This window comes from Haliotis rufescens, unplaced genomic scaffold, assembly GCF_023055435.1.
Source record: "Haliotis rufescens isolate VD_foot unplaced genomic scaffold, xgHalRufe1.0.p SCAF_18, whole genome shotgun sequence".
Classification (NCBI taxonomy): domain Eukaryota; kingdom Metazoa; phylum Mollusca; class Gastropoda; order Lepetellida; family Haliotidae; genus Haliotis; species Haliotis rufescens.
In genome coordinates this window covers 27,189,351-27,261,439 of record NW_025963868.1, presented here as the reverse complement: position 1 = coordinate 27,261,439, position 72,089 = coordinate 27,189,351, and the positions used below count along the sequence as shown (strand labels likewise).

General features: G+C 41.3%; 3 protein-coding genes across 3 annotated transcripts; 1 reads left to right on the top strand and 2 right to left on the bottom strand.

The window, feature by feature from the left end:
* The first annotated feature begins 3,191 nt into the window (after window positions 1-3,191).
* On the top strand, window positions 3,192-9,048 carry LOC124120361 (alpha-amylase-like). Its single transcript, XM_048398070.1, has 3 exons — window positions 3,192-3,543; window positions 6,316-6,445; window positions 8,755-9,048. The coding sequence occupies exons 1-3, from the start codon at window positions 3,221-3,223 to the stop codon at window positions 9,007-9,009; spliced, it is 708 nt and encodes a 235-aa protein (XP_048254027.1). The 5' UTR covers window positions 3,192-3,220; the 3' UTR covers window positions 9,010-9,048.
* Window positions 9,049-26,058: 17,010 nt separating this feature from the next.
* Window positions 26,059-27,372, bottom strand: LOC124120352 (cytochrome P450 1A1-like). Its single transcript, XM_046483160.2, has one exon. It carries the CDS (start codon window positions 27,370-27,372, stop codon window positions 26,059-26,061), a length of 1,314 nt encoding a protein of 437 aa, XP_046339116.2.
* Window positions 27,373-44,974: 17,602 nt separating this feature from the next.
* Window positions 44,975-59,449, bottom strand: LOC124120359 (cytochrome P450 1A1-like). The gene is made up of 2 exons (XM_046483166.2): window positions 59,316-59,449; window positions 44,975-46,800 (listed from the first exon to the last, which is right to left on the bottom strand). Exon 2 carries the CDS (start codon window positions 46,797-46,799, stop codon window positions 45,258-45,260), a length of 1,542 nt encoding a protein of 513 aa, XP_046339122.2. The 5' UTR covers window position 46,800; window positions 59,316-59,449; the 3' UTR covers window positions 44,975-45,257.
* Between the last annotated feature and the right edge of the window lie 12,640 nt (window positions 59,450-72,089).

The window sequence follows — 72,089 nt, the reverse complement described above, 5'->3', positions numbered from 1 at the left end:
ACAGTGCCCGCAGTCCATCGTCTCAAATCCTGTATAAGTCCGCTCAAATCCCTGATAAGTCCGCATAAATCCCTTATAAGTCCGCTCAAATCCCGTATAAGTCCGCTCAGTACCGTATAAGTCCGCTCAAATCCCGTATAAGTCGGCTCAAATCCCGTATAAGTCCGCTCAAATCTCGTATTAGTCCGCTCAAATCCCGTATAATTCCGCTCAAATCCCGTATTATTCCGCTCAAATCTCGTATTAGTCCGCTTAAATCCCGTATAAGTCCGCTCAAATCCCGTATTATTCCGCTCAAATCTCGTATTAGTCTGCTCAAATCCCGTATAAGTCCGCTCAAATCCCGTATTAGTGCGCTCAAATCCCGTATTAGTCAGCTCAAATCCCGTATTAGTCCGCTCAAATTCCGTATTAGTCCTCTCAAATCCCGTATAAGTCGGCTCAAATGCTGTATTAGACCGCTCAAATCCCGTATTAGTCCGCTCAAATTCCGTATTAGTCCTCCCAAATCCCGTATAAGTCGGCTCAAATCCCGTATTAGTGCGCTCAAATCTCGTATTAGTCCTCTCAAATCTCGTATAAGTCGGCTCAAATCCCGTATTAGACCGTTCAAATCCCGTATTAGTCCGCTCAAATCCCGTATTAGTCCACTCAAATCCCGTATAAGTCCGCTCAAATCCCGTATTAGTGCGCTCAAATCTCGTATTAGTCCGCTCAAATCTCGTATTAGTCCGCTCAAATTCCGTATTAGTCCTCTCAAATCCCATAATAGTCCGCTCAAATCTCGTATAAGTCTGCTCAAACCCAGTTATAGTCCGCTCAAATCCCGTATAAGTCCGCTCAAATTCCGTATTAGTCTGCTCAAATCCCGTATTAGTCCGCTCAAATTCTGTATAAGTCCGCTCAAATCCCGTATAATGTACGCTCAAATCCCGTATAAGTACGCTCAAATCCCGTATTCTTCTGCTCAAACCCCGTGTTAGCCTGCTCAAATCCCGTATTAGTGCGCTCAAATCTCGTATTAGTCCGCTCAAATCCCGTATTAGTCCGCTCAAATTCCGTAATAGTCCTCTCAAATCCCGTATAAGTCGGCTCAAATCCCGTATTAGTCCGCTCAAATCTCGTATTAGTCCGCTCAAATCCCGTATAAGTCCGGTCAAATCCCGTATTATTCCGCTCAAATCTCGTATTAGTCCAATTCAAATCCCGTATAAGTCCGCTCAAATCCCGTATTAGTGCGCTCAAATCTCGTATTAGTCCGCTCAAATCCCGTATAAGTCCGCTCAAATCCCGTATTATTCCGCTCAAATCTCGTATTTGTCCACTCAAATCCCGTATAAGTCCGCTCAAATCCCGTATTAGTGCGCTCAAATCTCGTATTAGTCCGCTCAAATCCCGTATTAGTCCGCTCAAATTCCGTATAAGTCCTCTCAAGTCCCATAATAGTCCGCTCAAATCTCGTATAAGTCCGCTCAAACCCAGTTATAGTCCGCTCAAATCCCGTATTAGTCCGCTCCAATTCCGTATAAGTCCGCTCAAATCCCGTATAATGTATGCTCAAATCCCGTATATGTACGCTCAAATCCCGTATTCTTCCGCTCTAATCTCGTATAAGTCTGCTCAAATCCCGTATAAGTCCGCTCAAACCCCATATAAGTCCGCTCAAATTCCGTATTAGTTCTCTCCTCTTCGCCACTGTATAAGAAACAGATTTCAGTTGGAACTATATTGGCTACTGTCACTGTCCGACTGACACATCACTTACCCTGTGACGTAATAAATATTAATGCGCGCATTCCAGGAAAACTCGCAATGTTTCGGTAATGTTTATGAGAGAGGAAAGGGGTTTTGAAGCACAGAATGAAAGAATGACATTATATGATAAAGAGGTTATCACGCTTGTGTATTTGGGGATGGTAAATATCATGTATTAGGAATAAATACTATGTACTCAGCTCGCCCAAGGCTCGCTAAATACAATGTGTATTCCTAATGCAGGATATTTACCATCCCCAATCACACTCGCGTGATAACTTCTATGTATTATGCACTAACACAATATAACGGCGGGGGTCACCAGAAATTAGATTCAGACACTGTACCCATGTGGGGAATCGAACCCGTGTGTTGGGCGTGACAATCGAATGCTTTAACCACTAGGCTATTTGCCCTGCCTTAAGGGGATCAACCGATTATTTTAGTTATTTGAACGAATGTGGCCTTAGTGTACTGTAAGATATAAGGAAACAGTGCGATGTGACTAGTTTCTATTCGAACTGTCAGCTATTTCAAAACGTGAATGCATCGACAACGCTATTGGGATCGATGATATGAATCAACCAAATCAGCGAGCCTGACCACCCGATCCCGTTAGCCGCCTCTTACGACAAGCATAGTCGCCTTTTACGGCCAGCGCAATGGTTGCTGAAGACCCCGAATCTTCACAGGTCTGTCTAGATTATGAAACATCACTCATTTGGGTAATGACCATTTAGGAATTGACTTCAGTATGTTTTTGCGTTTATGGAGTTTAGGCTTACGTTCGGGCGGTCGGGTAGCCTAGTGGTTAAAGCGTTCCCTCGTCACGCCGAAGACCCGGGTTCGATTCTCTTCATGGGGAAAATTCGTGAAGCCCATTTCTGGGGTCCCCCGGCGTGATATTGCTGGACAAGCGCCACCCCCATAAGACAGTGGTTTACATTGTATTCGTGATGACGGTGTTTTTAGCAGGTTAAACAATATTCCAACAACATATGAGAAATGGGCTTCACACAGTAAAAAAACCCGGTTTTCGGCGCCGAACGTACGCTTCACGACACGACAACCACTGCCTCGCTACTGCTCGTAACTTATATATGTGTATGGCTGATGCCCACAGGGATAAAAAATTAAAGGTTTTATCAGCGTCTCTGTTCCCGAGGAAAAAAACCTGGGTTATTCGCTCTGATCAGTTTCTGACGCGGACGGGCGGGCGGAGGTCTGTGCATTTGCACTTAAATATTCCATCATTATCCTGTGTATATAAACCTATTACATGTACCTTTATTGAATTTCAACGTTTGGATATTTAATAGGATTAAATTATTCACTAAAAGCCATCACGCCACGTTTTGGGTTGCGCAAGTTCTGAACGTCATACACCTTTGTCGAAGGTCAAGGTGACACGTTGCTATATAAATAGTTGAGGAAACCACACGTGTTCACACTTTCCAGATCGAAAATGACAGATACCTTCGTCTTGTTGTTGTTGGGAGGCTGTGCCCTTACCGTTGCCCAAGATTTCAAGAGGACTATCATAGCTATAGAAAGGCCAACTACACAAGGGGAATATATGTTTCTTCGGGGCGGATCTACGAGTGGACGAAGGATTCCCATCAGGCACAATGTCCGACCAGTTGACAAAACGTCGTTTTTTGCTCAGACGTCCAAGGGTGACGCTACGTTAACTTGGTCGTCCTACGAAAACGGACAGGGGGTTTATCGAAAAGGAGGAATAGTGCGGTCGGCCGAGGGGACACCGATGATGTGGACAACGAATGATGAGTAGGTGAATCGAGTGAGTGAGTCAGTGAGTCAGTCAGTCAGCCAGAGAGTGAGTGAGTCAGCCAGAGAGTGAGTAAGCCAGAGAACGAGTGAGTCAGCCAGAGAGTGAGTCAGCCAGAGAGTGAGTCAGCCAGAGAGTGAGTGAGTGAGTGAGTGAGTGAGTCAGCCAGAGTGTGAGTGAGTCAGCCAGAGAGTGAGTGAGTCAGCCAGAGAGTGAGTGAGTCAGCCAGAGAGTGAGTCAGCCGGAGTGTGAGTGAGTCAGCAAGAGAGTGAGTCAGCCAGAGAGTGAGTCAGCAAGAGTGTGAGTGAGTCAGCCAGAGTGTGAGTGAGTCAGCCAGAGAGTGAGTGAGTCAGCCAGAGAGTGAGTCAGCCAGATAGTGAGTGAGTGAGTGAGTCGTCCAGAGAGTGAGTGAGTCAGCCAGAGAGTGAGTGAGTGAGTGAGTGAGTCAGCTAGAGAGTGAGTGAGTGAGTGAGTGAGTCAGCCAGAGTGTGAGTGAGTCAGCCAGAGAGTGAGTGAGTCAGCCAGAGAGTGAGTGAGTGAGTGAGTCAGTCAGCCAGAGAGTGAGTGAGTCAGCCAGAGAGTGAGTCAGCCAGAGAGTGGGTGGCGTCAGCCAGAGAGTGAGTCAGCAGGAGAGTGAGTGAGTCAGCCAGAGAGTGAGTCAGCCAGAGAGTGAGTGAGTGAGTCAGCCAGAGAGTGAGTCAGCCAGAGAGTAGTGAGTGAGTGAGTGAGTCAGCCAGAGTGTGAGTGAGTCAGCCAGAGAGTGAGTCAGCCAGAGAGTGAGTGAGTCAGCCAGAGAGTGAGTCAGCCGGAGTGTGAGTGAGTCAGCAAGAGAGTGAGTCAGCCAGAGTGTGAGTGAGTCAGCCAGAGTGTGAGTGAGTCAGCCAGAGTGTGAGTGAGTCAGCCAGAGAGTGAGTGAGTCAGCCAGAGAGTGAGTGAGTTAGTGAGTCAGCCAGAGAGTGAGTGAGTCAGCTAGAGAGTGAGCCAGCCAGAGTGTGAGTGAGCCAGCCAGAGAGTGAGTGAGTCAGCCAGAGAGTGAGTGAGTCAGCCAGAGAGTGAGTCAGCCGGAGAGTGAGCCAGCCGGAGTTTGAGTGAGTCAGCCAGAGTGTGAGTGAGTCAGCCAGAGAGTGAGTCAGCCAGAGAGTGAGTGAGTCAGCCAGAGAGTGAGTGAGTGAGTGAGTCAGCCAGAGAGTGAGTGAGTCAGCCAGAGAGTAAGTTAGTCAGCAAGAGAGTGGGTGGCGTCAGCCAGAGAGTGAGTCAGCCAGAGAGTGAGTGAGTGAGTCAGCCAGAGAGTGAGTGAGTGAGTGAGTCAGCCAGAGAGTGAGTGAGTCAGCCAGAGTGTGAGTGAGTCAGCCAGAGTGTGAGTGAGTCAGCCAGAGAGTGAGTCAGCCAGAGAGTGAGTCAGCCAGAGAGTGAGTCAGCCAGAGAGTGAGTGAGTCAGCCAGAGAGTGAGTGAGTCAGCCAGAGAGTGAGTGAGTGAGTGAGTCAGCCAGAGAGTGAGTGAGTCAGTCAGAGAGTGAGTCAGCCAGAGAGTGAGCCAGCCAGAGTGTGAGTGAGTGAGCCAGAGTGTGAGTGAGTCAGCCAGAGAGTGAGTGAGTCAGCCAGAGAGTGAGTCAGCCAGAGAGTGAGTGAGTGAGTGAGTGAGTCAGCCAAAGAGTGAGTCAGCCAGAGAGTGATTGAGTGAGTGAGTGAGTCAGCCAGAGAGTGAGTGAGTCAGCCAGAGAGTGAGCCAGCCAGAGGGTGAGTGAGTCAGCCAGAGAGTGAGTCAGCCAGAGAGTAAGTGAGTGAGTGAGTCAGTCAGTCAGTCAGAGAGTGAGTGACTGAGTGAGTCAGCCAGAGAGTGAGTCAGCCAGAGAGTGAGTCAGCCAGAGAGTGTCAGTCAGTCTTTGAGTCAGTCTTTGAGTCAGTCAGTGAGTCAGTGAGTCAGTCAGTGAGTCAGTCAGGGAGTCAGTCAGGGAGTCAGTCAGGGAGTCAGTCAGGGAGTCAGTCGGGTTCCATTGTAAGTGTGACATCGCACACTGATGGTGTGCCTGATCCAGACTCGAATATATTGCATAAATCCGTATTGCTTGTTTCGGTGTTACCCCGTGGGGATCGCTGGTTAGAAACGGTCCCCAGCAATTTATGCCTGTCGTAAGAGCGACATAATGGATCGGGTGGTCAGTCCTGTGACGGAGTGGATCGTTGCTCACAATATGAGGTGAGGGGAAATGGGGTTTAAAGTCGCGTCCAAGATTATTGCACTTATAGAGCGACATGCGTGTGTGTGTTTGTGTGGCTGCTTGCACTAGTCCGGACTGATGCCGATGTATAACTGCTCACTGAGATACCATGCCGCAGTTTAACATGAATACCCAGCTCAGACAGTATACTGACTCCGAGTCGACCAGTCCTTGTTATAGCCCCTTAATGCCGAGCCATTTGTTAATGTCTTTTGGTATGACACGGCCGGGGATCGAAGCCCGGACCATCCGCTTTCCGGGCGGACGCTGTACCACTAGACCACGGAGGCGGTTGCCCACAATATCCGTCACCAGATTGTCTAATCCAGACTCGACTATTTACAGACCGCGGTCATATAGTTGGAATATTGCTGAACGCCACGTTAAATAACAAAACAACAAAATTATTTTTGCGTTGAGAAACACTCACTCACGAGGTGAGCTTGGAGATAAAGGGACGTACAACAGGGCCACACACTAAATGAGACACATACGAAAAGAGTAAAACCAAATCCTCGGAGCACACAATTCAAGTCGCCATGTTTGTCTCAGGTCCTTCTCCACCAACGTCGACACCGACGGCGCTGGGTACTGGGAGCTGAACACGGAGGGGGGCAGCTATTGGGCGGTGGACATCGACATGGACTGCAGCGCCACGCCGGGAGGATGGTTCGCATTCAAGGTATGGCCATGATCCTACTGTTTATAGACCCGTGAAGATCCGGGATAGAATAGGTCTTCAGCAACCCATGCTTGCCGTAAAAGGCGACTATGCTTGTCGTAAAAGGCGACTAACGGGATCGGGTGGTCAGGCTCGCTGACTTGGTTGATGCATGACATCGATCCCAATTGTGTGGATTGATGTTCATGATGTCAATCATTGGATTGTCTGGTCCAGACTCTATTATTTACAGACCGCTGTCATATAGCTGGAATATTGCTGAGTGCGGCGTAAAACAACAAACCAAAATAAATCCTACTGTTTATATGTGGTAAAACCTCGTACGGACGCTAGCGTTCCCATAAAAATGGTCCAGATTAACAAATATCCGGATTTTTTAATCGTGGTTTCAATACCTTCTTTGAGAGGCATTTAGTTTGAGGAGTACTAAGTAAGGATAAGATATATGGATGAACAACTTTGTAACAATATGGGGCGACGTTTCGGCGTAGGTTCTTACACCGTTATCAAGCTTCTGAATGTAGTACAGAAATTGTTCATCCATATATCTTATCCCTACTTTGTACCCCAACTTCTAAATGCCTTACCCATGAAGATTCCGGGGTAGAATAGGTCTTCAGCAACCCATGCTTGCCGTTAAAGGCGACTATGCTTGTCGTAAGAGGCGACTAACGGGATCGGGTGGTCAGGCTCGCTGACTTGGTTGATGCATGTCATCGATCCCAATTGTGTGGATTGATGTTCATGTTGTAAATCATTGGATTTTCTGGTCCAGACTCGATTATTTACAGACCACCGTCATATAGCTGGAATATTGCTGAGTGCGGCGTTAAACAGCAAAACGACCAAGCAATCTAAATGCCTCCCAAAGAAGATGATTTGCTTGATAACGGTGTTAGAACCTGCACCGAAACGTCACTCCTAATTCTAATAAAGAAGTTGTTCATCCCAAAATCTTATCCTTACACAGCATGGCTTTAATGCCACTTTCTTAGCGTTCCCCGTAGTTTCCACCCACGGCGGAAACAAAGCAGTCGAGGCGCTGAGACGATCGTCACTCCCATACTCCCATACTTTAACATAGATTATCAATGGGCGGTCGGGTAGCCTAGTGGTTAAAGCGTTCGCTCGTCACGCCAAAGACCCGGGCTCGATTCCCGACATGGATACAATGTGTGAAGCCCATTTCTGGTGTCCCCCGCTGTGATATTGCTGGAATATTGCTAAAAGCGGCGTAAAACCAAACTCACTCACTCACAGAATATATTTATGAAGCGTTCGTTTAAAAAGGTTGTTAGATGCGTACATATAATATGGAGATAGCATCGTGATAATGCACCGAGGCGGCCAGTCCTTGTTTGACACCTCATTTGATGCCAAGCAGCAGGCAGGGCAAGGTCTGATGCCATCGTTTTGAATGGTGAGGCTGGGGATTGAACCACCGACAATCCACTCTTCGGTCAGAAATTCTTTCCACTAGACCAAGCAGGCCTTCACACGCAGAAGAAATGAATGAGTCAGTGAGTTTAGTTGAACGCCGCTTTGAACAGTATTTCAGTCACATAACGGTGTGCCAGCTTAATGTGGAAGGAAAGCCTGAAGCGGTGGACGCTTTAAGACGTCTACCTTTTTATTGAAACTCACAGGTTTCGGACCACCCGAGTACCTCAAGTACCCCAGAACCCGAGTACCCAATTCTCCGAGTACCCTAATACCCGAGTAACCCAGACCCTGAGTACCCTATAACCCGAGTACCCCAGAACCCGAGTACCCTATAACCCGAGTACCCAAGAACCCGGGTTTCCCAGAATCCGAGTACCCCAGAACCCGAGTACCCCAGAACCCAAGTACCCCAGAACCCAGGGACCCGAGAACCCAAGTACCCCAGAACCCAGGGACCCAGGGACCCCAGAACCCAGGGACCCAAGAACCCAAGTACCCCAGAACCCGAGTACCCCAGAACCCGAGTACCCCAGAACCCAAGTACCCCAGAACCCAAGTACCCCAGAACCTGGGTCCCCCAGAACCCAAGTACCCCAGAACCCAGGGACCCCAGAACCCAAGTACCCCAGAACCGGGGTACCCCAGATTCCGAGTACCCCAGAACCCGAGTACCCCAGAACCCAGGGACCCCAGAACCCAGGCCAAGCTAGCCCAGAATCCGAGTACCTGAGAACACATTACAAGATCTACGTTGACATACTGTAACACCTATTCCCTCTTTTCAAAGCGGTATTGAATTAATGTTCAATGTTAAATAATACGTATATCTGATGAATGACTATTTCAAGTCAGATTTAACACCACAGGGCTACATGATCGACCTGTACCGCTACAAGTCAGAGTGGGAGGGGAGCTACATTAACCAATACTCCTGCGACGTGAACGGCACCCGTGTGAACATTCCCGGCGCACAGTCATGGAACCACTACGGCATCTGCGGCTACTTCAACATCGTCCGTTGGAATGACGGTAGATGCATGGCGGAGAAAGTTGCCGTTGTAGAGCAGTTTGTGGAGGCAATTAAATCCCCGTCACCCCCCGAATTCATCGCGGAGATTTAGACATCCACTCGGGAGGGGCAATAAATGGAATAAGCCGTGTTTGTTTTTGTTTCTAATTGTGTCGGTATTATGTGAATACAGTAAAACCAGTGGTTGATATCATGCGCACGTACCACGTCGTCGGAGCACGATGACATCAAAATCACCAAGTGACAGTCGTTCTTCAACCATCAACAATCGTATGTCAGACATAGTGTTGTAGTGGGGGAATGAATTATATATTACGCCACATCAGCACTATTCTAGCGTTAACGCCAAATGCATACTATTATCTTTTCGGGGCGCCACAGAGACCCACCGACAAATCTAACGGTGTGTTGGCCGATTCACCTCGGATACCTCACGACGGGACTCTAGGTGTGTTGGCCGATACAACTCGGATATCTCACCATGAGACTAGAAGTGTGTTGGCCGATACAACTCGGTTACCCTACGACGAGACTCTAGGTGTGTTGGCCGATACACCTCGGATACCTCACGACGAGACTCTAGGTGTGTTGGCCGATTCACCTCGGATACCTCACGACGAGACTCTAGGTGTGTTGGCCGATACACCTCAGATACCTCACGACGAGACTCTAGGTGTCTTGGCCGATACACCTCGGATTTCTCACGGTGAGACTGTAGGTGTTGCCCGATACACGTCGGGAACCTCACGGTGAGACTGTAGGTGTGTTCGCCGATACACCTCGGATACCTCACAGTGAGACTCTAGGTGTGTTGGTCGATACACCTCGGATATCTCACAGTGAGACTCTAGGTGTGTTGGCCGATACACGTCGGGAACCTCACGGTGAGACTGTAGGTGTGTTCGCCGATACACCTCGGATACCTCACAGTGAGACTGTAGGTGTGTTGGTCGATACACCTCGGATATCTCACAGTGAGACTCTAGGTGTGTTGGCCGATACACGTCGGATACCTCACGGTGAGACTGTAGGTGTGTTGGCCGATACACCTCGGATATCTAACGGTGAGACGGTAGGTGTGTTGGCCGATACACCTCGGATATATCACGGTGAGACTCTAGGTGTGTTGGCCGATACACCTCGGATACCTCACGACGAGACTCTAGGTGTGTTGGCCGATACACGTCGGATACCTCACGGTGAGACTGTAGGTGTGTTGGCCGATACACCTCGGATATCTCACGCAGAGACTGTAGGTGTTGGCCGATACACGTCGGAAACCTCACGGTGAGACTGTAGGTGTGTTGGTCGATACACCTCGTATCTCACAGTGAGACTGTAGGTGTGTTCGCCGATACACCTCGGATATCTCACGGTGAGTACTTCTTATGCATGTACAGTACTTCTTATACATGTTCAGTACGTCTTATACATGTACGGTACTTCTTATAGATGCTCAGTACTTCTTATACATGTACAGTACTTCTTATATATGTACAGTACTTCTTATACATGTACGGTTCTTCTTATACATGTACGGTACTTCTTATACATGCTCAGTACTTCTTATACATGCTCAGTACTTTTTATACATGCTCAGTACTTCTTATACATGTACAGTACTTCTTATACATGAACGGTTCTTCTTATACATGTACAGTACTTCTTATACATGCTCAGTTCTTCTTATACATGCTCAGTTCTTCTTATACATGTACGGTTCTTCTTATACATGTACAGTACTTCTTATGCATGCTCAGTTCTTCTTATACATCGACGGTACTTCTTATACATGCTCAGTACTTCTTATAAATCGAGGGTACTTCTTGTACATCCTCAGTACTTCTTATACATATACAGTACTTCTTCTACATGTACAGTACTTCTTATACATGCTCAGTACTTCTTATACATATACAGTACTTCTTATACATGTACAGTACTTCTTATACATATACAGTACTTCTTATACATATACAGTACTTCTTATACATAATCAGTACTTCTTATACATATACAGTACTTCTTATACATGTACAGTACTTCTTATACAAGCTCAGTACTTCTTATACATACTCAGTACTTCTTATACATGCTCAGTACTTCTTATACATGTACAGTACTTCTTATACATGCTCAGTTCTTCTTATACATGTACGGTTCTTCTTATGCAAGTACGGTTCTTCTTATACATGTACGGTACTTCTTATACATGTACGGTACATTTCTTACAAGCTCAGTACTTCTTATACATTTACAGTACTTCTTATACATGTACAGTACTTCTTATACATGCTCAGTACTTCATATATATGCTCAGTACTTCTTATACATGTATAGTACTTCTTATACATGCTCAGTACTTCTTATACATCGAGGGTACTTCTTGTACATGCTCAGTACTTCTTATACATATACAGTACTTCTTATAAATGTACAGTACTTCTTATACATGCTCAGTACTTCTTATACATATACAGTACTTCTTATACATGCACAGTACTTCTTATACATATACAGTACTTCTTATACATGATCAGTACTTCTTATACATGATCAGTACTTCTTATACATATACAGTACTTCTAATACATGTACAGTACTTCTTATACAAGCTCAGTACTTCTTATACATACTCAGTACTTCTTATACATGCTCAGTACTTCTTATACATGTACAGTACTTCTTATACATGCTCAGTTCTTCTTATACATGGACGGTTCTTCTTATGCAAGTACGGTTCTTCTTATACATGTACGGTACTTCTTATACATGTACGGTACTTCTTATACATGTACGGTACTTCTTATACATGTACGGTACTTTTTTTACAAGCTCAGTACTTCTTATACATTTACAGTACTTCTTATACATGTACAGTACTTCTTATACATGCTCAGTACTTCTTATACATGCTCAGTACTTCTTATACATGTATAGTACATCTTATACATGTATAGTACTTCTTATACATGCTCAGCACTTCTTGTACATCCTCAGTACTTCTTGTACATCCTCAGTACTTCTTATACATATACAGTACTTCTTCTACATGTACAGTACTTCTTATACATGCTCAGTACTTCTTATACATATACAGTACTTCTTATACATGTACAGTACTTCTTATACATATACAGTACTTCTTATACATGATCAGTACTTCTTATACATGATCAGTACTTCTTCTACATCTACAGTACTTCTTATACATGTACAGTACTTCTTATACAAGCTCAGTACTTCTTATACATACTCAGTACTTCTTATACATGCTCAGTACTTCTTATACATGTACAGTACTTCTTATACATGCTCAGTTCTTCTTATACATGTACGGTTCTTCTTATGCAAGTACGGTTCTTCTTATACATGTACAGTACTTCTTATACATGTACGGTACTTCTTATACATGTACAGTACTTCTTATACATGTACGGTACTTCTTATACATGTACGGTACTTTTTTTACAAGCTCAGTACTTCTTATACATTTACAGTACTTCTTATACATGTACAGTACTTCTTATACACGCTCAGTACTTCATATACATGCTCAGTACTTCTTATACATGTACAGTACTTCTTATACATGCTCAGTACTTCTTATACATCGAGGGTACTTCTTGTACATCCTCAGTACTTCTTATACATATACAGTACTTCTTATAAATGTACAGTACTTCTTATACATGCTCAGTACTTCTTATACATATACAGTACTTCTTATACATGTACAGTACTTCTTATACATATACAGTACTTCTTATACATGATCAGTACTTCTTATACATGATCAGTACTTCTTATACATATACAGTACTTCTTATACATGTACAGTACTTCTTATACAAGCTCAGTACTTCTTATACATATACGGTACTTCTAATACATACTCAGTACTCCTTATACATGTACGGTTCTTCTTATACGTGCTCAGTACTTCTTATACATGTACGGTTCTTCTTATACACGTACAGTACTTCTTATACATGTACGGTACTTCTTATACATGTACATTACTTCTTATACATGCTCAGTACTTTTTCTACATATACAGTACTTCTTATACATGTACAGTACTTCTTATTCATGTACGGTACTTCCTATACATTTACAGTACTTCTTATACATGTACAGTACTTCTTATACATGTACAGTACTTCTTATACATGTACACTACTTCTTATACATGTACAGTTCTTCATATACATGTACAGTACTTCTTACACATGTTCAGTACTTCTTATACATGTACGGTTCTTCTTATGCAAGTACGGTTCTTCTTATACATGTACGGTACTTCTTATACATGTACGGTACTTCTTATACATACTCAGTACTTCTTATACATGTACGTTCCTTCTTATACATGTACAGTACTTCTAATACATGCTCAGCTCTTCTTATACATCGACGGTACTTCTTATACATGCTCAGTACTTCTTATACATCGACGGTACTTCTTGTACATGCTCAGTACTTCTTATACATATACAGTACTTCTTATACATGTACAGTACTTCTTATACATGCTCAGTACTTCTTATACATATACAGTACTTCTTATACATGTACAGTACTTCTGTTACATATACAGAACTTCTTATACATGTACAGTACTTCTTATACATGCTCAGTACTTCTTATACATGCTCAGTACTTCTTATACATGCTCAGTACTTCTTATACATATACAGTACTTCTTATACATGTACAGTACTTCTTATACAAGCTCAGTACTTCTTATACATCGACGGTACTTCTTATACATGTACAGTACTTCTTATACATGTACAGTACTTCTTATACAAGCTCAGTACTTCTTATACATCGACGGTACTTCTTATACATGCTCAGTACTTCTTATACATCGACGGTACTTCTTGTACATGCTCAGTACTTCTTATACATTTACAGTACTTCTTATACATGTACAGTACTTCTTATACATGCTCAGTACTTCTTATACATGTACAGTACTTCTTATACATGCTCAGTTCTTCTTATACATGTAGGGTTCTTCCTTATGCATGTACGGTTCTTCTTATACATGTACGGTACTTCTTATACATGTACGGTACTTTTTTTACAAGCTCAGTACTTCTTATACATTTACAGTACTTCTTATACATGTACAGTACTTCTTATACATGCTCAGTACTTCTTATACATACTCAGTACTTCTTATACATCGACGGTCCTTCTTATTCATGCTCAGTACTTCTTATACATCGACGGTACTTCTTGTACATGCTCAGTACTTCTTATACATTTACAGTACTTCTTATACATGTACAGTACTTCTTATACATGCTCAGTACTTTTTCAACATAAACAGTACTTCTTATACATGTACAGTACTTCTTATACATATACAGTACTTCTTATACATGCTCAGTACTTCTTATACATATACAGTACTTCTTATACATGTACAGTACTTCTTATACAAGCTCAGTACTTCTTATACATCGACGGTACTTCTTATACATGTACAGTACTTCTTATACATGTACAGTACTTCTTATACAAGCTCAGTACTTCTTATACATACTCAGTACTTCTTATACATCGACGGTACTTCTTATACATGCTCAGTACTTCTTATACATCGACGGTACTTCTTGTACATGCTCAGTACTTGTTATACATTTACAGTACTTCTTATACATGTACAGTACTTCTTATACATGCTCAGTACTTCTTATACATGTACAGTACTTCTTATACATGCTCAGTTCTTCTTATACATGTAGGGTTCTTCCTTATGCATGTACGGTTCTTCTTATACATGTACGGTACTTCTTATACATGTACGGTACTTCTTATACATGTACGGTACTTTTTTTACAAGCTCAGTACTTCTTATACATGTACAGTACTTCTTATACATGTACAGTACTTCTTATACATGCTCAGTACTTCTTATACATGCTCAGTACTTCTTATACATGTACAGTACTTCTTATACATTTACGGTATTTCTTATACATGTACAGTACTGCCTATACATGTACAGTACTTCTTATACTTGTACAGTACTTCTTATACATGTACAGTACTTCTTATACATGTACGGTACTTCTCATACACGTACAGTACTTCTTATACATGCTTAGTACTTCTTATACATGTACAGTACTTCTAGTACATGTACGGTTCTTCTCATACATGTACGGTACTTCTTTTACATGCTCAGTACTTCTTATACATGTACAGTACTTCTTATACATGTACGGTTCTTCTTAAACATGTACGGTACTTCTTATACATGTACACTACTTCTTATACATGTACGGTACTTCTTATACATGTACAGTACTTCTTATACATGCTCAGTACTTCTTATACATGTACAGTACTTCTTATACATGTACGGTTCTTCTTATACATCTACAGTACTTCTTATACATCCTCAGTACTTCTTATACATGTACAGTACTTCTTATACATGTACGGTTCTTCTTATACATATACGGTACTTCTTATACATACTCAGTACTCCTTATACATGTACGGTTCTTCTTATACGTGCTGAGTACTTCTTATACATGTACGGTTCTTCTTATACATGTACAGTACTTCTTATAAATGTACGGTACTTCTTATACATGTACATTACTTCTTATATATGCTCAGTACTTTTTCTACATATACAGTACTTCTTATACATGTACAGTACTTCTTATACATGTACGGTACTTCTTATACATTTACAGTACTTCTTATACATGTACAGTACTTCTTACACATGTACAGTACTTCTTATACATGTACAGTACTTCTTATACATGTACGGTAATTCTTATACATGTACAGTACTTCTTATACATGTACGGTACTTCTTATACATGTACAGTACTTCTTATATATGTACAGTACTTCTTATACATGTACAGTACTTCTTATACATATACAGTACTTCTTATACATGTACAGTACTTCTTATACAAGCTCAGTACTTCTTATACATATACGGTACTTCTAATACATACTCAGTACTCCTTATACATGTACGGTTCTTCTTATACGTGCTCAGTACTTCTTATACATGTACGGTTCTTCTTATACATGTACGGTACTTCTTATACATGTACGGTACTTCTTATACATGTAAGGTACTTCTTATATATGTACAGTACTTCTTATACATGCACAGTACTTCTTATACATGTACAGTACTTCTTATACATGTATGGTACTTCTTATACGTGTACGGTACTTCTTATACATGTACAGTACTTCTTATACATGCTCAGTACTTCTTATACATTTACGGTACTTCTTATACATGTACAGTACTGCCTATACATGTACAGTACTTCTTATACTTTTACGGTTCTTCTTATACATGTACGGTACTTCTTATACATACTCAGTACTTCTTATACATGTACGGTTCTTCTTATACATGTACAGTACTTCTTATACATGTACGGTACTTCTTATACATGGTCAGTACTTCTTATACATGCTCAGTTTTTCTTATACATGTACAGTACTTCTTATACATGTACGGTACTTCTTATACACGTACGGTTCTTCTTATACTTGGACGGTACTTCTTATACATCGACTGTACTTCTTATACATGCTCAGTACTCCTTATACATGCTCAGTACTTCTTTTACATATACAGTACTTCTTATACATGTACAGTACTTCTTATACATGTACAGTACTTCTTATACATGTACAGTACTTCTTATACAAGCTCAGTACTTCTTATACATACTCAGTACTTCTTATACATCGACGGTACTTCTTATACATGCTCAGTACTTCTTATACATCGACGGTACTTCTTGTACATGCTCAGTACTTCTTATACATTTACAGTACTTCTTATACATTTACAGTACTTCTTATACATGCTCAGTACTTCTTATACATGTACAGTACTTCTTATACATGCTCAGTTCTTCTTATACATGTAGGGTTCTTCCTTATGCATGTACGGTTCTTCTTATACATGTACGGTACTTCTTATACATGTACGGTACTTTTTTTACAAGCTCAGTACTTCTTATACATTTACAGTACTTCTTATACATGTACAGTACTTCTTATACATGCTCAGTACTTCTTATACATGCTCAGTACTTCTTATACATGTACAGTACTTCTTATACATTTACGATATTTCTTATACATGTACAGTACTGCCTATACATGTACAGTACTTCTTATACTTGTACAGTACTTCTTATACATGTACAGTACTTCTTATACATGTACGGTACTTCTTATACACGTACAGTACTTCTTATACATGCTTAGTACTTCTTATACATGTACAGTACTTCTAGTACATGTACGGTTCTTCTCATACATGTACGGTACTTCTTTTACATGCTCAGTACTTCTTATACATGTACAGTACTTCTTATACATGTACGGTTCTTCTTAAACATGTACGGTACTTCTTATACATACTCAGTACTTCTTATACATGTACGGTACTTCTTATACATGTACAGTACTTCTTATACATGTACGGTTCTTCTTAAACATGTACGGTACTTCTTATACATACTCAGTACTTCTTATACATGCTCAGTACTTCTTATACATGTACAGTACTTCTTATACATGTACGGTTCTTCTTATACATCTACAGTACTTCTTATACATCCTCAGTACTTCTTATACATGTAAGGTACTTCTTATATATGTACAGTACTTCTTATACATGCACAGTACTTCTTATACATGTACAGTACTTCTTATACATGTATGGTACTTCTTATACGTGTACGGTACTTCTTATACATGTACAGTACTTCTTATACATGCTCAGTACTTCTTATACATTTACGGCACTTCTTATACATGTACAGTACTGCCTATACATGTACAGTACTTCTTATACTTGTACGGTTCTTCTTATACATGTACGGTACTTCTTATACATACTCAGTACTTCTTATACATGTACGGTTCTTCTTATACATGTACAGTACTTCTTATACATGTACGGTACTTCTTATACATGGTCAGTACTTCTTATACATGCTCAGTTCTTCTTATACATGTACAGTACTTCTTATACATGTACGGTACTTCTTATACACGTACGGTTCTTCTTATACTTGGACGGTACTTCTTATACATCGACGGTACTTCTTATACATGCTCAGTACTTCTTTTACATATACAGTACTTCTTATACATGTACAGTACTTCTTATACATGTACAGTACTTCTTATACATGTACAGTTCTTCATATACATGTACAGTACTTCTTATACATATACAGAACTTCTTATACATGTACAGTACTTCTTATAGATGTACGGTACTTCTTATACATGTACAGTACTTCTTATACGTGTACAGTACTTCTTATAGATGTACGGTACTTCTTATACATGTACAGTACTTCTTATACATGTACAGTACTTGTTATACATGTACAGTACTTCTTATAGATGTACGGTACTTCTTATACATGTACAGTACTTCTTATACATGTACCGTACTTCTTATACATGTACGGTTCTTCTTAATTAATTATGCCGATTTGCTCTTAGACGGAACCCAGTCGCAAAAATGGCCACGAGAGGGGCACGAGTCGCTATTCGGCTTGTCCTGGAATAACACGAGTTGGTCACGAGCGCCGGGACAGCAGGCACGAAATTTGCAGCAAGCACAAGGCAAGGTGATGCAGCACGTGCAGGTCATCAGACATGACAAAAAAGTACACTGGATCTGAGCAGAGCAACATGCCACACAACACTCGGGATGACGGAAATGAACGACACGGCGGATTTGACAGAAATAGGCAACCTAGTAACTGGGGCGACACAAATGGAACGACGTTACAACCGGAATGACAGGAGTAGACAATATAACATAAGAGATGCCAGAAATGGACAATTATGCAGAATAAAACATTACTTATCATAATGAAAGGACTAAAATCTGTGTCATAATACCGACATCGTATGGGGGGAAAGAATAGAAGAACATGGGCTTCATTTTCTATTTTGCATGGGCAGTTAAAACATATTTTTTTTCTTCTGGAATGTTTTCAAAACGCCAAAGTTCTACTCTTATCGGCCCTACACCACATCTAAACTTGGCTAAAGCTGAAAGGTAGGGCTTATAATTAGGCGCATGTCGAAGTAGATAATTTTTAGTTCCATATTTTTTTGTGTGTTAAATACAAAGGCCTCATGGTGTCACTTTGGTCGCTTTAATTTTATTTGAAATATAAATTTCCCGTTATTTTAATTATTTTATCGAAATTTCGATCATTTTCACGTAATTTCAATTATTTTTCTCAAAATAACGCGTTTTCTCTCGTAGCTTCGAGTATTTTCTAGTTTTCTCCTTCGTCGGGCAGTTAATGAAAGACCTCGGGCTTCTGCAAATGATAATGCTCTGAAAAATAGCTTTACCCTTATACAAGTAGCCTTCAAAGTGACTTCCGGTTCGGCTTCCCTCAGGAACGGTCGGTAAAAACATGCTCTCCCTCAATCCAGTGAAATCCTAAGAAAATGTCAGGTTAAAGAAAGGAAAAAAACTAAACAAGATACAGATCTGAGTCTGAGAATCTCAATCGATATAGGTTTAGACGACTTTATCGTGACCAGAGCAAGGGCCAGTGTGGAAAATACGGGAAAAAGCTCGACCCCAGCAAGGACGGCCATCATGACACACGTGACTTGGAGTAATGTTGACATGAAAAATGTCATAAAAGATGCCCTTAAAGCTCAAACAGGAAAAATAAAGGGTGAAATTAACATTTTTAAACATGGTTAAGGAGCTTGACGACAAAACGTGTAATTCTAGAGGCGGCAGTCTTTAACGCCGAATTATTTTTAAAACATAAGGCTAAAATTGAAAAGTTGGAAAGCGAACTGTCACAAATGAAGAAGGTATTGGGACACAAGAGATGGATTCGAGAAAAAAAACACCTTTGCTTATTTACGGTATAGCAGACGAAAACGGAGCAAGACCGACAAAGTCCTGTTCGCTTAAGTGCTTCGATTACCTCCTACAAGTACCGATCGATCCAAGTAAGTTTAGACCAGATAGGCCGAAACTGATCATGTTGATGACACTATTAATACTGCCCCTTCGTCAAACAAATGTCTAAAGTTTGTACAATGTGACATATGTCATTTACCGAGAAGAATAATTATACATATTAAATGTGAATATTCCGTTTCAAGGCATACATGTACATGAATATAAATTAGGAGAAACAACGCTAACTATCTGTCACGGCGACCTTTACATGGTATATGGTGTCTCACAACCAGCTCACACTAAAACTGCCCATACAGACTTTTCAAATCAAATTTTCGTTTTTGCACAATATCCGCGGGTACTGGAGTAGTGAATTGTTACTCGGAGAGTTATTTCCCTTGTTCGTTTTAATTATCTCCCCTTTCCTAACAGCCATGGCGGATAGCTACCCACGTGTACGTGTACCCCATTCCTGCAACAATGTATAAGAAAAATGACAATAGGAGATTTAAATTCGAAATTTATCTATTATTATGTCGCAGTGTAATGTATTGTTAAACAATTAATGTAACTGTATCACATTGTTTCAGAATTGCATTTTATTTGGACCATGATGAGTTGTCGTGAATATAGTACTTTTTAATTTAGCAGTGGTGAGGAAGTTATTATATACTGAACCGCAAAAGAAACGTCACCCCAAATAACATTGCATGAAAAGGTTGCATTTAAATATCTGGGTAATTTTTGTCAAAGTTTCTAAAATTTAACATTACCTTGTCCGAAAAAATGAAATTTGATGATAAAAAAACAAAGCATATGACAATAAAACCGATCACCCAATCGCATCACGGCAACGGCCATGGTAACCCGATGCACGTGATACCGTGCAAATTGAAATGCTCATGCGTTCCATCATTTCTTGCCCTATAAAAATCCACCCAGATCGGATAACATTAATTCGTCATTGAACTGCTACTTCATACCAAGATTGACAAGAAATCAGCGACACCGAGCCCTTGGACGATTGCAAGCTGGACAAACCACCCGGCAAATAGCCAATGCATTCAAGTCCACTAAAGGACCATATACATGCTCCAGCACTGGTACCAGACCACCAACACTACAGATAACCGACCACGTAGTGGAAGACCTAGGGTCACCACCCGACGTCAGGATCGTCAGATTGTGCGACAGCATCTTCAAGATCGCTTTGTTACTGCTGCGGAAACTGCTTGGCAGACCATGGGGACACACCAGCGACACATTAGTGTGGACACCGTGCGTCGACGATTGACGAGCAGACACCTCCACCGTTACAGGCCAGTCGCTGGAGAAGAGAAGAGTCTGGGCTCAAGTGCCTATGGCCTTCATCAACCACCATTCCATGTATCGACGTTGCACGGCAGTCATTTATGCACATGGCGGACACACGAGATATTGACTTGTGATACCATTTTCTCAGAGACTAGTGTTGTGTTATCTTTAAGAACATTTGACACTTAATTTCAATCTTGATTATTTTTGCCAAGTTTCATCTTTTTAAAATGTCTCAAAGTATGATTATAGTGTTTGGACAAATAAGATGTCTCATATATCAATCCATGGTAACGTTTCTTTTTGCGGTTCAGTATATTTAGATGCTCGAATTATCTGTAAACTCCCGGAATAGCATGGATTGATGTCAAGCCCTCTAAAAACATATGGAATATTCTGTGATGTTCTTGTGACTCACGACTGGTCAAGCTCTTTGTGGAAAGAGCCTATATCAGTGGAGCAGCGCGTCGCTGTCTCATCTTACATTTCATCTGACATTGCATCAAGACCAGCTCTCATGTGAAGATCACTTATCACCCGAATTTCTAACCTTGGCCTATCACAAAAGCATGACCACTTTTGCTGCTGAGTAAATATATTATTACCATTGACTTTTGCTATCACCACTGTTTTTGTATTTGATACTGACCACTGCTATCGCAATATTTTGCGCCATGGAATAGGTACAACCACTCTTCTGTGTACTGCCATTGTAATTGCTGTATATTGATTTGTAAACCTAGTTCATTGTGCAATACAATTGCTGATTGTATACCATTTGTTGGTTGTTTTTGTTGGTTTCACATTAAATTATTTTACATACATATGTCTGGGATAACTTATTGTTTCAATTTGGGAATCCACACGTAACACTATAAATATATTGTGGACATAATTGTAAGTGTTGGAAGTACAGAGTGTCTGTAACAATATCTAATATACCTCATATTATGATTCCAGGTTAGAATTGTCCCACAGCAACCTGTGCTGGTCGTAAGACGCAAGTAAATCAACCGAGTGGTTAATTGCGTGCCATTGTATCCGACGGCGTCAGTCGTGGCTCAAAATATCTATCACTGGATTGTCTGGTCCAGACTCAATTGTTTACAGGCCGCCGTCATATAGCTAGGGTATTGCTGAGTGCGGCGTTAAAATAACACACAAATAACATCGAACATGAAAACACCGTATCATACTTTAGTTCATAAACATTATTAGTAAAAAAGTGTTACATCATATATGTGAATGCCGGCCGTTAGAGAAGTCAATGAATTGAGTGATCAGGATGGTGACGTAGTTGATTGTATGACAGCCCCCGGCATGGGATGTTGCCAAATATGTGGTAGCTTTGGCTAGTCCGGATTTGACTTTTTACAAGATGACGCCATACAGCTAGAATATTGCTCAGTACAGCGTTAAACAAACAATCAAATATTAATATGATTGATCCATATAAAAGTATTTTTTTCATTATAAAACGGAAAGGAGGAAAACATTAATTATGCATACACATAATATACTGAACCAAATTAAAACTTCACAATCCTCGAATTTTAACATTTTGACCAGTTATCATTGTGGGCCCTTATTGTGTATTTAAACAGTAATGGCCACGTATTTTCTTCAGATAACACCCGTTTTTGTGCAGGTGAATCGATCAAAATCATGTGCACAGCATTATAGTGGCAAAAGTGTTTTTTCACGTGCAACTGGTCACGTGGCCATAATACCGCACGTGTTTCCAGCCATACTTGTTAGCAGTCATTAACAAAAAATGAAAAAGACAAGAAAACGAAAGTCTTTACGGCTATTTGTCATGCCACGCCTTTCAAATGTGCAACGTGAACGTGCAATCGGCATGTTGCAGACGGGAACGTCCGTAGCTGAAGTCGCAAGGACGATGGGTTGTAGTCGACGGACTGTTTATCATTTACAGACGCAAACGGGTACCACCGCTGATCGCCCTCGGCCGGGTCGACCACATGTGACGTCACATGCAGAGGATCGTCACCTTGTCTTACGTCACCTCCGTAACCGATTTTTGACGGCTACATCAACCAGAAATGAACTGTTTAGGGGTAGACTGAGTGCGCAAACTGTTCGAAACCGTCTGAGGACTGCTCACCTTCAAGCACGGCGCACTGCCGGCCGATTCTGACTCAATTACACAAACGTCAACGTCAATTGTGGGCACAGCGACACTTACGATGGACTCAGAGGGATTGGAATCAAGTCGCCTTCAGTGATGCATCCCGATTTAATCTTCGATTTGCTGATGGTAGGGCGAGAGTGTGGAGGCGCCGTTACGAACGTTACGCCCAGTGTTGTGTACAGGAAGTTGACAGATTTCGAGGCGGAAGTGTCATGGTGGGGGGTGCTTTCTGTGGCAATGCACGTTCCAGGCTTCTTGTCATCCGTGCTAACCTCAACGCTGCTGCTTACCGCGACCAGGTACTGGCACCAGAACATCTGCCTTTTATGGCAGCACATGGACCCTGTTTGATCTTCCAACACGACAATGCCAGACCCCACACAGCAATTTTGACAAGGAATTTCCTTCAGAATGCGGGAGTCAAAGTCATGGACTGGCCGTCAAGGTCTCCCGACCTCAATCCCATCGAACACGTCTGGGATGCTCTTGGCAGAAGTCTGCGCACTCTCCAGAACCAACCACAGAATTTGCAAGATCTTGGCACCATTTTGCAGCAACAATGGCATCGTCTTCCCAATCATGTGTTCACAAGCATCACAAGGCCCATGCGGAGGCGTTGTGTGGCAGTTGTCAACGCACATGGTGGCCATACACGCTACTGAACTTGTGTTCCATCAGATTCTCGTGCTTGGGACTTATGATTTAAACTGTTGATGTTATTACCGAATACCGTAGGTGCTTGGAACTAATTATGGTTACCACCGTTAATTAAAATCCTTCTTTGGACATTAATGATTAAAAATTACCTTCTCCGATACATTTGTCCGTTGTAAATCATATATGGGATTACTTTTAAAGAGATTCAGTATATATATATATATATAGGTTTTAATCTTGGACATTTCCCTAGATTGAATTTCACATCTCCAGTCTGGTGAATGTCACATTAACAATGAGCAGGCAATGAGACAACCTCACGCTGTGTATGATGAATAAAGCACGGGTTATTTTTGGCTCATCGCTGTCAGATTGCTTCAAGGAAACAAAGGTGAATGGTCGTCATGGTACATTTCACACACTGTTAAGATGCTAGGGGTCCTTAGCATCCCATGCGTGTCGTAGGAGAAGACTAACGGGACTTACTTGATGCAGGCATCGTATCTCAATGTGTTTCAAAAATCACAAATTGTACGGACTGACAGAAACACCAAATTACCTTCTTTGTGCTTTAGATATCGGTTCATAATATGGAATATTGTTGATTGCAGCGTTAATAACAAACCTACAATACAAACAAAACACAGCATGACTTATTCATCACATATATATACAACCAGAGAGCTCGTCTTGCCCAAGGCTATATATTCACACAACCACATTAATGCATCAATAACATTACTATTCATAATATCATTATATATATAAAATTTTATTTACATAACTTCCAAAACTCCACAATATCTTAAGTTAATTTAATTCATCCAAGTTTAAACACAAACTCAATCAGACACACTAAGCACGCTTAATAAGCACGTACATTATAGTCAAAGGTTCTGAATCAGATACAGCAACAAAATAAGAATCACATGGCATTATCCGTGTTGGATTTTTAATAACATGTTTTTTATATGTCTACAAGGTTATTATAAGTGGGGCTTTGTACATGTACTCAACCCTGTTACACGGCCAGTGTCACATTGTGGGACATGCCTGGCACTTGAACACATATGAATAACGTTGTAGGGCTTGCCGCGGGATGCTCTGTCATCCGTTATATTGGTTAGCACTTTGAGACGACTGTCGTCACACTGTGCTCATAGATTTCGTTGGTCGTGATACCCTCTAGAATGTTACTCAGGTCCCGTTGCGGAAGCTCTGTATCCATACGACATCACTCCAATGATTCGTGGGTCAGGAAATTTGTTCCTTTTTCCGTTTTAATTTGTAGGTGATATTCGTCCTTGTGGTTTGTCCATAGCAAACGCACTGCAACTATTGTGCTTGTCGCATTGTAATTAGGTGTACGGGGATGGAACTTTGGGCTAAATAAACCATACATGTCCCTAACATTGATAAATGGTATCTATGTGAAACCTCCTGACACAGAGTAGACATTTGGTAACAACACAATAAGCACACCCTGATATGGTTTGCCTCCATGCATGTGTTTAAGTTTAAACAAATATTCTATGTTTAAATTGACGTATAAGGATAGCCAATGGACGTATAAAGCAATTCGAAGTAAATTTATATATTTTCTATAAATGTAATGCACTTCAGATTCCGACAGGTCCACACGCTTAACCCCACTCAAAAACACCACCACCTGCTACCACTAACAACCCGCTACCTCACACTACCACCACCACCACCACCATACCGCAACACCAACAGCCACACTCACGCCCCACCACCACAACATCACACTACTACCACCACCAAACCAAACAGCTCCGGCCACACTTACACCCCACCACCTCGACCTCACACTACCACCACCACCACCACCACACCCCAACATACCCAGCCACACTCTCATTGCATTGCTAATGTCTAAATCGAACCTCAACATTGTAAGGAACAGAATTGTGGTTCAACCCAAAGCTGTAGTCTGCAGGTTTGACAAAGGTAAGACTGTGGTACAAGACATAGAAACGATTTAGGAAGAGCTCTGGTCTTGCTTGAATGGAATGTTAGATCCTATTTCTGATCTCAACTTTGTAACGAAGAGGTTTCATGTTCAACCCGAAGCTACACTCCATGGTGTATTCTTGTACATCTTTAGGTTTGACAAAAGTACACCTTTGTAGAAAACCTGAAATGATTAAAAACAGCTCGGTTCTAGCTAGGAACTCTCCCATGCATCGTCGACGTCCTGTGGAGAAAGGAAGATACATGTCCACGAGACGAGTGTCGATCTGACCATCATCTTTCAAGAAACGCTCTGGACGGAATACCTCAGGATCTCCCCACACTTCCTTATCATGACTCAATGAAAACAGATTGAGAAACACTAGAGTATCCTTCTTGATGGTGTAACCAGCCAGTTCCACATCCTCAGTGGTTGCATGGGGCAGAGATAACGGTGTGAGGTTGATGATGCGTAGAATTTCATGAATGGTTGCTTCGGTGTACACCAGATTACGTCTATCGGCCAATGTTGGACGTCTGGACATACCAACGACAGCGTCTAGCTCCTCCTGTATTTTCTTTTGGACTTGCGGGGTCTTTGCAAGAAGAAGGAGTGTCCACATAGTCGTAGTAGCCACTGTATCAAACCCAGCAGCAAACAGATCTCCAATTGTATCCTGAATCCGTTCTTCACTCATACCATTTGCCTTGTCCTCCTCTGTTAATTGTCTTGACTCATTAATTAGGCTGTCAGTAATATCCCGGAGATAATCAGAAGAGAATGTTTCCAGGTGGTCCTGAATCCTTTTTCTGCGGATAAGATGTCCCTTCGATAGAAGATCTTTGAACTTGTTGATCCTCTCCTTCATGAAATGCCGTAACCATGGGAAAATATCAACTGGATTCCCAGCAGTAACGAATGTAGAGAAGTCCTGAGTGTGCAGAATGTACTCACAGAAGTCCTTGTCTGCCCTGACATTGCCTTTCCTCCCATAACAGATCTGATATACCACACTCCCCATTGCAATGTAAATGTGATCGTGTGGATCAAACGCTCCGCCGTTGTACCTCTCAAACTCCTCCAAAATATAGCTCACCTCCTCGTTTATAATTTCTTCAATAGGATTGCTTCGTGCATTAGCGAATGCTTGGAAGGATTTATTTGCTATGCGCCTGTGCAATTTCCAGGATATGTCGAATTTTCCAAAAGATAGACTTTTGCCATTTTGAACGGACACAGATGAGAAGAACTGTGGTCGACCAGAGAAAGCATCACCTTTGGTAGAAAGCGCCTCCTTGATCAGCTTCCCGTGGATCACTACTGTTGGCCATGCTCCAAACTGCAACTTGATGAGATCTCCATAGATCTTTCTCATCTTCATAAAAGTCAGAAATGGCGTTTTACCAAGGAAAGGCATATGGCCAACTACAGGTAGCCCCCAGGGACCAGGGGGATATTTGTTCCTGTTCGTTAACCTGTGTAGCAGTGTCAGTAGAGACGCTGATGCCAAGAAAACAACTCCTGCTTTCCCAAGGGCATTTATGTCACGAAAATAAATGCACATATCACCAACGTACCTCTGAAGAAGAGCCACGGTTGACATCCTGAAACTAGACAAAGATTCATCCCAATGATGTGTTTATTGTTTAACGCCAGAAATACATCATTTATAATTATGAAGGCAGTCTCTAAATAATCGATTCTGGGCTGACCAACCACTGGACTTGGGATCAACGACACACTGTCAAGGTATGATGACAAGCGATACAGTTTGAAATACAAATATATACCTGTACACTTATGAGTGAGTTGGGTTTTACGCCGCTTTTAACAGTATTCCAGTTATATCACGGCGTTTCAGCTTAATGTGGGAGGAAAGCGCGAAGTGGTGCCCACGAGCACGGGTATGGTGCTGACAAACCTAGAAACATAATCGGGGCGTACCCGGATTCGAACCAACAATCATAGGTTTCTGGCGTGCCCAAGGGACGCAACTCTGCACAGCGAATCGCGGCGCCTTAGACAACTTGGCCACCCGTGCCCCCTGTACACTTATGAACAACACATATTAAGACTTTGGCTGACCAATGTTCTCTGTAGCCATACACCCTTTCTGATTGGTATGTTGACGTTTCGACCATTGAATTAATTAACGATCGACAATGGAACAAGATGTAATGTTTTAAAAAAAGAAAAGGAGCTAGTGATGATGCATTGAATAAGCAAGTGACAAGGAATGGCTACTAAAAATACTTACTCAAAATTAAAACGTTTGTGCCCTCACTCGAAATACAGGTCGGAATGTGTATTCCATGAAGAAATCAATGATCCTGAAATATTGCTGCGTCTCTCAGACATCAACTCTCAAGCAGCATCAACTCTCAAGTATCACCAGTATGTCTGTACACAACACTAGTGCACAGCAACAGTCGAGTATGTCCATTGGTTAAAGCTGATCAGATGAGCAGTCACATCTCCCGCTTCGTTATGTAACAACTGACTGACATGTGAACCTATATAATGACCCAATATATATTAACATAACTGAAGGTTGTCTAATGTCTTGGGGTTCATTCGGTGTCTTTGAGTTTATTTCCTTTACTTAGTGTATGTAAATATAGAGATTATAAAAGGTACGGCAAATATGCAACACGTTCATTCTTTGGCGTTGATGGTTGTTTTACCAACAACTCAATTTGCCCCTTGAACAGTGTAGCGATGGATGGGTTTCACTGTTGAGTAAGAATGTTTCATGAAGGTCACGTCACACACAAACGTCACACTGAAATAATTTAAAATAGGTATGGAACATATTTAAGTAAGGTGAGGTGAGGTGAGGTTGGGTGGGGTGTCACAGCTGATCTCAATATTTGTTGATCCCTTATGTTGTGTAGTGCAGTACAGGTGATCATGAGACCTTACCGACCATAAAACAAGTTACAAGCACTTCAGGTCTACGACAACACACACAATCATTACACATTTTTAAGCATTTGCCCAAGTTACATTTCACTATGAAATAGAAAATCCTTTTCGTCTTACTTCATTCATAACAAGGTGATAAGATTATTAAGGTTTATTACCACCGCTTTCAATTCGGTAAAACATATGCCGAATACAGAACAAAAGAAAAATATCAATGACGTAACCATAGTAACCATAATGATCACAGTAACCATAATATCCATAACAACCTTAATGGCCATAGTAACAATAACAACCATAACAGCCTTAATAACCATAGTAACCACAAGAACTATTATATCCATAACAGCTTTAAAAAACATAGTAACCATAATAGCCTATGACCATAATATCCATAACAGCTTTTATAACCATAGTAGCCATAATAACCACTATGACTATAATATCCATAACAGCCTTAATAAACATGGTAGCCATAATGATCAAAATTACCATAATATTCATAACAGCCTCAATGACCATAGTAACCATGACGATAACAGTAACCATAATATACATAACAGTCTTAAAAACCTTAGTAACCATAATAACCACAATGACCATGATATCCATAACAGCTTTAATAAACACAGTAAACATTATGATCACAATAACCATTATATCCATAACAGCCTAAATAACCATAGAAACAATAATGATCACAATAACTATAATATCCATAACAGTCGTAATAACCATAGTAACCATAATAACCACAATGACCATAATATCCATAACAGCCTAATAACCATAGTAACCATAATGATCACAATAACCATGCTATCCAAAACAACCTCAATAACCATAGTAACCATAATGATCACATTAACAATAATATCCTTAACAGCCTTAATGACCACAGTTACCATGATGATCACATTAACCATAATATCCATAACAGCCTTAATAACCATAGTTACCATGATGATCACAGTTACCATAATATCCATAACAACCTCAATAACCACAGTAATCATGATGATCACAGTAAGCATAATATCCATAACAACCTCAATAACCACAGTAATCATGATGATCACAGTAACCATAATATCCATAACAACCTCAATAACCACAGTAATCATGATGATCACAGTAACCATAATATCCATAACAACCTCAATAACCACAGTAATCATGATGATCACAGTAAGCATAATATCCATAACAGCCTTAATAACCACAGTAACCATGATGATCACAGTAAGCATAATATCCATAACAACCTTAATAACTACAGTAACCATGATGATCACAGTAACCATAATATCCATAACAACCTTAATAACCATAGTAACAATAACAGCCCTAAGAAACATAATCACCATAATGATCACAATAACCATCATAATGACAATAACGATAATAACCATAACAGCCTTAATGACCATAGTAACAATAATGATCACAATAACCATAATAGCCTTAATATCTATAGTAACCAAAATAACAACAAAAACCATAGTAATCATAATAACCACACTAACTGTTGCAGCAAGAAACACAGTACGATACTCTCACCAAAAGTGTATTCATATTCTCATTTTCACAACGTTGCAGCGTAAGCGTTACCGTTATAAGACATTCGTTGGTGATGATAAGGTTCAGAAATCTACAACGAGAAACAAAACAATTGCTAAGTTTTCAACACTAACCCGAACCATTCAAAGTATACAACTATTCTAATTCCAAGTTGCAAAATGATAATCACTTAAACTAAATGTTTCATATGTACATAAAGACAATATAAAGGAAAGGAAACAAAAACTCACATCTGTGTTCTTCCATAAACCACCCGTGAACCCTCTTGACAACATGTGGGCCACGGGTGGCCCAGTCGTCTAAGGCGCCGCGATTCGCTGTGCAGAGTTGTGTCCCTTGGGCACGCCAGAAACCTATGATTGTGGGTTCGAAACCCGGTTCGCCCCGATTATGTTTCTAGGTTTGTCAGCACCCTACCCGTGCTCGTGGGTTTCACTGAAGTGGTAAACGTATGAGACCTGCATCACTTCGGGCTTTCCTCCCATATTAAGATGACACGCCTCGATATAACTGGAAGACTGTTAAAAGCGGCGTTAAACCCAACTCACTCACTCACTCTTGACAACATGGAGGCGTTCTGTCCTTCCCACAACACGTGCTTGTGATCACGTGATCAGGAGCCAGGATGTAAACTAAATATAAAAGCTGAAAAAGAAATTAGGCAGCTGGGTGGGTTTGAACCCTATAACCTCAGTAGTAACACATGATTATATTATCGTTGCAAGTGATTTACTCATTGAACCAGGGACACATAAGAACTTATGTTGATATTTAAAAAAAATTATACTTATGTTATACTTTTAATAATTTGAAACTTTAGACTAAGTGTTCCGCTCGTACACTAACCATTATTATAACAATGAATACAATGACCATAATAAACATAGTTAATTTAATAACCACAATAACCTCACAACCAAAATAAAACAATAACCATAGTAACCATAATAGCCGAAATAACCAAACTAACCACAATATTCAGAATAACCAGAATAACCTCAATAACCATACTAACCAGAATAACAATCATTATGTTCTAATTAACTGTGTTTAAACGAACATTTACCATGACAATATATTCCACTCATGGGTAATGCCAACCGCATCTGACAGGTGAGCGGGTTTATAGCAATAATCATACATTACATGTAGACACGGGGGAGGTCGAGTAGACTAGTGGTTGAAGCGTTCGCTCGTTACACCGATGACCCGGGTTCGATTCCCGACATGGGTACAATGTGTGAAGCCCATTTCTGGTGTCCCCCGCCGTGATATTGCTGGAATATTGCTAAAAGTGGCGTAAAACCATACTCACTCACTCACTCACTCACTCACACATGTGGACACGCGACTGTTAAGCGGCTGTTATTTTATATTCCATATCAAACACCGACAATCCTTATTCTCAGTCGTTACGAAATTACAACAATATTCTTGTGGTATCACGCTTGAACTTTTAATAATATGAAAACTAGATCTACTTTTTGTAATTTTAAAGATTACCTATCTGGACGCTGGGTCTCCTGTGTATCCAAATCTATGTCCCGAGTCCTGAATCACCCGTCGGTGGGCTCACTCACTGAAAGAAAAAACAATTCTTCTCCGTGCTGAGCAGCACTCAATGCCCATCGGCAAATTTCCATGACAAAAGATTCTCCTTGGACGTCTCAGCAACATTTCCAACAATCAGGTTCCTGTTTCGCATATTTACTGGCCATAGCACAGAGCCTGAAGCAACGATCAAAACAACTGCAATCATCCCCCAAAACAGATGAAAGAGAAATAACTTTTCCCGTTACACCTGCTTGGAATTGCGGTAGGGCTGCAACAAATCCTGCATAAACAAAGCCTGCCCTCTGCCTAATGCTTTAGATGACGCAAACTCATGTCCATCATCTAAGAAAACTATAACATCTACAGAACGTTTCTCCAGTATCTAACTAATGGCTTAAGACGCTTAGTAAAGATAAACTGAGGGGCAAAAGAAACGACACCAAATAAATAATGGTCATCAGTTTTCAACATATTTCCTAAACAGCACGAAAACAGTTGGGAACACATAGCTGGAATCGGCGTACCGTTTATCTGCGAATACGTGCACGTGCTTCACGTGATTTGCGAGAAAGGTGAATTTAATCACTCAAAAATGCAACATGTGCACAAAGTTACCCGTATGAAGTTCTGGTATAAAACATGAGCAGGATTGTACTCTCTCATCACATGAAACCGTTCAAAACAACGAACATGCCTCGACTAACCGCAGAGCAGAGGAAGAGAGCCATCGGTATGTCGACGGAAATCTCACTGCACGTCGTTACATTGATGAGGTTTTGCGGCCTGTGGTACAGCCTTTCCTCCAACGACACCCGCGGATGCTGTTTCAGCAGGACAACGCCATCCCTCACACAGCTCGAGTCACTAGCGATTTTCTGAACGCCAACAACGTGACCGTTTTACAGTGCCAGCCAGATCACCGGACCTGTCACCCAAGAGCACCCCTGGAACAAACTTGGACGCAGGATTTGGAAACGTCAACAGCCGTCATTGACGAGGGACGCCTTGGCAATTGCCCTGCAGGAAGAATGGCGACTCAGGAGATTCGTTTACTCAGTTCGACGTCGTGTTAGGGCCTGCATCGTTGCTGGAGGGGGTCACATCCGATACTGAGCCATGTGTGTGGCAAGGGACTTTGAAAGAGATCGACATCGATTCTGCGGGTGTGATTGAATACTGGGCTGTGCACCCAGCGTGATCAACGTGTCTGCAGAACTTTAAGTACATGGGTTTTGAACTTGTCATTTTCAAGTAACGTCTTTTGAATAATAGTTGTTCTTTTAACAAAACATCAACTGTTACTAAATGTTGCGTCTGTTTCGATTTATTATTAGGACAGAAACTTGTTTGCTCGTTAGTTTGTAAGCTGGCCAAGGTTAGTCCAAAAGGCAAAACGGTTGAATAATAAAATATTGAACACCATTAACTGATTAGAAAAGCCTATAAACGTGTGTTGACTTTGATGAATATCTATATAGTGATACCCAGACTTAAGATCAAACTTGTACATGTATCCACAAGGTGTACCGAAATCCAAAGACACTTGTAATCCTCAAAGACAATATTTTCTTTCCAAGCATATTTGTTCACAATTCATAGGTCTAAAATCAATTTTTCCCCACCTGAGCTTTGAATGGAAGCAGATATGGGGTTCGCAACCTGAGGGGAGTCTTCGACTTCATCAATACAGTTGTTTAGTGAGTGAGTGAGTGAGTGAGTGAGTATGGTTTTACGCCGCTTTTAGCAATATTCCAGCAATATCACGGCGGGGGACACCAGAAATGGGCTTCACACATTGTACCTATGTCGGGAATCGAACCCGGGTCTTCGGCGTGACGGGCGAACGCTTTAACCACTAGGCTCCCCGACCGCCCCTTAGTTGTTTAACATGAGATCAGGAATAGCCTCAGAGACAAAGTCACTCTTGTTGACGGCAGAAGCGTTGTTCTCAATATGAGACAAGGGAGGCAACTCACCCAAAGAAATGATGAAACTACATTTATCTGGAATAGTCCGAATGATAAATTCTTGAGCTTCTATGTCCTTCTATAATGATATGTGCCTCTTACGAGTATCCTTAACTTGATGCTTACACGCTCTTGTGTATGTTTTGTCAAAGTAAATAGGTACAGGTACAAAATTGGTACTAATACATCTGGTTTGTCATTGTCAATAGTGAAACATCGAGCTGTGACCTACTACTGAGCTGTGTTGACACTGATCGGGAGCCCTGTGGCAAATCAGCGTCGATCTTTCTTTTAATAAATCCGCTTGAGGTCTGAAAACATTTGTGACATGTTTAACTTATTTCAAACATGCCACACAGTTTTGCTTTTGTCATGCACGATGCAATATAATTCGGTTATGTAAGTGATGTTTGTAGGAAAAGGGGAGGGGGCATGAGGGCACGGGTGGCCCAGTCGTCTAAGGCGCCGCGATTCGCTGTGCAGAGTTGCGTCCCTTGGGCACGTCAGAAACCTATGATTGTGGATTCGAATCCCGGTTCGCCCCCATTATGTTTCTAGGTTTGTCAGCACAATACCCGTGCTCGTGGGTTTCACCGACGTGGTAAACGTCCGAGATCTGCATCACTTCGGGATTTCCTCCCACATAAAGCTGACACGCCGTGAAATAACTAGAATAATAACGTTAAAGGCGGCGTTAAACCCAACTCATCCACTCCAATTGAAGGAAAAGGAAGGTTTCATGTCATTCAAGGTGAATAGAGTTACCGCCCAGTCTCTATTCATATTTAGACCCACGAATTATTCAGTCCTTTCGATCTATATCGTAATATGTTTTAATGCAAATCATAGCAGAAAAAGTGCTTATGTCTACTGAACTACAGGCAAAACGATGGTGCTTGATGCACAAAACATAACTACTCGTAAAATAGACATGACAATCCCGAGCTCGCCAAGCTCCTTGTGACAGCGACTCAGCATACCCTCAGCGGCATATGTACGTATGTAACTCAAAATGCACCATATTCGAATCACTTTCGGGCTTTGACAGTAATATGCGAGTGCCAGTGTTTTCCAAATTCGTTGGACCTCAGCATTATATATGCATTGTCCTCTTTATAAGATAGTGATACTTCAATTTTATGGGTTTAAATGTCATTCGGTCGAGACAAAAGTTGCCTTTCGCAGCACCCTCTTTTCCCGATCAGCAGCTGACGTTCTCCTAGCCTCCTTCCCGATCGAAGTTGGTCGAAAGTGTGAAAAGTGTCAATTAGGAGTAATTAGCATCATATGCGGTTTGTCAAATTGTGCTGAATGTGGTTCACATTTAAAACAAAACAATATCTTGTCTGAAGCTACATTATCATTTTAAAATGACAAATTTGCAATTCTGTTTAATAGCATCCCACTGCCTGGCACGTGAACTTGTGATGGGTGCCTGTACTGACCAGACATCGAGTGATGGGTGCCTGAACTGACCAGACATCGTGTGATGGGTACCTGTACTGACCAGACATCGTGTGATGGGTGCCTGTACTGGCCAGTCATCGTGTGATGGGTGCCTGTCCTGACCAGACATCGAGTGATGGATGCCTGTACTGACCAGCCATCGAGTGATGGGTACCTGCATTGACCAGACATCGAGTGATGGGTGCCTGTACTGACCAGACATCGTGTGATGGGTGCCTGTACTGACCAGACATCGAGTGATGGGTGCCTGTACTGACCAGACATCGTGTGATGGGTACCTGTATTGACCAGACATTGTGTGATGGATGCCTGTACTGACCAGACATTTAGTGATGGGTGCCTGTACTGACCAGACAACGAGTGATGGGTGCCTGTACTGACCAGACATCGAGTGATGGGTACCTGTACTGACCAGACATCGTGTGATGGGTGCCTGTACTGACCAGACATCGTGTGATGGGTGCCTGTACTGACCAGACATCGTGTGATGGGTACCTGTATTGACCAGACATTGTGTGATGGGTGCCTGTACTGACCAGACATCGAGTGATGGGTGCCTGTACTGACCAGACATCGAGTGATGGGTGCCTGTACTGACCAGACATCGTGTGATGGGTACCTGTATTGACCAGACATCGTGTGATGGGTGCCTGTACTGGCCAGACATCGTGTGATGGGTACCTGTATTGACCAGACATCGTGTGATGGGTGCCTGTACTGACCAGACATCGAGTGATGGGTGCCTGTACTGACCAGACATCGTGTGATGGGTACCTGTATTGACCAGACATTGTGTGATGGATGCCTGTACTGGCCAGACATCGTGTGATGGATGCCTGTACTGACCAGACATCGAGTGATGGGTGCCTGTACTGACCAGACATCGTGTGATGGGTACCTGTATTGACCAGACATTGTGTGATGGATGCCTGTACTGACCAGACATCGAGTGATGGATGCCTGTACTGACCAGACATCGAGTGATGGGTGCCTGTACTGACCAGACATCGTGTGATGGGTGCCTGTACTGACCAGACATCGTGTGATGGATGCCTGCATTGACCAGACATTGTGTGATGGATGCCTGTACTGGCCAGACATCGTGTGATGGGTGCCTGTACTGACCAGACATCGAGTGATGGGTGCCTGTACTGACTAGACATCGTGTGATGGGTACCCGTACTGACCAGACATCGAGTGATGGGTGCCTGAACTGACTAGACATCTAGTGATGGGTTCCCGTACTGACCAGACATCGAGTGATGGGTGCCCGTACTGACCAGACATCGAGTGATGGGTGCCTTTACTGACCAGACATCGAGTGATGGGTGCCTGTACTGACTAGGCATCGTGTGATTGGTATATGTACTGACCAGACATCTTGTGATGGGTATATGTACTGACCAGGCATAGTTAGAGGGGTACCTGTACTGACCAAACATCGAGTGATGGGTGCCTGTACTGGCCAGACATCGAGTGATGGGTGCCTGTACTGACCAGACATCGAGTGATGGATGCCTGTACTGACCAGACATCTAGTGACTGATACCTGTACTGACCAGACATCGAGTGACTGGCACCTGTACCGACCAGACATCGAGTGACGGGCACCTGTACTGACCAGACATCTAGTGATGGGTGCCTGTACTAACCAGGCATAGTTAGAGGGGTACATGTACTGACCAGGCATCGTGTGATGGGTATATGTACTGACCAGGCATAGTTAGAGGGGTACATGTACTGACCAGGCATTGTGTGATGGGTATATGTACAGACCAGGCATAGTTAGAGGGGTACATGTACTGACCAGGCATCGTGTGATGGGTATATGTACAGACCAGGCATAGTTAGAGGGGTACCTGTACTGACCTGACATCGTGTGATGGGTATATGTACTGACCAGGCATAGTTAGAGGGGTACCTGTACTGATCTGACATCGTGTGATGGGTATATGTACTGACCAGGCATAGTTAGAGGGGTACCTGTACTGACCTGACATCGTGTGATGGGTATATGTACTAACCAGGCATAGTTAGAGGGGGCCCTGTACTGACCAGGCATAGTTAGAGGGGGCCCTGTACTGACCAGGCATAGTTAGAGGGGTACCTGTACTGACCTGACATCGTGTGATGGGTATATGTACTGACCAGGCATAGTTAGAGGGGTACCTGTACTGACCTGACATCGTGTGATGGGTATATGTACTGACCAGGCATAGTTAGAGGGGTACCTGTACTGACCTGACATCGTGTGATGGGTATATGTACTAACCAGGCATAGTTAGAGGGGTACCTGTACTGACCTGACATCGTGTGATGGGTATATGTACTGACCAGGCATAGTTAGAGGGGTACCTGTACTGACCTGACATCGTGTGATGGGTATATGTACTAACCAGGCATAGTTAGAGGGGGCCCTGTACTGACCAGGCATAGTTAGAGGGGGCCCTGTACTGACCAGGCATAGTTAGAGGGATACCTGTACTGACCAGGCATAGTTAGAGGGGTACCTGTACTGACCAGGCATAGTTAGAGGGGTACCTGTACTGACCAGGCATAGTTAGAGGGGGCCCTGTACTGACCTGGCATAGTTAGAGGGGGCCCTGTACTGACCAGGCATAGTTAGAGGGGGCCCTGTACTGACCAGGCATAGTTAGAGGGGGCCCTGTACTGACCAGGCATAGCTAGAGGGGGCCCTGTACTGACCAGGCATAGTTAGAGGGGTACCTGTACTTACCAGGCATCGTGTGATGGGTATATGTACTGACCAGGCATCGTGTGATGGGTATATGTACTGACCAGGCATATGTGGTTAACTGCACTTACAACAGATGAAGTGATGGGTACTTGAACTGGACACAGATGGGGTGTTGGTTAACTGCACTTACCACAGATGTAGTGATGGGTACCTGCACTGGACACAGAGGAGACGTTGGTTCACTGCACTTACCACAGATGTAGTGATGGGTACCTGCACTGGACACAGATGAGGTGTTGGTTAACTGCACTTACCACAGATGTAGTCATGGTCACCTGAACTGGACACAGATGAGGTGTTGGTTAACTGCACTTACCACAGATGTAGTCATGGTCACCTGAACTGGACACAGATGAGGTGTTGGTTAACTGCACTTACCACAGATGTAGTCATGATTACCTGAATTGTACACAGATGAGGTGATGGTTAACTGCACTTACCATAGATGTAGTGATGGGTACCTGCACTGGACACAGATGAGGTGATGGTTAACTGCACTTACCACAGATGTAGTGATGGGTACCTGCACTGGACACAGATGAGGTGATGGTTAACTGCACTTACCACAGATGTAGTCATTGTAAGCTGAACTGGACACAGATGAGGTGATGGTTAACTGCACTTACCACAGATGAAGTGATGGGTACCTGCACTGGACACAGATGAGGTGATGGTTAACTGCACTTACCACAGATGTAGTCATTGTAAGCTGAACTGGACACAGATGAGGTGTTGGTTAACTGCACTTACCACAGATGTAGTCATGGGTACCTACACTTATCACGGGTATAGTAATGGATACCCCCACTAACCACAGGTATTGAAGTGGATACCTGCACTGACCACACGTTTTGTAGTGGATACCATATACTGACCACAGGTATAGTAGGGGATACCTGCACTGACCACAGGTATAGTAATTGGTACCTGCACTGACCACAGGTACAGTAGTGGATACCTGCACTGACCACAGGTATTGTAGTGGGTACCTGCACTGACCACAGGTATAGTAGTGGATACCTGCACTGACCACAGGTATAGTAGTGGATACCATACACTGACCACAGGTATAGTAGTGGATACCATACACTGACCACAGGTATAGTAGTGGGTACCTGCTCCGACCACAGGTATAGTAGTGGATACCTGCACTGACCACAGGTATAGTAGTTGGTACCTGCACTGTCCACAGGTACAATAGTGGATACCTACACTGACCACAGGTTTAGTAGTGGATACCATACACTGACCACAGGTAAAGTAGTGGATACCTGCACTGACCACAGGTTTAGTAGTGGATACCTGCACCGACCACAGGTATAGTAGTGGATACCTGCACCGACCACAGGTATAGTAGTGGATACCTGCACTGACCAAAGGTATAGTAGTGGATACCTGCACTGACCACAGGTATAGTAGTGGATACCTGTACTGACCACAGGTAAAGTAGTGGATACCTACACTGGCCACAGGTATAGTAGTGGATACCTGCACCGACCACAGGTATAGTAGTGAATACCTACACTGACCACAGGTATAATAGTGGATACTTTACACTGACCATAGGCATAGTTATTTGGAAAATATTAAATGTATATTCACCTTATTCATTGCCGCACTTGAGAGATTTTTATTTTAGGCGAGGAGAAATGGGGTTTAACGTCGCATTTCAGGTCAGTGCACTTACACAACGGCGGTTTTTTTGTTGAAAGGTTACATGTCTGAGGCTCTTTGTGATGAACGTTAAGTGTCGTGTCACGTAGTTCTAAGCTCTACTGGCTATCGCTGACCTGGAACGGGTGGGTTGACACAATTCTGCACAGCGAATCGTGGCGCCTTAGACGATTGGGCCACCTGTGCCCTCACCCCCTTACATCACTTACATAACCGAATAATATTACTTCGTGCATGACAAACACAAAACTGTGTGGCATGTTAAAAATAAGTTAAAACTGTCACAAATGTTTTCAGACCTCAAGCGGATTTATTAAAAGAACGATTGACGTACATGCCACGTACATGCATAATTGTTTGAATGTGCACTGCATGTGTGTGGCTGCTTGTTCTCGTACAGACTAATGCCGGTTTGTAGTGCTGCCCCACTGGGGTATCATACCGCGGTTTAACACGGGTATCCCACTCAGACAACAGTACACTGAATCCGACCCAACCAGTCGTTGTTTTATCCCCTGAATGCCGAGCGACAGGCAGGGTAACAACAAGAACCACCTCGTAACGAACGCTCTTGAAAAGGCACGAGAACCAACTTTAATACTTGCGACCACGTTCATACAATGTTTGGCCCTCACTCTATGAAAGTTCATACCCCAATGGACCAGCATAAAAAGTAAACTCAATTCTCAAAAACAAAATCACTATTTATACCACGAGGGATGTAGCGCTAGATATACAAAAATACCAGCTGCATCGCGGAATATAATAGTTCCCCCAAAGGAGAGGTGGCATTAGCGTGTATATGACCAACTTGCTTTACAGGAACATATGTACATGTTGTAGTCTGTTTAGAAGCAATGTATTCAAATAACACCCTCATTGGACGAGAAGGGTTACAAAGAACCACCTCAGTAAGTCGATCAGACTGAGTGAGTGAGTGAGTGAGTTGGGTTTAACGCCGTTGTTAACAGCATTCCAGTTATATCAAGGCGTGTCAGCTTGATGTGGGAGGAAAGCCCAAAGTGATGCAGGTCTCAGACGTTTGCCACTAAGGTGAAACCCATGAGCACGGGTATGGTGCTGACAAACCTAGAAACATAATCGGGGCGAACCCACAAGCATAGTTTTCTGACGTGCCCAAGGGGCGCAACTCTGCATAGCGAAATGCCGCGCCTTACACGACTGGGCCACCCGTGGCCCTAAGTCAGAATAGCCGGAACAAATCATATGACGCCAGAGATTTCCGAAGTGGTGAATGAACCAGTGGCGGTTACATGTGTTGGTAATCATTAATCAACTGGCCGATCATTGAAAAGTGACTATGTATACAGATGTGTCAAACAGGTCATGGTGCCAATATAATTAATTATCTTTCTAAAGAATATTACAGAACTTACAATCAAACTTCAGGTGCAGTTAATTTGAAATACAAAGTTAGTAAATCAAACAGAATATTGAATACAAATATGTTCAAAGTTAAACAAATATTGCAGTAAATTTAAACGTCAATATCAGCCATAATGTCAGAAAATAAAGTTGCTGATGTGTAACTGTACTTCAAAAGTCTAAACGAAATGACTTGATAATGTCCGCCAAATTTATCACATCAAATCTTATTATGCCCAAAGTCTGGTTACTTCACAACATGTAAGAAAATGGAGTGCAATCATCGGAAATGCTGGTTTGGATTCGAACAAAATATATTTGTGTACGACTATCACATTGCACATTTATTATCCACACATTTGTATTCTTCAAAACGAATGGGGGAGTCATTGGAGCCTGGGAAGTTATCTGAGCCTACGATGGTGGAGTCGTTTGGGCCTAAGGGTAGTCATCTAAACCCTAGGCTCAAATGACTCTAGAGTCTGAGTCTGAGGATTCATTTGAGCCTCATACACCGGTATCTTTAGGTTGGGAACCAGGCCAATCCTGGTTATGATCCTTTGTTTGTCAGCACTAAGCTTCACCAAGCAGTAAGTGTCGACGACCTGCAATATCACTACAAAACTGTTACACCTGTTCAGATGAAATCACTCTTTCCTTGAAGAGTCTGAAACATAAAGAGAGCTGTCTGTCTTATATGAGTCTTAGATGACTAGTGTTATTGCCTACATGACTCAGTAACTGCCATGGCAATTTGAGTTGAGCTTAAGTAAGCAATGGTAGTACATGTCAACAGTGACGTGTGACATTGCATGTGTTTGTGACGGGTGCCACCGGTTGGACAGGATTAGCTCGCCTTTTCGCGAGCACCTGACATAATCCCTATTTGACAGTGATTCATAAACACTTGCCCAGGTTAAAGTTTTTGGCAGGGATTACTTATGAATATGGAAAGGATTTTGTCATTTTAATTTCACTTGTTCACATCTTCCTCGTTTTAACTCAGGTTGTTAAAAAGGGCAGATAGCTGTTTCAGCAGAAGCAAGTGAGATGGATTGCAGAATTATTTCAGTCACATCATTGCCTGTCGGCTTAATGTGTCAAGACAGCCCCAAGCGATGCAGGTTTTACATGTTACCTGCTTTGATGTTGCCCTCAAGGGCGAGTACAAGTTTGATGCTCACAAATAAAATATCGACACAAGGTTATCAAATTTATTTAGATTTTGAACCATTCAACATAGACTATATTGTGGATAACGAAATATTAAATGATTAGGAAACAATTCGGTGAGTGACAATGTGCTGCTATATGAAAATGCTTACAGAAACAAACGATTACTTTCACACATTGCTACCAGTAAAAGTAATCGAAATCAGGTGAGTGCACTTACACAATGACGTACTTTTATTTGAAAGGCTACATGTCTGAGTCTCTTTGTGATGAACGTTAAGTGTCGTGTCACGTAGTTCAAATCTCTACTGGCTATCGCTGACCTGGAACGGGTGGGTTGAAAGAACTCTGCACAGCGAATCGCGGCGCCTTCGACGACTGGGCCACCCGTGCCCTCACGCCCTACCATTCTCCTACAAACATCACTTACATAACCGAATAATATTACTTCGTGCATGACAAACACAAAACCGTGTGGCATGTTAAAAATAAGTTAAAACTGTCACAAATGTTTTCAGACCTCAAGCGGATTTATTAAAAGAACGATTGACGTACATACCACGTACATGCATAATTGTTTGAATGTGCACTGCATGTGTGTGGCTGCTTGTTCTAGTACAGGCTAAAGCCGGTTTTGTAGAGCTAGCCCACTGGGGTATCATACCGCGGTTTAACACGGGTATCCCACTCAGACAACAGTACACTGAATCCGACCCAACCAGTCGTTGTTTTATCCCCTTAATGCCGAGCGATAGGCAGGGTAACAACAAGCACCACCTCGTAACGCTCTTGAAAAGGCACGAGAACCAACTTTAGTACTTGCGACGACGTTCATACAATGTTTGGCCCTCACTCTATGAAAGTTCATACCCAAATGTACCAACATAAAAAGTAAAAGTCAATTCTCCAAAACAAAATCACTATTTATACCACGAGGGATGTAGCGCTAGATATACAAAAATACCAGCCGCATCGCGGAATATGATAGTTCCCCCAAAGGAGAGATTACTTTAGCGTGTATATGACCAACTTGCTTTACAGGAACATATGTACATGTTGTAGTCTGTTAAGAAGAAATGTATTCAAATAACATCGTCATTGGGCGAGAAAGGTGTACAAAGAACCACTTCAGTAAGTCGATCAGAGTCAGTGAGTGAGTTGGGTTTGACGCCGCTTTTAACAGCATTCCAGTTATATCACGGCGTGTCAGCTTGATGTGAGAGGAAAGCCCAAAGTGATGCAGGTCTCAGACGTTTGCCACTAAGGTGAAACCCACGAGCACGGGTATGGTGCTGACAAACCTAGAAACATAATCGGGCCCAAACTACGATAGTTTGGATGTGCATTTTTTCGTTTTGTTCAATAGCAAGGGTCATAGCGAGGATATTCTTAAACGATCATGCAGTCTAACTATCTGACGTTTCTCAATGTATGCTAAAACGCTGAGTTCAAGATTCTAAACGATCAGAAACAACGCTTCTGTATTGTATTCGTCCAAGGAAATTCCCACTGATCTGGAAGTAGTCCGTCAGTGTTAACGTCAATCAAGATCACGGTATCGTGAAAACATCAATTTCGCTGTCATGTGACCAGCCCCTAATGTCCAATGGAAAAGCCGTATATCTTGTAAACTTCACATTTAAACAAATATTCCAAATTATTGATTGCCAAGTAACTACCCTAATGTTGGGCGACGTATTTCATCACCCAGCCCTTGTGCTTCCACTTTAAGGTAATTTGACTATTAAAAAACAACCTCAAAAAAGGAAACTTATTAACATATCACATGAGGTAAAGTAATTATTTTCAGATGTTTTAAACAACATAGATTTCCATTAATTTTGTTACATAATGATCGTGCAGGCATATCAACATTTTACATGAAGAAATAAGATTGTCCAACAGGTCATGATGCCAATATAATTAATTATCTTTCTAAAGAATATTACAGAACTTACAATCAATCATCAGGTGCAGTATTATTTGAAATACAAAGTTAGTAAATCAAACAGAATATTGAATACAAATATGTTCAAAGTTAAACAAATATTGCAGTAAATTTAAGCGTTAATATCAGCCATAATGTCAGAAAATAAAGTTGCTGATGTGTAACAGTACTTAAAAAGTCTAAACGAAATGACTTGATAATGTCCGCCAAATTTATCACATAAAATCTTATTATCTTATAACGACCTTTCATTCGACCAATAAGGGCGTCGCTTACCAGATCATGAAAGTGACAGTCGGAATGTGATTTCTAATCATACAACCTCGAAAACTTTAACACGGAGTATTCCGAACGATAGTTACGGGTTCAAGGAATGAATCCATACAATCTAGACCATATACTAGTATTAGCCATTCCAGAACGTTCTTTTGTTCAGGTTTCCAATTTGAAATTGAGAATTTGTCAAAATATGTTTCGAAGCGCAGTCGCCAATTTGAAATTAGTGCCATAAAGTACGAGAAGGCGGCCTTCTGATTGGTCATCATTCTATTGGTCGGTAAAAGTTCGCGCAAGGTCGGTCTGACGTGACGCATAATGGGATGTCCTCAGATCTTTGTTTAGCGGTAGCGAGAACTAAGGTCTGATTTTAATGAGATTGCCAAGAAAAGTAATTGAAATCATCTTTCTGTCTAAATAGTATTGTTACACACCACTATGTACAGAATTGGACCGCAACTTACAACGAAGATGAATCTGGTCAAATTCGAAGTTACAGTTGATAATGTAATTGTGCACTTCATTGTAGAAAACCAGAAATGAAGGGTTTTCTACATCCTAAATTGGACCTCTACTTTGTAAGGAAGAGGTTTCTGGTTCAAGCCGAATGTGCAATCCATGGTGTACTCATCCACATCTTTAGGTTTGACAAAAGTACATCTTTGTAGAAAACCTGAAATGATTAAGAAGAGCTCTATCCTTGCTAGGAACTCTCCCATGCATCGTCGACGTCCTGCAGAGAAAGGAAGATAGTTGTCCACGAGACGAGAGTCAATCTGGCCATCCTCCTTCAAGAAACGCTCTGGTCGGAATGCCTCGGGGTCTCCCCACACCTCCTCATCATGACTCAATGAAAACAGATTAAGAAACACCAGAGTATCCTTCTTGATGGTGTACCCAGCCAGTTCCACATCCTCAGTGGTTGCATGCGGTGTAGACAGCGGTGTGAGGTTGATGATGCGTAGAATTTCATGAATGGTTGCTTCGGTGTACACCAAATTACGTCTATCGGCCAAGGTTGGACGTCTGGACATACCAACGACAGCGTCTAGCTCCTCCTGTATTTTCTTTTGGACTCGCGGGGTCTTCGCAAGAAGAAGCATTGTCCACATAGTCGTAGTAGCCACTGTATCAAACCCAGCAGCAAACAGATCTCCAATTGTATCCTGAACCCGTTCTTCACTCATACCATTTGCCTTGTCCTCTTCTGTTAATTGTCTTGACTCATTAATTAGACTGTCTGCAACATCCCGGAGATTATCAGAGGAGAATGTTTCCAGGTGGTCCCGAATCCTTTCTCTGCGGATCAGATGTCCCTTCGATAGAAGATCTTTGAACTTGTTGATCCTCTCCTTCATGAAATGCCGTAACCATGGGAAAATATCAACTGGATTCCCAGCAGTAACGAATGTAGAGAAGTCCTGAGTGTGCAGAATGTACTCACAGAAGTCCTTGTCTGCCCTGACATTGCCTTTCCTTCCATAACAGATCTGATATATCACACTCCCCAATGCAATGTAAATGTGATCGTGTGGATCAAACGCTCGGCCGTTGTACCTCTCAAACTCCTCCAAAATATAGCTCACCTCCTCGTTTATAATTTCTTCAATAGGATTGCTTCGTGCATTAGCGAATGCTTGGAAGGATTTATTTGCTATGCGCCTGTGCAATTTCCAGGATATGTCGAATTTTCCGAAAGATAGACTTTTGCCATTTTGAACGGACACTGATGAGAAGAACTGTGGTCGACCAGAGAAAGCATCACCTTTGGTAGAAAGCGCCTCCTTGATCAGCTTCCCGTGGATCACTACTGTTGGCCATGCTCCAAACTGCAACTTGATGAGATCTCCATAGATCTTTCTCATGTTCATAAAAGTCAGAAATGGCTTTTTACCAAGAAAAGGCAGATGGCCAATTAAAGGTAGCCCCCAGGGACCAGGGATAGATTTGTTCCTGTACGTTAACTTGTGTAGGAATGTCAGTAGAGACGCTGATGCCAAGAAGACAACTCCTGCTTTCCCAAGGGTAGTTATGTCACGAAAATACATGCACATGCCGCCCCAATACATCTGAAGAAGAGCCACGGTTGACATCCTGAAACAAGAAAAGATGCATCTTAATGATGTGTTTCATATTTCAACATCGATTACAGCATCATTACACCGCGGTCAGTGTTTTGAGTAACATCCACAGGGGGACTTTAAATGCAATCAACTGAACCAGACTACCCGATCCATTCTAGCGACTGTTACGACAAGCATAAATTTGTTTGTATTCTATACCCGAACACCCAATGAACGTTCTGTAATAACAGCTTGATTTTAATGCAGCTGCTTCAACAGTATTTAATTGATCATGGATTGTTAACAGGATATGAAAGGGAGGCTGATCTAATGCATGCGCCATGCTGACCAAACCCAATGTCATCATAGGATTCCAGCATGAACCGGAGAGGTATTTTTAAGTTTTTAAACAGGCGTGTCGAAAAGATCTTCAAACAATGATGATGTAAAGTACTTGTTAGTAGCAATCAATATTTTTCTCAGACCCTTTTATGGCAAGTATGGGTAGCTGAAAACCTTTTCTACCCCGGATCTTAGCGGGTCTCATGTAAATTGACCTCTGGCGTCAATCTCCTTGACCTGTTGGAATAAGCAAACAATTTGACAAAGATTTCATTCTGACCAGCTCTCTTTTATGTCCTGAGTACGTTTTACACTTTCTGCATGCTATCGGTAGACGTTTCTGCTCCTGCATTTCGGTTTCATAAAAATGGCCTGGAACGTGATAAACAGTCATACCACCTCAATAGTAACGTTTCCTAATGATAAATATTTCTTCTGTCAATTTTTCTTGATAATCTCTTCGAAAGCTGCACTTGCAGACATATTTAGGGAAATTTACTTACACAGTGAAGTAAAGTAAACCAGTGAACCAGTCAGTAAATATTTGCTAATTAGACTAGTATAGGTGGCCTATAGAAGACTAGTACAATCTACTAATCAGTTTGTAAAGATTACTATCTATCGTTCTAAGAATCTTCTTCTCATAATTGGGGTGGACGGGTAGCCTAATGGTTAAAGCGTTCGCTCGTCACGCCGAAGACCTGGGTTCGATTCCCGACATGGGTACAGTGTGTTAAGCCAATTTCTGTTGTCCCCCGCCGTGATATAGCTGGAATATTGCTAAAAGCGGCGTAAAACCATACTCACTCACTCACTCACTCTTCTCATAATTTACTAATTGTAACAGTATAAACTGATGACCAAAATAAACTTCACCATAGATTTAAATCACAAAAGATAGATGTGTGAAATAATATGCAAATTAAAATTTTCAAAATCTCAACGAAATCAACATGTAAAATGTCATACAGTATCCGTTATTAGCATGACAGTTGCCTGAATTGAGTGTGGTATCACAAACAAGTTCAATGACACGTCACATTAATAGTGTGATAGACCACACCCTGATACAAGACATGTAAAAATTATCCGCGCACTGAAAAAATTAGTCGTCTGATGACGTCTCGTGGACTACGCACTGTCATAAATCGATTCCGTAGATGCGATGTTCGCAAGTACCGGTCTTCATTAAGCGTAGTTACCCTATATCTGCCTGTTCCAAGCCTCTCCGATGTCGGCCCGGTCTGTCTGTAACGTTGCATCAAGTTAGTTACAGAAACACGGGTGTGGGCACGGGTGGCTCCTATCTGTTTTAAACCAAGAGCCCGCTCCCATTGTTCAGGTGTCAGCCGTGGCATGTCTGTGGTGTTTTTTTATCAGTGTGAGTGTCTGACATGCCGTCTGTGTCATTTATATACCCTACTTGCACGTGTCGTTTCGGCTGCCCAAGCAGCACGTGTTTTTCACATTTTCGCATTTTCTACGAAAAGAAAACCGTGCCGTTGTCGTGTATCACTTTCTGCATAGAGCATTGTTGTTTGGTTTAGTTTAAATTTTGCAATTTCAATTTTAAACTGGTAAAGTTTCGTTCGGCCATCAGTTTTTTTACTAAGCTTGTAGTGAGTTTTACTACAATTTAATAAAAGATCGTTTGTTGGTAATTTTGCGATCCCTGTTGACAGCTGCTGTATACAATTTGCAAAAAAAAACAAGTAGTAACATACACAATACAGTTGACATACATATGAATTTCGGTATCATTTAAAGTTTATGTACAATACTACGAGAGAGTAATTGAGAGTAAATAACTAAAGTAAGCAAATTTATACTGGCAAACTTACACACCTCCCTTCTTCATTTAAACATATCATGTAAAGTTCTAAATTTTGTCACTCGTGAACAAATTACATTAAAAACGTTACAAGGCCAATATAAACCAAATACTAATCGTCATCTACTTGTCTCAAAATGGCAAGTGTGACAATGACCAAGGCGGAAGTGAGGAATGTCACGTGGTCTTGACGCCGAAACTGACTTGAACACATGTGTGACATTATTCTATTGTTCAACGCTCCGTCATGTAGAGGCGAATGCTTGAGTAACCCTATTCCTTAAAAATAATTGAGCCGAGGCCCGAGTTACGAGGATATTCCCCTGCTGAAAACACATCCCTTTTTAACAGTTTTGTTACAAATATTGTTTTAAAAAATATTTTTAAAAAAAAACAGAACTCGGTGTTGCCTGTATTTATATTCTGTATGAGTCGCCCTTACGTGATGCACGAGGAATACGTTCTCTGTCGCTGTTGCACGGACACCAAGCTCTGTCGGAAGCTGAGGTTTTAAGTGCATCGTGCACGGTGTTCTGAAGAAGTATTTTGTCAATCCCTTTTACGTTGTAAATGCATCCTGACTGAGATTATCGGATATACAGACAGGAATAAGGATATATATATGTTCATCTGATTTTTCTTCTCTCGTCAAAGGTTGAAAAGTATTATAGTAACCTGCTGTAATACAACATTATATACATATAATATACTGAACCAAATTAAAAACTTCACAACCCTAAAATTTTAACATTTTGACCAGTTATGATTGTGGGCCCTTATTGTGTATTTAAACAGTAATGGCCACGTATTGTCTTCAGATAACACAGGTTTTTGTTCAGGTGAATCGGTCAAAATCATGTGCACAGTAATATAGTGCCAAAAGTGGTTTTTCACATGCAACTGGTCACATGGCCATAATACCGCACATGTTTTCAGCCATACTTGTTAGCAGTGATTAACAAAAAAAGAAAAACACAAGAAAATAAAAGTTTTTACGGCCATTTGTCATGCCACGCCTTTCAAATGTGCAACGTGAACGTGCCATCGGCATGTTGCAGACGGGAACGTCCGTAGCTGAAGTCGCAAGGACGATGGGTTGTAGTCGACGGACTGTTTATGATTTACAGACGTGTCTACAGCAAACGAGTACCACCTCTGATCGCCCTCGGCCAGGTCGACCACGTGTGACGTCACATGCAGAGGATCGTCAGATTGTCTTACGTCACCTCCGTAACCGATTTTTGACGGCTACATCAACCAGAAATGAACTGTTTAGGGGTAGACTGAGTGCGCAAACTGTTCGAACCCGTCTGAGAACTGCTCACCTTCAAGCACGACGGCCACACTGCGGGCCGATTCTGACTCAATCACACATACGTCAACGTCAATTGTGGGCACAGCGACACTTACGATGGACTCAGAGGAATTGGAATCAAGTCGTCTTTAATCTTTAACCCGATTTAATCTTCGATTTGCTGATGGTAGGGCGAGGGTGTGGAGGCGCCTTCATGAACGTTACGCCCAGTGTTGTGTACAGGAAGTTGACAGATTTCGAGGTGGAAGTGTCATGGTGTGGGGTGCACGTTCCAGGCTTCTTGTCATCCGTGGCAACCTCAACGCTGCTGCTTACCGCGACCAGGTACTGGCACCAGAACTTCTGCCTTTTATGGCAGCACATGGACCCTGTTTGATCTTCCAACACGACAATGCCAGACCCCACACAGCAATTTTGACAAGGAATTTCCTTCAGAATGCGGGAGTCAACGTCATGGACTGGCCGTCAAGGTCTCCCAACCTCAATCCCCTCGAACACGTCTGGGATGCTCTTGGCAAAAGTCTGCGCACTCTCCAGAACCAACCACAGAATTTGCAAGATCTTGGCACCATTTTGCAGCAACAATGGCATCGTCTTCCCAATCATGTGTTCACAAGCATCACAAGGCCCATGCGGAGGCGTTGTGTGGCAGTTGTCAACGCACATGGTGGCCATACACGCTACTGAACTTGTGTTCCATCAGATTCTCGTGCTTGGGACTTATGATTTAAACTGTTGATGTTATTACCGAATACCGTAGGTGCTTGGAACTAATTATGGTTACCACCGTTAATTAAAATCCTTCTTTGGACATTAATGATTAAAAATTACCTTCTCTGATACATTGGCCGTTGTATGTCATATACAGGATTACTTGTTAAAATGTGAAGTTTTTAATTTGACTCAGTATATATGCCCTCTGCCTCATAGCATTCATTTACCTGATGAAGGAGTAAGCATATACTCCGAAACGTTGTGTTGCTCGTTATAAAGAAGTTGACTTCAATAAATTCTCTTCCTTATGTGTATCACTCCTAAATGTTTTTCAAAGACTCAAAATAATTCGGGGTTTTCTTTTACAAGGTTCCACCCACAGATATGTTAGTGAGTGAGTTTGGTTTAACGCCGCTTTTAACAGTATTCCAGTTATATCGCGGCGTGTCAGCTTAATGTGGGAGGAAAGCCCGAAGTGATGCAGGTCTCAGACGTTTACCACTTCGGTGAAACCCACGAGCACGGGTATGGTGCTGACAAACCTAGAAACATAATCGGGGCGAACCGGGACTCGAACCCACAATCATAGGTTTCTGGCGTGCCCAGGGGACGCAACTATGCACAGCGAATCGCGGCGCTTTAGACGATTGTGCCACCCGTGCCCCCCGAAGATATGTTAAAAAGTCGTGATTGCTATTAACGCGCCTATGACACCGTCATCATTCGAAATGGTGTAGACACGTCTTCTAAATCAATTTACCACAAAAGCCTTACAAAATGAAGCCTGCGGTCTATTTAACTTGTTCCGGCCTCAACGCGAACACAAATCTTGGGAACACTTGTCATTATAAATTTTATTTCAAATTTGTCCTCCTTTTTGACAATGTGCTATAGTTTAGTGGCCAAGGTCATGTCACATCTTTGTGGTTATATGACTCCATAACAAAACTTGCCTTTGTATTTTGAGAAGCAAATTGTTACATAATTCAATATGAACACTTTCATTATTCATATTTTTTCTTCAGCTGACAACAAAGTCATTTGTAAGGAAGACCATTTGGGGCCGCATCATGATCTTTCTTTCTTAAAATAAAAAATAAAAATTTGAAATCTGAAGACACTATGTTCAAAATTCACGATACCGTGTTGAAACTAATGCTTTGGCTTTGTTTGTACACTTGAACTATAAAAGTAGTATGTTGAATTTTCAAAATAGTATCTTGAATTGTCAATATTATATCCTTTGTTATTTCAGCATACCTTTTTATTTTTCAAGAACTTTTTTTTACATGATATGGCATTCATGGGCATCCGTACGAATAGATTGGAAATGGAGTAATCCAACAGGTTTGAAGTGTAAGGTCACATAAAATGCGTGTTTATGAAATTTTTGACAACTGCAAGTAATAAAGCCGGTTTCCATCTCTTTGAAGTTGCATCACAGCTAGACAGCCTAATGTTTAAGGGGCGGGGGAGTCAAAGGTGTTACAGTGCTTGTTCGTCACTCTCAATGGTCAAATTGGTACAACATGGGAAGACTAGCTGGTGTCTCTCGTACGCCCTACCTTCATCACATAAAAAAAGCTTATAGGGCACTGGCAATCTTCAGCTAGGTACTAAAATGTCTATCGGTGACGATTCCACCATGCTATTTTGGAAAGTGTTCTGCTACTAGATGTAACCATGGTAACCAAGGAACACCCATAATTGGATGTGTCCTAACATTTACCGTCATGTACATATCTTTACAGAACATAGATTCAATGAGATTTCTTATCATACCAGATACATGGTGATGTATTAAAACGTACTTAAGGAAGGTTTAACATAAAACATTGAATGCCAAGGAAGATTAGCTACAATTCCCGCAACTTTGACCTTGTCTTTGCTAAATGGATAGAAGGAGCAGTGTGAGCAGCGTTCATAAAATTAACAGAATATCTATTCAAATGAAGAAGTGGTGGTACTGTTCTTTCCAAAATAACATGGTTTCCATGGAAACGCCCCATAAATGACATGTTGCCTGATAGTTTCAAGCTTGGCTCTGGATAAATAAAGATTCCAAGCTTTCCAACAGTATTAAATACATCTTTGTAGACCTACGACAGATATGTTCCAAATTTTGACACCAGAGTCAGTGAGTGAGTGAGTTTGGTTTAACGCCGCTTTTAACAGTATTCCAGTTATATCGCGGCGTGTCAGTTTAATGTGGGTGGAACGCCCGAAGTGATGCAAGTCTTAGACGTTTACCAGTTCGGTGAAACCCACAAGCACGGGTATGGTGCTGACAAACCTAGAAACATAATCGGGGCGAACCGGGATTCGAACCCACAATCATAGGTTTCTGGCGAGCCCAAGGGACGCAACTCTGCACAGCGAATCGCGGCACTTTAGACGACCAGAAACCACTGGTCACTTAATGTTGGATGGATAGTAAGGCAGCAGAGTGGTTACAACAAGTGCTCGATTACCCACGCGTAAAATATGAGAAAACGTATTTTCAGTTACTTGTCTGTGGAGTTAAACAACAAATACATAAACCCGTCATATACTTAAGAATTGAACCGTTACGTCAGTTTGGACGGGATCATTGAATTGTAAACGATTTAAAAGCGCTGGTTAAACTGTGTGAACCTCCGAGCTTGCGATTCTTATAATTTCATACTTTGTAGTTGTAGTTTATTGGTCTCGTCGAATAATATCGTAACATTGTTTGCTTAAATTTGAAGTCCTCTGGTTTCGCCGAAGAACATTGCAACAATGATCTTTTGTCGGTATTTGCTGGCTCTCAGTCACGTACGTTTCACCACTCATACTTTTTTCACGCAAAGAAAAATAGTTCTTTGAATATATACAACATAATCTAGAAATATGTCAACATAATTTCATTCTCTGAACAAATTTACAAACAATATTTGGGATAAATCAAATCTTAAGAATAGGTTACAGGAAGTTGAACAAAAATATAAACATGACCTCGATGCACCGAGGCGAGCTCAATGTTACACCTCCGTGCACTTAGATTGATTGGTTGGTTGGTTGGATTGTTGTTTAACGCCGCACTAAGCAATATTCCAGCTATATGACGGCGGTCTGTAAATAATCGAGTCTTGACCAGACAGTCCAGTGATTAATATCATGAGCATCGATCCACGCATTTGGGATCGATGACATGCATCAACCAAGTCAGCGAGCCTGACCACCCGATCCCGATAGTCGCCTTTTACGACAAGCATAGTCACCTTTTACGGCAAGCATGGGTTGCTGAAGACTTATTCTACCCCGGAAACGTCAAGGGTCTCCTAAGGAACGACAAGCCGTGGTGGTGGCAAAGAATGGTTTCTTAATTAACACAGTAGAACTACAGAACCGGGCAATCAATAGTTACAGAGTCGAACATAGGAAGACCACGAAGTCACGTTGACACTTGGGCAGCTGAGGGCTGGACTGGCTGGTCAGTGCTCGTCTCTCCTTGTCCCTGGTTTTCCTCTCTACTACTGTGACTGCGCTCCTCCGATGGTTTGCCGGTTCTCCCTTGTTAACACAGCCCGCCTGCTTTTAAAGGCAGCTGACCGATCATAATTCTACTGAGCTAGTCAGTTCTGATTAATTTGACAGTCGCTGTCAGCAATTATGCTGTTTTCATAAGTACTTGACATTTACTATGTCAGCAATTAGGCTGCTTATATAAGTAAGTCAGCTGACCAATTATTATTCTGCTGAGTTGGTCAGTTATACAGTTCAGTTGCACGACTATTCAGTTGTTTGGGCTCAAATAACGACTCAAGCCCGACTGGTTGCAGTTTTATCAACTCAGTCAGAAATAACCAACTTGCTGTGCCACATCCGCCGTTACGTTATATATTTAAATCTATGTTTCCTGAATTAGAGACGGTTGTCATTAAGAAACACTTGTTATTGGGTGTTATTATTTTATAAGATACAAATATAAACCCATATACTTACAAACAATAAATAGCAAGGAGATGTATAATGATGTGTTAAGAAACGTCAACATGATTAGCATACTTAAAATGGGGGATTCAGGAGCGCCCCACTTTTCAGCAACCCTGTTACAACAGATGCGCCCGGTATGCGGTAAACAATGTTCACAGCACATGTTGTCGCCGGCGTATTATGTCGACAAGCGTATAATTTCGCAAGCGACACAATGTGCCAAGGTTCACAGATTATCATGTCGGCATTCGGCAGAGCAAAAATAACAAGCGTATAGTTGACAAAGTCATCTATATCCCCCGCCCATTTTAACACGTTATGGTCCCAAACCAGGTAACTGACCCAACATTTCTCTTAGCCCATGTCAAAATAGCTGCAATGGAAATTCTAAAATAAACATTTCTAAAACTCCTTAATATCAAATGGCACTAGTTCAGTATGGGCTTTATATATAGACATGCAATGTTTGGCAAGGAAATATTTAACAGTTTATTTGTTATACTCCTTAAGTAAACCAATCCTATATTAAAACTTCAATCCAACTTGTTGTCATGGAAACGTAAAACATAAATATTCATAAAACTCCTAAATAGCAAAAGGCACACGTTCAGTATGTGTCTGGTAAACATGCAAAGTTTTGTAAGAAATTATTTAACGGTTTTTGAGTTACACTCCGGAAACGAACAGCACCCTTATAGAACCTAAGTCCAACTTGTTGCCATGGAAACGTAAAATTTTTTTTTTATTAATTCCTAAATAGCAAAAGGCACCAGTTCAGCATGAATCTGATAGACATGCAAAGTTTCGTAGAGAAATATTTAACGGTTTCTGAGTTATGCTCTGGAAACGATTTCGGGACGCACACACGCACACACGCACACACACACACGCACGCACACACGGACGGAACCCATTTCTGTATCCCCGCCAACTTCTTTGGGGCGGGGGATAATAAACTTGGAGATGACAATGTTGTTGATGATGATGGTCATGTTGATCAAGATGATCATCATTACATATAAAGAAAACACGCCAGGCTTGATGTTTATCCTCCGACATATAACGACGCGGGGATATATAGTCCTCATTATGTCCGTCTGTAATATTTTGTTTTCCGGAGCAAATCTCGAACACTATACAATCCAGCTTTACGAAACTCCATATACTTTTTAAAAAAAAATTTAAAAATATTTCAATTCAGATAGACATAAATGTAACATTGGTACTTGAGGAATATAAGTGCAGGAATTCATAGAATCTTAAAACATGATCAGATATGGGTATATACATATATGGGGTTGATAAATCATATTATGTAGGCTGGTAATTCATTCCATTTTCTGTCGAATTTATTTATACTACTATTTACATTGCGATATTTTTTTCTATTTTTCATATATCTTTCAAAATTGTTATGAAGAAAGGAAAGCATAATGGCATTTTCTTAATGCTTGACTGGTGAATTATTTTTTTTTTTGCAAGAAAAATTATATGGTTGAAAAGATAGTTGTTTTTGTTGCAGCAAGTTTTGAGTTTATGTTCACTTCAATTTCTAACCAACATTCCTTTAAAAAATCGCATTCTACATATACATGGTATGAGGTTTCAGATTCAGAGACACAAAAAGAGCATATATCATCATCCATTAAGTTCTTTCGACCCGTGAAGATCCCGGGGTAGATTACGTCTTCAGCAACCCATGCTTGCCGTAAAAGGTGACTATGATTGTCGTTAAAGGCGACTAACGGGATCGGGTGGTCAGGCTCGCTGACTTGGTTGATGCATGTCATCGATCCCAAATGCGTGGATCGATGCTCGTGATATTAATCACTGGATTGTCTGGTCCAGACTCGATTATTTACAGACCGCCGTCATATAGATGGAATATTGCTGAGTGCGGCGTTAAACAACCAACCAACTAAGTTCTTTTTCAAGGATTCCTTTTTGGTATATAGATCTCTATTTAAGAATCTGTATTGGAAATCTATTAGTTTAACATCATTGGCACACATGTTACAATTAGTGAAAACATTATTCCATAAAATGCTTTAAGTTCATTTTCCCATTTATCACACATAAGAGGAACTTTAGTTGTAGCTATGAGTTATTCAAAACTTAAAATGTGTGTGCCGACATGATAACTAAATAAGTTTATATGTCATTTATACATGCTTTTGGATTCTGTGAGGTAAATACTAATTTTTATCATATAATGGGTAGGTTTCTCGACAGGATAAAGCCAACGGATAAAAACGATATCCTTTGGGGTCATATGCGGATAGAGACGCAAATATCAAAGGTCAAGTAGGGACTACTTTCACTGTTTATAAACAAACATGGCGTCGCCCTCGTCATTCGGCGATCGAGTCAGAATTAACCATCGGGAATCTGGATAAACTACAGGGATAATTGCTATCATTATCAAAAGAACAGTCTAATATACTGAAAATCAGTGTCTAACTGTGACGTAGATAAGCCCTTTTATAAGTTTTGGCAACTTTGGAGATACAAATTTCGAAACAATTTTGCGAGGGCACTAGGCCTAGCAAAGCGGGATCAGTAGCAATATCTGTGCTTGTAGACCTCTGCGGCTTGAAACCTTCTCCACAAATTAAAATAAACTGTTAAGTTGGATTTACCCGAAATATTTTTGAATTGTTACCTTGTTTCGTTTTGTCGCTGTGTGTACATCTGACTACACTTCTTAACGTTATGACAGGACAGACCGACTGTCAACAACGTCTGACCGTGGCCGTGACGTCTCATAGACTATGGTTAGAGTAGCTTCCCTTTGACAAAGGGCAGTTACTCTAGCGGACAGACAGATGGATTGCCGCGAAAGGCAATTAAAAACAATTTTTGTTTTGCGTTTATGTTGCTTCGTCACTGTATAAAATAGATTTGAGTTGGAACTATATTGGCTACTGTCACTGTCCGACTGACACATCACTTACCCTCGGACGTAATAAATATTCCAGGAAAACTCGCAATGTTTCGGTAATGTTTGTGAGTGAGGGAAAGCGATTTTGAAGTACAGAATTAATGAATTACATTTTATGATAAAGAGGTTATCACGCTTGTGTGTTTGGGGATGGTAAATATCCTGTATTAGGAATAAACACAAGGTATCAAAGGTCAAGTAGGGACTACTTTTAGTGTTTATAAACAAACATGGCGTCGCCCTTATCATTTGGCAAACCCATGGAAACGTAAAAAATACAAATTTCTTCAACTTCTAAATAGCAAAGTTTCATGAAAAAATATTGAACGGTTTCTGAGTTATGCTCCGGAAACGATTTCGGGACGCACACACGCACACACGCACACACGCACGGACGGAACCCATTTCTATATCCCTCGCCAACTTCGTTTGGGCGGGGGATAATTACATCATGCATTGTACAGAACAGTTTAATAATCATACATAGCAACGGTTAAAAGGACTGTCACACACTACAGATGTATCTCGCCGGGACTAAACCGGAACAAAAAAACAACAATGGCGAGAAAATCGGCGGATCTCCGGCGAGAAAGCACTTGAAAATTCAAAATTGAACATAGCAATACCGATGTAGTACCGACGCTGCCGTCGTGATACCGTTGTTCTACCGTTGTCCTACTGATGGAAGAGAGGGTACTCTCCCGACATTAAGCCATGCCGTACTGCCGTTGTTGTCCCGTTGCTCGCTCCGGGAGCGCAACGTCGGAAGATGTTGAGCATGTTCAAAAGATTCTACCATCGGCTGCCGTTGCTAAATTTTTCGCCGATGTTCTGACGATGTTCTGACGATGTCCTGACGATGTTCTGACGATGTACTACCGTTCTGAGTGATGTGATACCGTTGCGCAGCCGTACTGGTACCGTCCCCCAAAATCGCCAAATTTGTGCTGCGGTATAGCTCCCGCGTCCGAGACAGGCTAAGTGTGACAGGCCTTTTAATGTAACGCATCCTCATAATGGATCATCAAAAGGTCTATCATATCTAAGGCCTTTTAAATCACTGCACCCTTTGCATATATCGTCTTGTGGCGATTGGCGACAATAGTTGTCGATTAGCGACAATATGTGCCCCGTGAACGTTTGCATATATTGTCGCCAGCGGTAATATGTGCCCGGCGACAATATATGCCCTAAGCAAACCCGACTCCCTACCCTATATATATATATATATATATATATATATATATATATATATATATATATATATATATATTAAATAAGTGGAGTAAGATTTAGTAATTATTGAATAAGTGGAGTAAGATATACTAATAATTAAATAAGTGGAGTAAGATTTATATATACGATTTGGAAGGGCGCGAGTGATGACGAACACCCAATGCATCGAGTAAGCAATAGTCACAAGGAACAGTTGCGTAAAGTACTCACCCCAACCAGGACGCGAGTTCCCTTACTCGGAGTACAGGTTGAAAAGTGTATTCCACACACGGAGAAATCAATGACGTGGAAGTTATGTAGCGCTACTCAGACAGCAACTCTCAAGCATATCACTTATACGTCTGCACACAAATAAAGTGATGAATAAAATACCCAGGCTTGGAAAGATATACTTGCCAATCGAGGATTTCCATTGGCTGATGCAGATTTTACACAACCAATCAGATCAGCTATTGTATCTGCCCGTGGAAACTCGACAATCGCTCAACTTGTTGCTCGTCGTCAAATTTATAGTGGCTGCGACATTTAACCGGTTTCAAAGCTTCAGTAACAAAAGAAATTGGCATGTGGCATTTGAGAGCCCCTTCGTGTTTAGATTCAAGTCGCTCACTCTTCTGCTGTAGCCCACGTATAAAGTGATGTTGGATATGATGGAAGGAGGTGCAGCTGTGGAATGCTTGATGTGCGAGACAAGAGAGAGCTTGTTTATTGATGTGTCGCGCGTTACATAGGTTGTATGTGTCCAGAAAATGATTTTATAATTTGAGTGAGTGAGTGAGTGAGTTAATATTTAACGTCACATCGGCAATATTTCAGCCATATCGTGACGAGAATTAATACATTAATAACAAATAAGTATATATAATTTATAAAAAACCTGTCAGCAAAGGACAGTACAATAACTAGAATATCACAGAGTGTATTAAAACTAGTTGAGGAACATATAAAAGCAGAAAGAATTAACAACACAATATAAAAATGGGCTAGAGATCGTCAGTAACTAAAGGGAGAACACCATACCTGGGACCATGGGGACTTACAGTGCCTTTGCTTCCTGCATGGACCCTGGCTGGATTTATATCAGTCCTTCAGTCACTGGCGAAAGTTGACCAGTTAAGCCTTAGATTAAAATGACAAAAATACTACGTTTTAAAATTCTGGTATGCATAACAATACATTGAATGATGTGGGACTTACATACCCTCTTAGGGGGACAATAATTTTACGCTACTTCAACCCCCCTCGAGGGTACAGCCACTAACAATCTAAGTTATATATTAGCACTACCAATATATAAAAACATATTATGTACATCAAAATTTATGTATTAAATCAATTTCCTTTAAAAAGTGCAATACTAAATGAGAATTAACTTGACTAAAAAGGTCCTTGACTGTTTTGACACTATAATATTTATCCCTTGTGATGGAAAAATCAATACAATCAAGCAGGACATGCTTGACTGTGATTCTTTCATCACAAGGGATGCAAAACGGAGGATCCTCACCTTTTAAAAGATATTCATTTGTATATCTTGAATGGCCAATACGACATCGTCGCATAATGACCTCTTCAAATCTGGACTGACAGCCCAAGTAGGTGTAACTGATATTTGGTTTAATTTCATATAATTTATTGATACCTACTTGGGTGTCCCACTTCTGTTGCATAAGATCTCTGATGTAAGATCGAATCATGGGTTTAAAATCAGTGTATGGGATCAGAAGTGGTGTCACAGATTTGTTGAGTGCTGCTTTTGCAGCAGCATCAGCCATTGTGTTACCAATGATACCAACATGGCTTGGTAACCAACAAAAGACGATGTCATATTGGCCAGTAGCAAGATCATTAAATAATTCGAGAATTTCGATTAAAAGTGGATGTTTGGATGACATATTTTTGATCGCCTGAAGGCATGAAAGAGAATCTGAAAACAGTATGAATTGTTTATGTTTAGCTTGATTACTGATATATTTAAGTGCTGTAAAAATGGCGTTTGCTTCTGCAGTGAATATGGAACTGTTATCAGGTAAACGTGAAGATATTGTTCTGGATCCAATGACGGTGGCACTAGCAACTGCGCCACCATCCTTGGATCCATCTGTAAATATAGATTTATAAGTGTCGTAAGTGTTTCTTAGTTGAAGGTATTCTTGTTGGTAAATTAATTGGTTTGTAGCTGATTTCTTTAATTTTGTTAATGTAAGGTCAACCTCTGGCCGTACCATTTGCCAAGGAGGTGTTGAAAACAGTTGAGTTGGAGCTATATCTTGCAGTTGAATATTGGAAGCAAACAAGGCAGACTGGATTCTGATTCCGAGTGGTGGAACAAGAGATGACTTTTTATTGTAAATATCTTGGTAAAGAGGATTGAAGACGCAATTAAAAGCTGGATTGGACTGATTAGAATATAATTTAGTGACATATTGTAAAGATAATTTTAGACGGCGGTGTTTAAGAGAAGGTTCATCCGCTTCTACATATAGACTGTGAATTGGAGACGTCCTGAAGGCACCAAGGCAAAGCCTCAGGCCCTGATGATGTATCGTATCAAGTTTTTTAAATTACTTTTACAGGCTCCACCATAGACGATGGAGCCATAATCAAGTTTTGAACGGATGAGTGACCTGTATAAGTGTAAGAGGGTTGTTTGATCCCCTCCCCACTTTGAATTAGAAACAACTTTCAATAGATCGAGTGCCTTCAGGCATTTAGCTTTTAGGTATTTAATATGCGGGAGGAAAGTTAAGTGATGATCAAAAATAAGTCCCAAGAACTTGGCTTCCTTAACAACTTTGATAGGGGAGCCATTCAGAAATAGTTCAGGGTCCTTATGCGGTTTATATTTTCGGCAGAAATGTATGCAATTAGTTTTTGATTTGGAAAATTTAAACCCGTTTTCTAGACACCACTTGTTAATTTTATTAAGACATAATTGTAATTGCCTTTCAATTGTGTGCATATTTTTACCCCGGCAAGATAGATTAAAATCATCCACAAAAAGTGATCCATCAACTGAATCATTTAAAACTTTTGACAAACTGTTAATTTTTATACTGAATAAAGTGACAGACAAAATACTGCCTTGTGGGACACCCTGATCCTGATTATAATGATCAGACAGGGTTGTACCCACTCGGACTTGAAATTGCCTGTCTGTTAAAAACTGGGATATAAAATGAGGCAGACGGCCTCGTAATCCAAAATCGTGAAGATCTTTTAAAATACCATGTTTCCATGTTGTATCGTATGCTTTTTCTAAATCGAAAAGATCGATACAGCATGTTGTCTATTTACAATGGAATTTTTAACGAATCATTCTAAACTCACTAAGTGATCGATAGTACTTCTGTTCTTCCGGAAACCGCATTGTATATTGGTAAGAAGATTATTTGTTTCCAAGTACCACACTAATCGATTATTTACCATGCGTTCCATAGTTTTACAAACGCAGCTAGTGAGAGATATAGGTCGGTAATTTGATGGATCAGAATGATCCCGCCCAGGTTTGGGTATTGGTATAACAATGGCATTATGCCATGAAGTTGGAAACGTCCCAGATGTCCAAATATCATCGAATATATTTAACATAGTTTCAAGGCATGATTCGGGCAAGTGTTTCAGCAGCTGATAATGAATATTATCAGCGCCTGCTGCTGTATCATGAGCTTGCCCTAAGGCAGTATATAGCTCATGTAGTGAAAATACCTCATTGTAATCTTCACCATTATCAGATGTAAAATTTACTTTTTTCTTCTCCTGTTGGAGCTGATATTTTTGAAATACAGGAGCGTAATTAGTTGAAGAAGAATGATGAGATAAAGTTTCACCAATGCTATTGGCAATGGCAGATTTATCAGTTAACAAAGTATCGCCATCCTTCAGATGGTTAACTGTAGAATTTGATCCCTTGCCTTTGATCTTTTTGATCATGTTCCATACCTTGGACATAGGGGTACGGGAGTTAATTTTGGAGACATATGTCTGCCAGGATTGACGTTTATTTTGCTTAAATAGACGTCTTGCCTTGGCATTTGAAATTTTAACAGTATTTAAATTATGGACAGTGGGATGTTTACGGAAGTACTTCTCCGCCTTCTTACGACATTTCCTAGCTTGTTTGCAATTAGCATCAAACCATGGTTTACGAACACGTGGGTTGACAGAGGACTTAGGTATGGATTCATTAGCAATTTCATTCAGTTGATCTGAAAACAACTGAATTGGGTCAGTAACATTCTGAAAAGAAGTAGGTTGTAATTTATCTTTGCATAAAGATTGAAATAAAAGCCAATCAGCCTTCACAAAATTCCATCGAGGTGAAGGTGGATCAACAGCGGGATTAATGGGCTTAAGCACCGTGGGGAAATGGTCACTCCCACATAGGTCATCATGGACGGACCATGAGAATTCATTTAACAAAACTGAATCCGTCAAAGACAGATCTAATGATGAATACGTACCAGTTGCAGGGTGTAAGTAAGTGTCGGAGTCATCATTAAAGATGCAAAGGTCATTATCAGAAACAAAATCCTCAATCACTTTTCCCTTTTGATTAATGGTGGAACTTCCCCATAAAGGATTATGCCCATTTAGATCACCCATGATGACACAGGGCTTTGGGAGCTGGTCGTATAGTTTTTGTAGATCATTACGCTGAAGATTCGAAGATGGAGGAATGTATAAGGAGCAAAGTGTGAAGGCAATATGCAGTGTTAGTCTAACTGCAACTGCTTGCAGAGTCGAGTCAAGCGGAACAGGACTGTGAACAACGCCCCGCCGCACTAAAATAGAAGCACCTCCAGTAGCTTTATCTCCTGGAGGAGAGAAGGAATGATATGAACTATAGTGCTTTAAATCAAACTTATCTGTATTTTTAAGGTACGTCTCTTGTAAAGAAATTGCTGATGTATTTAAATCACTTGTTAATAACTGCAGTTCATGAAAATTATGCCTAAGTCCTCTGCAATTCCATTGCATTATATTAGACAATTGAGTCATGGTGGCTCAATTGGAGATCGCTCGCGTGAATGTGAGGAGGAACTACTCCTCCGCCTGTCCTGTGAGGACAGAGTAACCTCCATGTCCAGAGGCCCAAAAGAGTTCTGTAAAGGAACCTCTGAAGGTGAAGGGACGATTGGTAGTTGTTTTTTCTTTAATTTCTTTTTTTCTTTATTTGACAATTTGACAATGACTGGTTGATTGACTGATGTTTGAGATTGATTCTCAGCCTGAATCTCAGTCTGAGAGCCTGAACTAGATAGACTGATGGTAGGAATATCCTGACTGATGTGAACTGTCGCAGCTGGTTGGTCTGACTTGACCCATGTCAAGTCAGTCTGACACGAAATAGTTGAAGACGCAACAGAGCGAGTGACTGCAGCGGAGTAGGAAATAGTAGAGGGAGTAGTGGTCTGATTTTTGAATATTTTTTTTGCATCCAAGTAGGATATGTTTCGTTCGCATTTCAGTTTCATAATTTGTGATTCCATTTGCCACACAGGGCATGATTTGGAGGAAGCAACATGTGGTCCAGAACAGTTAGCGCACTTCAAATCCTTCTCACAGTCAGTGCTATCATGGCTGTCACCACACCGATGACATGCCACAGAGCTATGACAGGACTTTGATCCATGACCAAAACGTTGACACTTGTAGCATCGGAGCGGATTGGGGACATACACATCCACTCCGATACTGAAATACCCTGCTTTTATTGACTGCGGGAGGGTTGTACGGGCAAACGTCAGAAGATACGTATTTGTGTTTGTGATGACACCGTCCTTCTTGAATGTGAAGCGTCTAACTGCAGTTACAGCCTGGTCTCCTAACTCTGTAGTGATTTCGTCTTCAGACATGTCGGACAGACAACGAGCCCTGTCACGAACAATGCCTCGACAAGATTTTAATGTTCTGTGCTCAGACACAGCAACCTCAATATTTGCAAATGTAGAGATAGATAAAAGATTGAGAGATTGCTGTCTCCGAGCACACTCCACCAGAAGCGAACCACTACGGAGACGGGTAACGTTCTTCACCTCACCGCAAATCCCAGAAACAGCCTTAGAAATAGCAAAAGGATTGAGTTTGATGGGAAGGTTATCAGCAGCCTCAATAACCAGGAATCTAGCCCAGGTATCAATATTTTGAGCAATACTTCCAGGTGAAATATCGATTTCTTCTAATCTTCGCTTTTTTTCATTTCGAGATGAACCAGATTGTTGTTGAGCCATGATGAAAGAAAATTATTCAGCACCCCTGCTCCCCACCCGCCACCGAGTGTCACCAGGGACAGTGTTATGTTGCATCGGATATCCAGGATGCAAACACCAGGGATACAGGGATGTTATACTCCAGAGAATATGACGCGAACAGCTGTATTTGTTTACCAACTCAATGCCAGACTGGTTCGGCCCATGACAAGAAATTGAAAACATACATTATTCGGAGGTCAACATCACCAGATTGGCCCATGAGCCACCGCCTTCTGGCGTAAGACTCTAGGCAAGTAATTCAATTCACACAAGTTATGGATGACCAAGACCAAAATATACATTACAATACAACACAGGTGTGCATAGACAATATTACGCACAGGGCCTGGCATGACCAGCCGATTGATAAGACCGGGCCCATCTTACCACCCGTCTAGGCGAAGTAAGGGTCGAAGTAGTGTGTTGGACAAAGGAACACAGTTCCAGGAACCAGTGCCCTCAACTACCAGACTCCCGTCCTCCGCCGACACAGGGACGCAACCCACGGCAAACAGGTTGCCCATTTTAGTCGCCTCATACGACCAGCAATGGGAGGCTGTGGAAATATTCTGCCCCGGTTCCACACGGGGGAAGAGCGATTAGCGTTACCCAGCACTCACCACGAGGAGGTTGCTCTTCACGAGTGCCTTTATAATTTGAGTGAGTGAGTGAGTGAGTATGGTTTTACGCCGCTTTTAGCAATATTCCAGCAATATCACGGCGGGGGACACCAGAAATGGGCTTCACACATTGTGCCCATGTCGGGAATCGAACCCGGGTCTTCAGCGTGACGAGCGAACACTTTAACCACTAGGCTACCCGACCGCCCCATATAATTTGAACATAATGCCCAGCCACAAGGCTTATGAAACAGATTTAATATTAGGCAATAATTACATAAACTAGTATACGTAGGCTGGTGGTTAAAGAGTTCGCTCGCCACGCCGTAGACCCGGGTTCGATTCCCGACATGGGTACAATGCGTGAAGCCCATTTCTAGTGTCCCCCGCCGTGATATTGCTGGAATATTGCTAAAAGCGGCGTAAAACCATACTCACTCACTCACTCACTCACTCACTACTAGTATACATAAACATAAGAAGGATACTGTTCGTATCCTGTACAATACGGTATTCAACCATGAATTTGAAAATATTCGTTTTTGATAGGTCCATCAGAGGTATCAATCACAATAAACCCCCTCTGATTTGACGGCCGCATCACCGAGGAAGCTGATATTTTTAGAATAGTACTTCGTTTGCAGTCATTGTCGGTGGGCATGTTTAAATAATTATATTTGCAGTGGCAGGCTACAAAATGCAAAGTTGCGGTTACTACGATATTCAAAGGATGTGTGGCAATTCATATCGTGCTGAAACACTATAGAAATGTGCAAAGAGGATTTATTTCAAGTTTTGAGGACAACAGAGAGCTTGCAATTTTTCGCTTTTCTATATACGACTGTGACGTCATATCTTTTGCGTCACAATGAGCGATATGACATCATAATATTTATGGGCGTTGTAGAGCAAAACCTTTGCAAGCATTGCCTAAATAATGTCGGAAATGCGAGAAAAATGCTTTTCGAGCTTCATTTAATAAATAAGAATCATAGGGCTATACAAAAGCATATATCAAAAAACTGAAATCTAAATGAACTCGCCTATCCTAACCGACACTGTGATTAGCCTTTAAGGTTCATTTACAGGTGAAATGATGATAAACTTGAAAATAGTCATGTGTCGTCATGCATGAAACGGCATGACCTCTGACCTGGTTTGGGGTGGTCTCAAAATATTGCTGTTATCGTATTTCATTAAGATACACGGGTTAGCATTTAAGTTATGTAATGCATTATATTTGCTTGGTAGATGATGGTATAGTGAAAGCTATGAAACGGGGTGAGCTGTGGATGGTTGTGTTTTTGAATCAAGAAGTATCATTTGTACAGATGATTTTTTCAGCCAACATCTGACCCAGCTGATGACGTATCTGAATCAGAACTATCACCCAATCGTATATCTAGTGGCAACAAGGTCGATGTCTTCGCCGTTGCGTTGGAAGAAAGAACGTTCTGTAATAAAACGTAATCTTCAGCCTTTTGCCATACCTTGTGTGAGTCAAGCAAAAGCTCCGTTGATCAACCCTGCGACATTTGTGAGTTTGAATATTGAGTTGTCTTACCACGAACCCTCTACAGTTAGCCCAGATAAGCTCATTGGAGTTGAGCTCATAACGTGACAACGTGACCGTTTTGTACCCCCAAGACATCTGTCATTTACTTGTCTTGTTCCTTATTCAGGAGAATTTTCTTTCATTTCTTTCAAGTTTTTCTTTTTCACGGTTTAGGGTTTGAGACGACCCCTACCTTCTTTGGTCTATTTGTCATACTTTAGCCTTGTTGTGTGAAACTCTCAGAGCGAGGACAGTTCAGAAATACTCCCCAACGGAATCACATGTGCATATTTCTATAGTCCGTTTCAAACCTTCCTCATTGGACTGTGAATATATCTGAACTTTCTGTTTTCGTTCGAATTTTTCTCCTGTAAAATTAAGGATAGGACTTGTTATAAATGAAAAACTTCAAACCACAGGTAGTTAGATCGATAGTTACTTGATACTTCAACAGCACCTCTCTTTGTTTTAACGGGCAGAGAGCATTTTACTGGCATTTCCCACAATACTGTGGTTTTCTGTTGAGGGGGGCTCTCATGTTATCTTACGAAGTTGCCCTGCTACATGCTTTCAGTGCCTGTCATAAGTTCGTGTGAAGTATTACCGTGTGAACAAACTGCTTGTATAAAGCGTATAATAAATAAAGCGTATACTGGCGTGAGTGAAGTATTGTGTCGGTCAATGAGAGCAAGGACAGTCATAGGAATGCTGATGGGAATGTTCGGAGTCTGGGATGAGAGACCAATTACTCCGTGACTAAAATATCCCTAGGTTGGCTGACCTGGAGAGACTAGGGCTTCAAAGAGTACTCGGCACTGGCCGAGCTTCGTGGGGAATGAATGAATGAATGAATGAATGAACGCCAGAGTTGAATCCTAACATTTTACATGGGCAAATACATTATTTACAATACATCAATGGAATTACTTGCCTATATACAATGAAATCATGTTATACACTGCTATGAATAAATAATTACAATGTATATTTTGAGAGCAGTAAGGTATCTAGTAGATATACATAAGGTGTTTCTTTAAATTCCATATGAAGTGGCAGAAAGACATTATGATGCTTTGCCAAGTATCGTAATCAAGTAATTGTGAATTGCATGAATAGGTAATAACTGAAAAAACCAGACAAGTCATTAAATGTATACTCACAATCCGGCGAAAGCCAGTGAAACTATCAAACTGTCGCAAGCAGTAGATCTATTCATTCTAAATTAGCGTCGTAACGTTAATGATTATTAATTCAATATTTTCGGGAAAACGTCAAAAAGAAGTCAACAAGCCTCGTAATCTTTCACTGTTTTATTTTCAATAAAGAAAAAGTAAATTTGTGATAACATTGCAAATGTTACCTTTAACTTATTATCTATATTTTGTCATTGTTGACAATTTCCTTCGGCGCCAAAATCCAGCCAATCACCAGCCAATCCAGCCAATCAAAAATCACAGCATACATCACGTGAGCAATATTTTTTTCACCCTGAACATGGTGTGCGTCACATTGAGATGTTAACGATTTCTTTACCCAAGTTGACAATTCTTATTTCAATGAAGCTTCGGCAAATCAGAATCCAAAATTTCAAAGGTATTTTTTGATACGCGATCACATTGGTTTTCTTAGTCATCTACGATGTCATTGTGACTTTTTCATTTTGCATAATTGCCAATGTTTTTAAACAGATGTATAGTTGCGCTTACTCGAGCACCAGCCGAGTCTTACCCTTAGGGTACTCGAGTCGATAGTTTTGGACCCGTGGAACCCCTAGGTGAGGTATGTTTCTCCTTGACCATGACGGGGCGGTACGACAGTTAAGTAGGTATGGGTCCGATTAACCACAAGGGTTTCTAAAATGGACAAAATTCGTTTTCTTCTTATGCACTGTCAACGGCCATATAATACACCAGTCACTAAGTACGGCTAACATAGACTGTAGTGAGGCTTCGTCTGGTGCAATTAAATTAATATCGCCTGCATAATAGCTTCAGACAGATGATTAAAGTGTACAGAAAACAATGTAGGTGAAAAAGTGCATCCTTGCTTTACACCAATGTTCGCTTTAAATACTATGTAAGAGAGTTGTTATCTCTAGCCGCACAGTTAACATTAACAAAATACAGTAAACTACGGTTATAGCGAACATGCTTATAACGAACTGACGGATATAACGAACTTACTTTTGGGTCCCGGCTATTTGCTGTAGTTATGCTGTATGTATGCTTATAACGAACTACGGTTATAACGAACTAAAATTAGTAGTCCCTTTGAGTTCGTTATAACCGTAGTTTACTGTACTATATTGCAGCCACGGATGCCAAAATTACACAATTTGTACCACAAACAGAGCCCATTTACAGATCAAATGCTGTAGACTGTTTCTTTAAATTTTGCTGTTTTGTATTAACGACGGTAAAACATGTAAAAAAACAATGCAGTCTCGTTTGGCCGAAAGCCATTTTGTTCATCTGCTAATAAGCAAACCTATATTTGACGTTGCCTCACATTGGCTAACATCGGCGATCTCTCTATTCTGTGTTATTGTATTGTCTTTTCCTTCGTCCTCGTTGTCGCTCGGGTTGCAAAAAATGATGACCGAACCGCTACCCTCTCTCTTTTTTATTCTCCATTTTCCGTCACCATTCGGCAAAGTCCGGGCGTCGTGTCCAGAACCCGTCAATTTTATTCTCTAGCGGTTTAAAGGCACATTTTTTATCATGTATTGATTTGATTAATATTGTTATCTCATATATATTTGTTACATTATCCATGTAATTAAAATGTTTTTGTAACTTTGATTTTCACCCTGTAGCGGGAATATCTGGTACTTGTAGATATTTTTCATGTATTTCTGGTCTCTTTACCACCTCAGTAAATTTCATCAGCACCATCATCATCATTATCATCATCATCATCCAGGCTTCACTATTTCGTTTCCGGGTCGTCGTCGTCGTCGTCATCATCATCATCATCATCCAGGTTTCACTAGATAGTTTCCGGGTCGTCTTAATACTGGGTGTTCATTCGAAACTCAGGTTTTCTTTAACTTATTTAATATCTTGTCAAAGTGTTTATGTAGCCCCTCTCACTCATTACTGTTATACAGTTGCTTAGCAAATCAGCTTGTGCAGTTGTCTGTGGAAATTGGGTTTTTGATTCTTTATATTGTCGTCTATCGATATAATCAGCTGATAGTAATAAACCTGTCAACCTACGACCGCGTTTTCATCATTACTTTACTCTTGTTCACCGACACTCGAGTCCCTGGAGGTTCTACTACACAAAATCAGAACCAGTTGGGACAGTGCGGTTTTCGTAGGGATCCTTCAGCGCAGATCGAGAGATATCTGCAGCTGTGATTGGAGGATATTCTGTAAGATTTTTATGTCTTTCAAATGTACATCCATCCAGTTATTAAAACTGACCATGTTTTTTCTATATTTAGTATTTTAGTCTTTTTCAACATGATGACTTATGCTGAATGTGACCACAGCTATTTCTAAGTAGGTGACATTTGGTGCGAAACTGGGGGTGGTGTGTTTAGCTTCCGGTACTCGGAAAAAGGAGCTGGCTAAGCTGGTCATTTTTTTATGTTTTTATTGCTGCTCTAAGGCCAAACTGTGCACACACGTACAGGTAATAGCTGTTGAATGCTTAGTTATTTTAAAAAAAAGTATAACGTTACTATAGAAGTCTATGGGAAAACATTTGGTTGTGTGTAACCTGGAGCACTGCTCCGTGATATTATAAACCTATCATGGTGTTGTAACCATCTCCCAGACGACCTTTCTTTTGTAGTAAGACCACTCAGCAGGTTTTACAATTGCTTCTCAGGTTTTACAATTGCTCCCCAGGTTTTACAATTGCAATTGTAAAACCTGGGGAGCAATTTTTAGCAACTTCATCATCTGACAAAGTGTCACCAAAACGGAAACAAAAGTCATCCTCAACCTTTTCTGCAGAATTTTCATCAATTAACTTACTTTGAGTAAGGAAAATATCGTCATCGTCAGACATCCTCTCTTGTGAACAGTCAACGATACAATGCCATGTGGTACGACGCACGCGGTTCTTTCTGTACGTACAGCCCTCTTCTGCACGTAACACGATAACAACTGTTATAAAGCGTGTCTCGTTATACCACGCTTATTTGCGACCCGTATACCGCGTAAATATAAGCTCCAAAAATGACATAGATTAATGGATAGCGGTTTATAAGTTGGACAAACCATTCCACCTCAGGAATGGTATGGTTGTATAACCGGGTAGGCACAGAAAAGCCGAGGACGCTCCCATGTTTTTTCTATATTTAGTACTGTCTTTTTCTTCATGATGACTTATGCTGAATGTGACCACAGCTAGTTTTTAAATGGTGACAATTGGTGCGAAAATGGGGGTGGTGTGTTTAGCTTCCTGTACTCGGAAAAGGAGCTGGCTACGCGTCCTCGGCTTTGCTCTGCCTACCCGGTTATACAATCATACCATTCCTTCGGTGTCATGGTTTCTCCATTACGTACAGATGTCATTCTGGGGCTCGCTCGGGCCAGCTCTA

Excerpts from the sequence above, each read along its gene's own strand:
- LOC124120361 (XM_048398070.1), top strand. The coding sequence starts at position 3,221 with ATGACAGATACCTTCGTCTTGTTGTTGTTGGGAGGCTGTGCCCTTACC. Across the intron at positions 3,544-6,315 it reads ATGTGGACAACGAATGATGA|GTCCTTCTCCACCAACGTCG; the intron begins GTAGGTGAATCG and ends TGTTTGTCTCAG. Across the intron at positions 6,446-8,754 it reads GAGGATGGTTCGCATTCAAG|GGCTACATGATCGACCTGTA; the intron begins GTATGGCCATGA and ends TTAACACCACAG.
- LOC124120359 (XM_046483166.2), bottom strand. The coding sequence starts at position 46,799 with ATGTCAACCGTGGCTCTTCTTCAGATGTATTGGGGCGGCATGTGCATG.
- LOC124120352 (XM_046483160.2), bottom strand. The coding sequence starts at position 27,372 with ATGAGAAAGATCTATGGAGATCTCATCAAGTTGCAGTTTGGAGCATGG.